The sequence below is a fragment of the Rhipicephalus microplus genome, chromosome 9 (genome assembly GCF_043290135.1).
Source record: "Rhipicephalus microplus isolate Deutch F79 chromosome 9, USDA_Rmic, whole genome shotgun sequence".
Lineage (NCBI taxonomy): Eukaryota > Metazoa > Arthropoda > Arachnida > Ixodida > Ixodidae > Rhipicephalus > Rhipicephalus microplus.
In genome coordinates this window covers 94,978,509-95,050,597 of record NC_134708.1, presented here as the reverse complement: position 1 = coordinate 95,050,597, position 72,089 = coordinate 94,978,509, and the positions used below count along the sequence as shown (strand labels likewise).

The following is a 72,089-nucleotide window of genomic DNA, read 5'->3' as shown; positions in this document are numbered from 1 at the left end:
ACGCGCTCAACTGGTTTGCGCAGACGTCTATGAAAATTGTCCTGTTGCCAAAACGAGCAGATAAAAACTGATTCCACAACTTCAGTGCTTCAAGTAACTACTCAAGGTGTTAAGCGCGTGGGAAAAGACTTAACTTGCATAACTTGGTAAATAAAGGCATCGATCACCAGTGATCTATTTAATATAAGCAGGTAACGAAAGAGTTAAACAATCGGACAGTACCTGCTTCAAGCGCCACTGCGGTTTCTGATTGGTATTGCTGGTAAAATAAGTATCAGTGACAAAACGAGCAGTAGAGACATAAGCCCGTCTGAAATATGCTTTTAATGCTACAAATCGCTACGTTGCCAAGTGAATTGACTTTAAATGCGATATAACGATGTTGTAGAACTTAATTAAAACAGCACAACATGTGCCCCGGTGGCACAGTACACGTAAAAGCACTTGACCGTAAATATGCAGTGAGAGAAAAAAAACGTTTTTAGCCATCAGGCACACATCACAAAAGCGGTTGTCACCAGTACATAATAGAGCAACGTCTCAAAATTCTTGTGAATCCTAGCTTTCTTTGTAAACAATATTATGTAAGGCAATAGGCAAGACAATTGCCATGGCATATTACTTTGGCAAGCGCTAGCTAGAATCAGTTGACTATACTTATCTAATAAATAATCAGCGCATTACGCAGCATTATGTACTCTTGGCGGCTACTGAGTGACGGATGACATGCAGTTGTGCACAGCCTATCATAAGTAGCCTGCAGGAGCTGGCTTTCCACTTACCATACTCTTTGAGTCTTAATAGTAAGCGAACACTATATAGGTGTCGCTAGATCACGCTGGCCAGCAGTTCAACAATACGTCCTAATAGTGTAAGGGTATCTATAGCCCATAGTATTGAATTTTCGACATGTTGTTTTATTTCTGTTCTTCACAAGCATGCCAAAGCCATCATACACAACCTTACTTCCTGCTATGAGATCTCACTTTTGATGCCCTTTTCGCCATGCCACGAACTATACTCAAGTTATTTGATTCATGACATCTGTTGCCATCTATTTTCTAATGAACGATGCAGCACTGCATGTTTAGCGTGCGCTTATACACATTTGTGGTTCCTTATTAAATATACTTTATATACTTGACATTTGGCCAACTAACCCCAGTTGTTAGCCAGAATAGGATGTACCGTTACATCTCTTTTTAGGGTGATCACGGTTTGGCGTTTTAGCAATCCGGCAGCGCTAGTAGGCCAGGCGTGGCCTCGCATCGAAGCGTATAGCGTTGCATGTGAAGGACCTAGCGAAAGATAATCGCCATCCCCTGCTACGGCGCTGGAGCTCGTTACTCTCTTAAAGCCACAACCACCATGAAAACTCTTCAGTTTGATGCGTGGAGGCCCCGGATGCAATGGTCTTCTTCAGAGTCGTCAAGTTAAGACGTTTTACCCTTAGGGTAGACCAAACTGTACATTTCATGACATAAACTTTATGCTAGGTACATCATAAGGTATATGCTACGATATATACACCACCACGCCTACCGTTTGTACAGGTAGGAACCGACCCTTTGGACCCCTTTCTACAAACATCTAATGATAATCGAAGGGTGGTAACCTGTGTCTTCAGCTTGACGCGCTGCGCTCAAATGGCAGTCATGCCATCTTCATGTACTGCGTGTGCTGCAAGGTTTTTGCATTGATTTATTGTTCTTGTGCATGGTTATCTGCAGGTTGTCGCTAGTGACCGCGGTTGTTTGTTTGATTTGGACGATCTAGAAGAACAGGTTGGTCTATTCAATTCCCCTTCTATCATTCCAAGGCCTTAACACCGTGAGACAAATGGGTTCTTAAAACGCACGAACTGAACTCTAATATGGTGGTAACAATTGCATCTTCCGACCACAAAGACTGGTATAGTTCTCAACTCAGCACTTGTGCTCACAATACTGGAAGGCAGGAGACGACGTGTGCGCATGCCTACCGCTAAGCTAAATCGACACGACACTACTGTTCAACTTTCATAGTGAGCATTTTGTCGCGAAGATGCACTGTATTGCCGAAGAACCCCGGTGGATGGATCATTGCACTGTGGCGTCCCAGCATCGATCAAAAGAACGTTGACGACCGGCATCAGTATGTCTCGTACAGAAAATGAGCCGTTGTGTGACTTCAGACCCCACAACGCTTGCGTAACTTATTCAAAACTTTGTTACACCAGTACACGGGCCCATCCGTCATTTTTGATTACTTGAGCGATTTGGCGTACGTAGTCGCAGCTTGAAGTCAGCTGGTGGTCGTGCATGCTGGAACGACTTGGTAAACGTTGCCTGTGTCAAGCGTTTTCACCTGACGGATTCGCACTGATTCGGGCTGGCCCAGCGGGCTCCGTCTGGGAACCAGGGAACGCAATCGGTAAGAGCAGACCAAGGAGAAGAAGTTGATTCGGGATGGCATAGTCTACCGACATCAACATTACCCAACAAAACACACTCGCACTGGTAATAAACATCCGACAGCCGTTGCCGTAGCATTATGTCTGTTCGAACAACATTTTTACGTACTTGGCCGCATTTCGTAACGTTTGGCTATATAAATATTGACCACAGTCCCTCTGAATTCTTACTATACCATAAGTTCTAATGAAATCTGCCGAATTTGTTTCATGTGCGAAGCATCTTATGGTCGAACCAAGGAAGTTAGATTTATTATAACCTCCTTCAGTCTGACTCACTCCGGTGTGCATCATCACCACCTTTCCTGAACATGCGTTTCCCCTTCCCATCTTTCCCCTCTTCTACTTTAACACTCTCTCTCTTCTCAACGCAGACGCAGGCTGTGCCTGCTAGAGAGTTTTCTATATAAACAAAACCGGCTGCTGGCACTGCACTATCGTTCGCTGGCCACTTCATATATAAAGGCGCCGTGTCTTGGTCTCCGAAGCAGGGCCGGTGGGAGATTTTTCGCGTGCTTTGTTTAACAATAAAAAAAATTTACTGGTGGCGTTAAGTAAAAAAAAAGAACGGCGGGTTTCAAGTGTTCAGTAGGAGTGTTCTGAATCTCATGGCTCATCAGCAGCGTTTGGCTTGTTCCACTAGAAAACACCGCTTAATAGCTGCATACTTTTCGCCTCTCCAGGTATCTGTCCTGCGGAAACCATGATGAGCGGCATTGTCAACGCCACTGCCAGTGTAAGCTTTGGCGCCCGCTGCTTCGCATCTACACATGGTTTTTTTAGCAGGATATATTGCCATTTTTTTGGCATTCATGCCATGACATATAAGATTTTCACGTCATGAACATTACTAAAACACGTCAGTTACGTTAGCTATGCGCGTGCGTTACATCATAGGAACGATTGTGTGTAGCAAGGTAAAGGAACATTCGCAATGATGACACTACATTTTTGTTATGATAACATTATAAAGTATTCTTTGTGCAATGTCAAAACCAACATGAAATAAATGATGATATTACCTTAACGCCATGGTGGAGTGAGCAAATAATATATATATATATATATATATATATATATATATATATATATATATATATATATATATATATATATATATATATATATATATAGACGTTGCGAGGAAGGAAGCGCACTGGCTCCGTAGTATAAACGGAAGCGAAAAAGCACGACTAACAAGGAAACACTTTTATTAATCACATAGGTTTCGGCTGGTGGGCCAGCCTTCGTCAGTGTGACATGTACAGCAGCTTTCGTAGCCATTATATACATTTCTAAAAATGTTTTGGGACATGCGCAATAGCAATCGGAAGTGATTCGACATGATTATACAAAAAGGCAAAATGCATTTAGTGTGAAGATGCAATGCGTAAAGTAACATGGACACAGTGGTCACCCCTTATCGTTATAGCGATATCAGTACGAGTGAAAGAGATTTTAATTATAAATATGGCGCATGGTGTGGAAAGCATTATGATAACCATGCGTGCAGATTGAAGCACATGAACGAGCGGTATACATACTAAAGATAAACAGGTAAACTGAGTTTGTTAAGCTGGGAATAACAGAAAATGAACTAGAAATTTCGGAAGGGTATGAGACACCTTAAGTGGTGCAAGGTAGATTAGCGAGTGGGCCTGCGTGTTCGTTTATTCCAGAGTTTAGTGTACCGAACTTGTAGATTAGAAACGACTCGTGCATTTCCCGCTCATGATGTGAGCGGAAACCGGATTCCAGTACCGTTGCTTTAATATTGTCGAAAGAATGACCAGGCATTGCTAGATGTTTCGATAGAGGCAGATTTGAAAGGGTTTTGACATGCGACTTATGATTATTAAACCGAGTTCTAAACGGTGTTTCTGTATGGCCAATATATTGTAGATTACAGATATCGCATTCGAGCATGTATACTACGTTAGAACTGTCACAATTTAGATTGCCCCTGATTGTTGACTGAAATCCAGTGGACGAACTGATGACAGTTTGCGTAGTTACCATGTGCGCACACACCTTGCACCGCGACTTCCCACAAGGAGCGCAGCCATTTTGTTTACGGGCAGCGAGCTTAGACGATGAAAGAATATCACGGAGGTTACGTGCACGTCTGTACACCACTCTCGGTGGCTCTGCGAATACATTTTTAAGGCGCTTGCTTTGAGTTAATATGTTATGGTGTCGCTTCAAGATCGCGGTGACGTTTGGAGCTGATGTTGAATGGGTGAGCACAAGGTTAACCTGGTATGTACACAACGCCTTGGGGTCAGCGTTGAGCAGGTCAGTTCGGTTTAGTTTGTCAGCGCGTTTTATGGCGTCATCAATTATTCCCCGTGGATATTTACGTTGAATGAGCGAACGTTTCAGATCCTGGCAATTCGAAAGGAAATCTTCGTAGCTGGAACATATTCTTTTAAACCTATGAGCTTGGCTGTACGGTATCCCTGTTTTGCAATGTCGGACGTGACTGCTATGAAAATGGAGGAGTTGATGCCTATCAGTCGGTTTGCAAAAGAGATTTGTGGAGAGCCGTCCTTCGCTAGCTGTGATGGTAAGGTCAAGAAAATTTATTGTTGTTGATGAGTAATTATGGGTGAAAGTAATGGCGGGGTGGGCATTGTTAAAATTCTTAATGAAGCCTAAGAGACTTGCTTCACCATGTGGCCAAATCATGAAGATGTCATCGATGAAGCGTTTGTAGAAGCATGGCTTCAAAGGTGAATTCTCCATGAAGTTAGCTTCCAACAGGCCCATAAAGATATTTGCGTAGTTAGGACCTACTCAAGTGCCCATAGATGTCCCGTTTGTTTGAACGTAGTGCAAGTTATTGAATTCGAAGTTGTTTAGTTCTAAGATGAGCTTCATGAGAGTACCAATGGTTTCACCATCAACTGGCTTGTCAAAGCAACAATCATCGTAAGCCTTGATGAAAGCGCAAATGCCATCGTTGTGTGGAATGTTTGTCTACAAGAACGAGACGTCAAGTGTTACCAGAAAGCTATCGCCGGGAACACCTATGTCTAAAATGTCTTTCAAGAAGTGATTTGTGTCCTTTATAAACGACGAGAAAGTAGGTGGGATCCTGTTTATGAGGCTATCGACAAACCTGGATAAGTATTCAGTTACTGTTCCTATGCCAGAGATGATAGGGCGTCCGGGGTTATTTACTTTATGTATCTTGGGCAGAAGATAAAATCTACCTGCAACGGGGCTGAGTGGGACGAGTGACTGGGCTATCGTTTTATCGATATTTTCATTTTTTACAAGTTGTGCGAGTGCGTCCAGCAATTCGACCTTGTAGTCGTTTGTAGGATCGGTAGGGAGTGGTCCGTAGAAGTTTCGATCTGAGAGCTGCCTCTCAGCTTCACTTATATAGTCACATTGATTAAGAATTACAATAGCGCCACCTTTGTCTGCCAGCTTGATTATGATGTCGGGGTTATTTGCTAGCTCTTCGAGTGCCCTTTTTTCTTTTGTTGATAGGTTATGTCAATGGGGAGCACGAGTTTTGTAAGAATCTATGATATCTTGTTGTACAGCCTTAATATATAGGTCTAAGCACCTATCACGTTGCAGTGGTGGGGTCCAGTGTCTCTGCTGAGGCAGTAGCAGCCCGCTTCTGTGGTCACTAGAGTGATCGTAAAAATATTCTTTAAGGCGCATATTTCGCGTGAAGTTGTGAAGGTCCTTAATGAGCTGAAACTCATTGAACCCACCGTTTGCTGGACAAAAACTAAGGCCCTTCGATAAACAACCTACCTGCGCGACTGAAAGCTTTGCTGAAGAAAGATTGATTACATTGTCTGGCAATGCTCTTTTATCGGCTGGATTTGCTCGAATATCATGGCTTGAGGAGGGGAGCATGTTGTCACGCATGTACTTCTTTTGTTTCATTGCACTTAGTTTCGCAACCTTATTTTGCTAGTAAGCTACTAATTGATCAGACTACGGTGCAGATATCTACGAAAGCAGAATTCTTTTTTTCTGAAACAGTTGTTTAGCGCGTGATCTGTTATGGTCTATAACAATACGCGTCAAATTTAGCGATGCACTTTGTAAAACTTCTTGCCATCTCGCCTTGTGGTGAGAAGACAGCTCGGAAGTAGCTGCGTTTAGTCGCAGTTGTAACCAGTTGGGCACTTTGGACGATGTTAGGTATGTTGATAACGTTGACGCATGGAGCTCAGCGCAAATCTTTTTGTCTACTAGTTTTCTAGCTTGCAAAAATGTCTCAGAATGTGTACAAAAGGTAGCTTTACCAGTCAAAGGTGCAGGAAGTCACTTGGACACTGTGTCCCGGTGAGCATTTCTCCTCGATGGGTAGCGACGGCCAAAGTTCGGAGAAGTCTGCGTCGCACATTCGTTGACGACATAAGAAGTGTTCCGAGGGGAGCACATCGCGTCGGCATCACGTGAAGCGTTTATCAGTGGGGACTGGCTTGTAGAAATGTCCAATGTCCGTGTCGGGTACTGCGAAGTCTCACTGGACGTGAAGTCGCGCCATGGTGAGGATGCGATTCTGGTGTGCTTGAAGCAAAGTTGGCGAAGATGGGCGGCAATAAGGGCCACGCCTTCAAAACTGGGATGCAATCCATCAGCTGCCAACACACGAAAAGGAGGCAGCCATTCAAAGCCGTGGTCGACGTAGAAGACTTTTCACGACCGATATATATATATATATATAGAAGTCTTCGCTTCGCCAACAAATGTTACGTAACAAAAAATTTGGCAGATCCTACATACCTTGTGAATCGATGTTTTGCCAAGCATGTGGGTGCAAGGGGAACGTACCTAATTTTTTTATTGAGTTAGACGTAATGAAGTGGCGCTCAATATATGCACAAACCCATGCACAAACAAGCGTTAAACAGGGGCATATGTTTTATATTAGCAGTTGTTTTTAGTTCCGTAACAATGCCAACAGCAAGATTGGTATTACGAACACCAGAAATGGTAAGCTGGTATGAAGCGCTTGTGTTTACGATGGAGCTCAGGAGAATGGTTGCCCTCAATACTGCTATACGAATCAACCTCCGCTGATGGCGCCTATCCGCAATGAACGTGAACCCGAAATGAAGGCTGTAACATAGGAGTATATTGTGAAATGTTGATAAAATTTGATAGCCGAAAATGAAACAATAATTGACTATCACAAACATTAGGGTCTATTTGCAAAGTATTTCCGAAACTTCACGTGGATTTGTGGTTGACAACTCGATTATCACGCTAAATGCAACAGCTAGATTCCTGCTAGAACACTGACATTTATTCATTGCGTTCGTACGGCCAACGCGACCGAAACCAGCTTTTTCTTATCACTGAAGCGCTGAAATTACCCGTGTCTGTTCTCGCCGTTCCTGGGCAGATGATGATGATGATGAGCAAACATTATTTAATTAGCAGAAAGGTCCTCCTTCCCTTTAAGATGAGAGAGGAGAAGGGAGGACCAAACCTAGACGACGGCCACAATCCCGTGGGCCCTGGCGGCGTCTTCGGCCTGCCGTACTAAGCGGGCTTGTAATTGAGAGTCAGATGTAAAATATTTTTCGCGTGTGGCATATATCCGCACACCAGTGGCCCATACCCGCCCTCTGGCATTTTCCGCTGTTTTTCGGAAAGTGTTTCATGATATACGCGACGATACTGTGACGTTATTGATGTTATCACCAGCGTGTCGTATTCGTGAAACCAACTTACCCTCTTGCACTAATTCTGATGTAATCCAAGTTAAGTGGGTGATCATGGGAGCACCGAGACGTAGGGGGCTAGACAGATAGAGAAATATAAATATACGCAGAAAGATGCCAAAAGTGCTTCCAGTACGTGAAGCAATGCTTGTCAGTTAAAAACTAGTATCGACCACGATGGTCTTTATTCCAGTTGTGGAAGCCTCCTTAGCAATACGTATTGCGGCTATACATAACCTGCGGAGGTTGATAAATTTTAGACACTTCACTCACTACCTTGCGGCAATGTTAGGGTCCGTAAAACACACTAAGGTTATTAAAACTTGCAGCTGATCACTCAAGATTCTACCTAAAAGCGTCCAAAGAGGCTCAATGTGAACGTTTTTAGTGGTTGCCGGTAAACTAACAAGTTTTCTCGCAACGCTGTGCTGCTAACGGAGGCTGTATAGGGCAGCTTTCATAGCAGGTTGGGTCTTAAACTAGAAATCCTGATCTTAGCACGCTACGCTCACCCAGGTTTTCATTTACAGCGAAAGCTGTAGATGACTACGAGAACCCAAAACCCAAAAAGCGTTTCCCATCGGTTTCACGAGCTGCCTTCAATGGCTGTGCAATCAGTTACGTCATTCTCAGCGTATCAGATATAACATTTTTAGCACGTGCGCATAAGTCTCTCCTGAAACCCTGTACATGGGTAGGCCGCGGGCAACTATAGAAGAACGCTGACAGTAGAAAAGTTAAATAGCTCGAATTCATAGGGCCGACGATGTAGTCAGGGTGCACAAATCGGCCCGGGAGACCGAGAGCCAGCAGCAACTCCGTACTGATGTTCACTGAGCCTTCCAAACCGTGCTAAATCTCGAACGGGAATGTAAGCCCCGGTGGCAAGCAGATCCTGCAAACCACTCTGCCGGGTTAGCTCACGATGTCAAATGATTGCAATGGCAACACTTGACAAGGCGCCTTGTGGCGTCAACGTGGTTAATTCCAGGAGTGCGTTCGCTGGGTTGAACGCCCGCTTTCCGCAAGAGTTTCTCCAGTGGCGCATTAACTTCTGCTAGGACACTTGTGAACACCCGTTGATCGAGAACAACAACTGAGATTAACGCACTGCGAAACACATTTAGCTGCTCATTCCACTCCTACATGACCAAGATAATGCAAAGCACAATGTGCGGTAGGTGAAATAAACACTGTGGTGAACCGAAGCTAAATGTGTGTTGAAGCACACTAAGAAGCACGAACATGTAGCCAATAATTGTGCAAGGCCTCAGTGCCACGTGAGGTCCTCTACTAAACACCCGTGCCGCACGTTTCAGCTTGCACTGGTTAACCATTTGTATTCATCATCATCATCGGCCTGACTACGTCCGCTGCAGGACAAAGGTCTTTCCCACGTATCGCCAGTTAAACTTGTTCTGTGCTTGCTGCTGCCAATTTATACCCGCAAACTACCACGTCCTTTCGCAGTGATGTTCTGTATGTTTCGTCTAGGTACAAATGAAAAGCCAAGAAAAGTTCAAAAGGTTTCGTAAGACAGCAACGAAGTACCTTAAGATGAAGAGAATCCTGTTCCTACAGTGAAGCCCAACGCCACACCGTACCAGCGTCCAGTGCCATGTCTGGTTATGGGCCCAGTGCAGCGCTCGGTATGGGACGCTGGAGCAGCATGTTTTGGGTGGCGCTTGGTACACAGCACTAAACTACTTTACCTACAACTAAAAAACCACCCAAAAATACTAATGCAATTCGCTGACAGTATGCTCCTGTGTTCATTCGCGAAGGCGTACCAAATTACTGAACGAAAGTTGCGTGTTCTTACATACGAGTCAGAGAAGCACCGGCTACTGCACCCGGCAGCTTTCCGTGAGAGCCTGCACTGCTGCAAGCATGACTCATCGATCATCGTTGCTCCTTGTGCGGGCACTGCAAACAATGCAAAATGGTTGACGTAGGTTTGTAGATGTTGAAAATACATGTTACACTCGTTTTTATAGTTTATCATTGTCTGTACTCGAAGCAAGAAGCGCCGGTAACATGTAAACCGATGCAGCCAGCACGACAGGCCTAAGGCTCACTGACGGGATACTGGGCAAGGCTACTCTTGAAGCAGCTGACTGAGTTGAGGTGCTTGAAATTTCAACATTTCAGCTCCGAAATATTTCTAACTGTCACCTAAAGTAAGCAGACGGGCAAGCATTACCAGTCATGTATTAATAATGTGGTGATATCTAACGACAGCTGTTTTTCTCGTTTCATCTAGGGAAAGCGTGGGAACAGTCGAGAGAGCTTCTTTACGTCTCATCATTTTCGCGGTGTGAACGAATTGCTATTTCTGGTAGGAGTGGAAAGTATCTCTTGGTTTATAAATACTGCAAAACGGAATTGTTAAAAGAATACATCACTGATGTGAAATAGGTATATGCAAAACGTGGGATCATGCAAAAAACATGTAATAATTGCTGCAACGAACGTCCACCACAAGAATTAACGCTCGTATTGACACTGCGTGAATTGTAAAAAGAAAGCTGGCTAATAAACAAAATTCTTAGCGCTAGCTGCTTTAACTTATTAACGCATTTTTGTCTAAATGCAAAGGAAAACACTAAAATGACAGTAATTTCGCATATCACAGGTCACGACCCTGGCATGTGATACGCAAAACAGCAAGGCGAGCTCGGGATCTATTAGGGTAGCATCTGTCCGTGCCGTCGAATCAAGCATTTTATATTCAACAACACCAGGACATACCATTTCACACGCTACATAAACGCGAAGGCGGCGCTGGTAGAAACAGTGCGTGCTCCAGTACGCACCAGCACACTCAGGTGAAAGTTGCAGCACTTCCAGCAATTGCCAGTGTGCGCCAGCGTCACAGCAGTCAAGTCAATGCCTCTACCAGTGTGACCGAGCTTCTCCCCAGTACGCCCAGCGAAGTACCAGTAAATGCCAGCGTGTGCCATTGTTTCCAACGTGTACCAGTTCAAAAAAAACGTACTGGCTTCGTGTTGAGGACGCCGGTTTTTGCAATAGGGGTGGCAACACCACCGAGGCATTCCTTCTGTGTTGTTAAGGTGACAAAGTGGTCCTGCCACGTGCATCTAGTGGCTAAGGTACTCGGCTACTGACCCGAAGGTTACGGTATCAAATTTAGGCTGCGGCGGCTGCGTTTTCTATGGAGGCGAAAATGCTGTTGGTCGGTATGCTCAAATTTGGCTGCGCGTTAAAGAACCCCAAGTGGTCAAAATTTTCGGAGCCCTCCACTACAGCGTCTCTCATAATCATATGGTTGTTATAAGACGTTAAACCCCACAAATCAATGATCGAGGTGATAAAGTGCGAAGGTAGACAAGAAAACTGAGACGAAAATTACAATATCTCACTGGAATACTGTGCACACAATTTTATTCTTTTTTGTGCTTTAGAGGCATTATGTAAGAAAGGCTCAAGAGGGAACACAGAGTAAAGCAATGGTGCTGTACAAAAGACCGGTATCGCCCACCAATTAGGTGATGTTCTGTGGCATTCTTTTAATATATGCAGCGTTTTGCAACAGGTATACCACTTTTTTGCTTGTGGCGTATATGCCTAATAATAACGCTTTAAGCGAGACCCACACACACGCTGACAGTGGTGAGACCTAGTGATACACAGTGAGAGCTAAGCGATTTTTCACGTGATGTAATGAATGACGTTATCGAACAAGATGACTTCTTCTATGTCATCCTGTTCTGCCGCCAAGTATTTACCAATGTGTGAAATAATTTTGAAGTCATGCCACAAAGGCAATGTGGCTATTACGTTATTACGTTGAAGAATCCATTCATCAAATATGGGTTCATCCCAACACTTGGATGCGGCTTCATGACGCGTGCACTGACACTCCATGGAGTGCAGCGACGCTGCGCCATGTTCAGCCTAAGAGCAGACGGCACTGAACCTTGACTTACGGCGCCACTTCGTATGGTATCAAGCCGTATATGCCAGCATGTTTCAAGATATTGTAAAAGATTAAGTGAAAATTCAGGAAGCACACTCTTGAAGAACAAAACGTAAGACGTTTTTGCAACTGAGCCTGAACGAAAAGCAGTCTTACGTAATGTCTTGAATGCAAGCTAATACGATAGAACGCTTTCATTGATTCTGTTTAAAGACTGACGTTGTGGTCCTTTCAGTTCGTCAACACGTCTGATCGAATATGGACGTACAAAACAACTAACAGAGGATTTGTCCTATGTGAAGTCACTGAGCTTAAGCAAATATATGAACTGTCAATTACTTTCGAAAAATCGTTGTACATCAGCAGAAGAAGGTAAGGCTGTTTTTCGAAACCAGCGCCGTCTAACCTAACGGACTTGTCTTTTGTTTTCGTTCACAGGCGTGATGTTCAATTGCGCGGAATATTTGATAAACGTTACAAGCGACGTATGACTGTAATGGAAAAAGGTATGATTAAGTATGCACTAATTGATAGCGAACGTATTTCTGTCACATTAAGTTCACTAACTCTGCGACGTTATTCGCTAACAAGACCATCTGCTCATCACCCAACGGACCTATGTCACCCTGGCGGGCGCATAATACGAGCGATCCCTAACAATGAGGCTCCACTCTAGCCTTTGCTAGACACGCCTGTGGGGCATGGCATTTCGCAAATGAACCTTGCCGAACTATTTGCCTCCAGCTTCATGCTTGCTGCTCTCGCTGATTCAGGTGCAAGTATTACACGTGCCACGAGCTACACTGCACCCTCCTCTCTTCTTACGATCGAATTTCGCTTGCCGTGCTACATTCGCTTGCTCTGCGAGAAGATTTTGACTCTCTCCGAGCTCGAGCATGTGCTCCTGCGAAAGTAAAAAAGCCGCTCACTTGGACTGCACGAAATAACCCATCAGCTCTTGCGGAATATCAACATATCTAAGAGCCCCATCGGCCTAGAGGCTTATAACTAAATGTTCGTAAGTGGATCCTTTCCTAACTACTGGCACAAGAACTGCCATCCCCGTCCTCAAGCGAAGCAAGTCACCACGAGTGATCAAATCATATCGGCTTATTTCCCTCACCTCAGTTGTGGGGAAACCAATGAAGCAGATGCTTCTTAATCAATTGCACTGAGTCGCGAGTGTGCGCAATGTCTTTTTCTCTGAACAGTGTGGTTTCCGACCGTGTGGTGCGAAGGCCGATCACCTAACAGCTGTCTTCCGCACAATTAAACAGGCTCTTCGTGACAACTACATGGTAATATTCTCGCTGTGCAGCCTGCTTTTGACTCACTTCCGACGCCTCCATCTCCAGTGCAGTGCGCCGCGGGCATACTTCTCGACTATACTCGAGACGTACTTGCCAACCCGACGTTCGCCGTGATCGCTGGAAGCGCAACCAGTTCACCACGTCCCGTACACACTGGCGTGCCACAGGGCATTGGTCTAAGCCTACTTATTTTCACATTGATGCTTGAACCACTTGCAAAGTACTTCCCTGAAACAAAACTTGCCCCAATGCGTGTGTTCAACTCGGACTAATAGCCCTTCACGTAGCCGGCCTTTCGAGGAGGTGCTTTGACGTTCGCGGGCACATGCACAAGGCTTCGCAATGCGTGGGGAACCTAATTATTGATATCTGCCTCACAGTTTCTATATAACTAAATCTCAGGCCCTTGTAGTTCACCCTCATGCTGCCACTCGCAGCCGACCCCGGGGCCTTCAGCTTGACGGTACGGACGTCTCTTGGCAATTGAGTGCGTGGCACCTTAAGCTAACCATCAATAATCGTCTTAAATTATTTGCTGTGACACGATGCATTAGACAGGATGCTTGCCGTGTTAAGTCTTGTATCCATGGACTCTTCGCTGGTGGCAATCGAGGCCCTTTCGCCTTCTCGTGTACCACATAAAGACAATGGCACCTTCAGTGGTGTACTACGCACTATCTCTCTGCCCCCTTCAGGCCCCACAGAGGCCATGGCGATTGACCGGGAATATTGGCGAGTGATCTTGATAGGTCAAGGCATACATCGTCATACTCGTGTGGTCAAAACTTTAGAAAAAACTAGCGCACAGCCTGCGTTGCTCAAACTGATTTGCGCGCACTGCGTCTTATGTCATCGTGGCCCCAGCTCCCATCCTCAACTCGCTTGACATCGTGTTGTCGCGAACACACAAGGTGGTCGAATTGTCCATATTTATGTCTGCCTTGTCGGCGAACGTTCCCTGTGAGCGTACTGTATTTTTCAACACCGGCCGGCGCCCCTACGCCCGCAATTGAAGGCATGCGGATTAGAGAAGCACTGAAATTTGTGGATTTTTAAAAATAGTTATACCAAGCACTATATAATCACAAAAAAGACATTGCATTTAATCGCAGATCCAGAGGCTTATGTCAGACACGCTTTTGAACTTGGTATTCATATATAGTTTCCTTTCACACAGCAGTTGTCCAGCAGGGTAAGGCAAGAACGCGTCCTAGAGCGATGTTGATTATGAATGAATGGGATAAAGGAGGCCAAAGGAGGCCAACCTGCCCAAATTACTACCATATGGTGTGTCAAGGCGTTGACATAACTGCATTTCGCCTATGGGAGATGTACAAAATGGGACAGGAGGTTAGCAACGACACGTTCCGAAAGCTAGTCACGGAGAATAAAGTATGATTGCATTACTTGACTTTACCGCTTACAGACGCCGACATTGCGCTGTCGACTGATACCACCAAGAGAGAAAAGCGTAAGACGTAAAATAAGCGTTCGTAAAACGTCTGTGGTGGGAGCTACGTTTTTGCGCGTTGGAAACATGCCTGTGCGTCCGCAGGTAAAAACATTCTTTTTTAAGCTACATGCTGTTGTCTTGCTAGTTAGACACGATTACCTCACATTGCATAACTCGTCCCATACGGTGATCGCTACGTTTTATGCCGGAGAATATAAAACAATATGGCAGGAGTTTCTTGATTGCTAGGACGAGGTGTTTCGGGTTTTCTTGCAAAAGACATAAAAAAGTTCCTGCAGAACGCACAGGCCATAATGTATCTGGTAATTGAAAATGACGATGTATTTCCGTATGACATTACCAATATATTTGTTCTTCATAGGGTTTAGAAGTAGTGCATCACTGTACGGCATGCTGACGTCTATGGCCGACGAGCTGTATAGCACTTTTAAGAGTGCCTTTTTTGGTTATAAAAATGAGAAAATGCAAAAGAATATGTCGGTTAGCTACCTCACATAGAATTTTTCTCGTGCATGCGATTTCTGTAGAAAGTAATACCCGCTCAACACGGTACGAAGAACTTTACTAAAGAAGCCGGAGAACCGTCACGTCCTGGGGGCAACAGCGCAGGCCACTATCGCGTGGGGACAGTTAGGTCTAGTTTAATCACCTCAACTCACGCTCTCTACGCAGCCGAAACTTGATGCTCATATTTGGAGCCCTTGCGCGCCGAGCTCCATTTCCGCTCTGTCGGCTCCTTATCTCCACGTAACGAGGAGCATCGCCAAAGCATGCGCTCTAAATCCCACGTTACCACGCAGCCAGGGCACTTCAAGCTGAAGTCACCTGGGAATAGACAGTGCATCAAAACCGAGATTCGTGTAAAAATTAGTTTGTATCATCCTAAGAGTCATCGCCTGTGGTTTTTTGAGCTCTTTGTGCGGTGATGAAAGTAGCCTTCTTTCCAGATACAAGTGCTCTGTGAATTCGGTAGATACTCGCCGAATACTGTTGAAGAACAGAACAGCTATAAAAGTAAAAAAAAGATTGTGGTGCCGTGAATAGGGGGCGGGGAAAATGTTGTCGGAGACTGAGTGGTCTTGGGTTCGGCTCCCATGGACGCAACTGATTTTCTTTTTTTGAAAACTTGAATTGATTCAACATCAGTTCGCTGACCAAAATACGTCACTGACGTCTTGGTGGTCCCCAGTATGAAGGATTTCCTACATAATATTGAACCGACAGGGAACGTACACGTCCTAAGCCGAAGTTCACCATTTCTGAAGAAAGACTCGTTCGTCACAACTGTGCATTGGTGTATTACAACGAATATAGTTGGCGCGAATTTCACGGTGCTGCATCTGCTTTTCTCGGATACGTTCTTAGTAGAATGATCAAAAATAGGAATTGGTTATGCGCTATATCATTCTTTGTTATGGAAGCATTGTGGAAAATAAGGTGCACGTGCCACATTATTTCTTCTGAGCCTAGCCCTGCGAAGCTCAGATACGTGGTTCAGTAAAATGTCTATTTGGCGCACGGCGCACACTTCCAGCGCACGTGGAACACTGAAATTCATAGAGTCTGTAGAACGGCGAAATGTCGGCATTCACGTTTGAATGGTGGAACCTGTGTTACTCAAATTTCCGGCCACTCTGTTCCGTCGTCAGGGCATTTGCGAAGTTCATCGGTGCGCTTTCCGATGTAGCCTACAAAAGCTAAGGAACACAATTGGCGGAGTCATATCCGAGAATTTCAATGTTTGGAACAAATAAATAAATTAGCTTAATGAAGAGCAATGAAGAGTTTGGTTCCTTGAAATTCTGAAATCAGTCTCGCAGTCTCTGCTCTAGTTGTGAGTGGAAAATGAGTGTTTTCCGAGAGCAAAAATAGTAGATAGGTGAATATAACTAACACGAAAAACTTCAGTCCGAGGGACAACCAAGCAACCCACTGAAACGTTCCGTACAAAATTTTACAGCAAAAATGTGGACTCCGTACGGTTTCTTTATGAAATATACGGAATAGGTATGCAGTTATATGGAAGCATACGGAAGTTGTATGGCATATACCGAAAACTTTTAAGGAAATTATGGAAACATACCGAAATCATGTTGCACATACGGAAAAACCCTTATGAAAGATATATAAGGATACGGAAGTCATGCTGTATGTACGGAAAACTACTTACGGAAAATATGAAAAGATGAGGAAATATGAAAAGCTTCACGGAGTATGAGGAAACTTCCTTCAGCTAGGACGTTAAACGCACCAAACGGGAACTTTCTTATGAAGATATGGCTGAATAGGAGTGCAAGCAGACTAATAAGAGTGCAGATGTTATTGTCACTAGATTCATATGGCAGTCTGAGCTACGAATACTATTCGATTTGTGGTGGTACTACACCACGGCCGAAAAAAGTAATGTCATTGTGATTGTACATGGCATCAATGTCGACAATTCAGAAAGAAATGGCTGCAAAAATTGAATAAGGAAAGTGTAGAGTGATAAAGTGAAGATATTTGGAAATAGTTAGTCCTGCGCCAAAATGACGACCACACAAATGAAAAAAAAATGCGTCGACAGAAGAGGTGCTCACTTGCAACTGCTCATTCCTTCAGCTATTCCTTTTGAAAACATGCGAAAATAGTTTTCTATATGAATACGCATAAAAATTTTATATCGCAGAATAAAGGGCCACCATGAGCCAAGAAGACCCACCTAACCAGTATACACACAGCCGATAAAATAACCACAAGGAGCATGGCGTGCGCGGGGTGACAAAAAAAAGGCAAAATTACGTCTCAAGTCTATTCAGGTTTTCTAGAACGCGAAGTAACAATTGCACACCTGGTATCTTGTGGTGCAACCGCAAACATAAACCCAGAGCGTATCACAATTTTTCGCTTTAAAATACGGTCTCGCACGTGCCCATGTGGGCGAACAGCTCGCAACGAAACGGCAGTAGTTTTGCAAGCGTCTCTGCGTAGGTTCATTGCGCTCGTGCAGCTGATGCCATCACTGCAGACACACGCATACGCGTGTCCAGAGGTGTCTCCTTGTTTATGTCATGGCCGACAGCACCGGCAGCCAAGCGCCACTGAGGTAGAGAGTGAAGACATTCGTGACAGCATTCTTGTTAAAATGATAGATTGCTGCATTATTAGCGTGTTTGCATGCATGCAGGTCGAATCAATAATATTAAATGCAACCTTTTAAGTCTCTGCAGTAGAAGGTATACATTTGGTTTAACTGCGTTAGCGAATATGTTTCTCGAACTCATTCGATTGCCCAATTCTTTCGATTCTAATGCGATTGTATATCTCTGTGTAGCATTCGCATAATCTCATTATATGCAAATGTCATTTCATTCGAATGACATTGAAAGGTCCAGTGTTACAGTGGTATTACATAAACTCTCTGAAATTGAATGGATTTCGTAAGGCGCACAAAACAAAAAAGTGCACGCAAAGTGCATGAGCATACAGTCACATATTTCACCTAAGAGGTGAAACAAGTTTCAGCTTTTACCTAAAACACAATATTCATCTAAGAGGAGAGTGTGCAATATCTGCCTTATATTTTCACTTTGAAGGGGAGAGGGAGTTGCGAGGAGCCTTAATATTCACTCCTCTGGTGGAAGACTGTGGGTCGAGAATAGTAATTTAATTATTTTGAATACTGCAGTCTAATAGGATTATGGGAGTTAGGGTGATGTTTGTAGATTGCTAGAAATACAGGCTTGACTAACCGAACAGCTTATGGTATCGCAGGAATAACGGTACTGCATAAGCAAAAATATAAAAACACATAGAAAATGTTTAGCCCGAAGTGTACCTTACAAGCGTGAGTACCAACTCCGATTCATAGTTGCCTGTACAATATAATTGTCATATTACAGCTCTTCGCACCCCTTGACATTCAACTATACTCAGACTCGCACCTACCGCAAAAGGCCAAGCAAGCACCCCCATCTAAGCTAAAGCCCCCTCCCATTTTTGCTGTAGGTGTTAAATAAGCCACAGTGACTAGTCGGGGACCGAGCAAGATCCCCTTTTCCAAATCGGATAAGATTATCATTCCCTGTAGGGGGGGAGGGTGCTCGGTCGAAATTTTAGAGTACTTGAACTGATAAGTATTCATGTGACTCACACTCACACTTTATTCACATCAACGCATACACTGAACATTATTCCCTATACTGCCCCCTTCAATACTCACCCGTTCACCCCCTCATGCCTACTCAAATCAATGAGTGTTCACTCATGTTAATGCTCGAGTCTACTCACATCGCTTGTCACTAACTCATACTCACATTCTCCCACTCAATGTCATGAGTAGTCACCCACATTGGAACTCACATTGACTCACACTCACTGAGACTCACTACCATTTGTGCTACATGTGAACTCACACTCATGTAAGTAAATACTCGTGTTTCTACACAGGTTTACTCATGCCATTTGTCACTCACTCATATTCACGCTTACGCCTTTCAATTAATAGAGTTGCCTATGCATTGTAAGTGAGTATGCCAGGCTAGCTTCCACATTTTCTGCAGGTACATCTTAATGGCTGCAAATGATTCAATTGAAGATAGGTTAGTTTTGTAAAGAAATATTTGCCTATGTACATAATAGATTCGTTACCCTCAAGCCTACAATGTTGTCTGTGGGGAGCATGTCAGGAATTGAATTATGTTTCTAAGCTCTGGTTGAGGACGACCATAAAATTACTAGTTTAGCTCTTGTACAGCACATTAACACAGTTAACAAAGTGTCTTAGCCATAAAATGACTTCTTAAAAGGTTTTTTCTATCTCTGTAGTTGTGTTATTGAACTTCTAGTATTCTCAGTAATAAATGTGAACATTATGATGAATCGAAGCAGACCCAGTAGCCTGTAGGCTTTGATAACTGCGAAAAATCGCATTCAACTAGCATTTTTCCTTCTTTAGTATTAGGCAGTATTTTTTCTGTTAGTATATGTATGTTATGAGACTATACTTAGTCGCCCTAATATATCACTTGGACACACGAATCTTCTGCCTAAAGGACCTCATGAAGTATAGCTCGATCAGAGATAATTTGAGTGAAACAAGCGTGAGTGTTGATAATATAGTGGCACAGTACCTGCATCGCCTGCATATAATGCATTTTTATTTTTTCTTCGACACTAGACTTGCTAACATACGTTCTTTGCAAAGGTATGTGCCTATGCACCATGCCGTACCTATGAAAACTACAAGAAACAAATACATGAAAAATGAATTGTTCTTGGGCTAGTTGGCGCTTGCTAATAACCATAATATAGTTTGAAAAAACACACTGGACACACAGAACCACACACCACAAATGTTCGTGGCGTGTGGTTCTGTGTCCGTTGTGCCTTATCACACTACATTTTGATTATTAGCGAACACAAGCAGTTTTTGTTAGAGGCATTCACTTTCTCCATTTAGTTGAACAAAAAGGGTTTAAGAGCACACGTACATGTGTTTACACAATTCAGCCACAAAGGAAGTGCTAATTTACTCAAATCTGTACAAGAGAAAGGTTCGTGCTCTAAGTAGGAGCGACATATCATTAGAATAAACAGCTGAATAAGTGCCTTATTCTTTCACACTTTGTGGCATGAGTCTGTGGTGATCAATATTAAATACATGCTGTCACACAGAAGTTCACTGTTAAAGATCACAGTTCACTTGTTTTGCTGCTTTGTCATCTGTGTTCATGCAAATTATCAAGTAGCCATGCAGTTTTAAAATATATACATATGAAGCAATTTTGCCCCTCAGTCTTTACTTTCCTATAGACGAAGAAGCTTGATGCACATAATTATTACCAATAATTAAGCTTCAATGGTAGATAATAAAAACAAAAATGAGGTAAAAGTAACACTGGCAAGTTAACCACATTCAGATGATTAGTGGAGGTGGTCAGAAAAGGAATTACACATCAATGCAACCTGATGTTTACGCACATAAAACAGTGGTGTTAACCATTTATGACACTACTAAATACTCCTAACTTCTCCGACTTATCAATACACTCACATTCATACTCATACCGACTGACTTATATTTATACTCGCTCACTTTCATATATGAATTTACTCATGTCCCTCATTACACTTGCACCTTTCAAATGAGTGTGCTTACTCCTGACTTATGAGTGAGTGTACGCCAAGCTGTAACTGTCGCATCTTCTGTAAGTAAGAGACCAAACAAAACAAGGATGGTTGCAAAAGTTCCAGTTAAATCAAATGAGTTTTCTTTTGAAAAAGGATATTTGTTTGTGTTCACCGACATACCCTACAGAAACTAAATTATTCACCTATGGTAAGCACAGTGCAAGTTACTGGTGTAACCCTTTTAGCAGCCTGTTGGCACTGGAAACAAACACACATTCTGTTTGCCATAAAACGAACATTGTCAAAACTGTTTTCCTTTTGTCATACGTGTGTGTTATTAAACTTCTGTTAATCTCTGTACTATCAAAACAACAAAGTTTTCGACGAAAAAAGCCCCGTGGCCACTGGGCTCTGCAAATTGGATAGATTCGCATTGGAGGCACACTTTTCCTCAAGTAGTATTAGGCAGTACTTCTTCCATTATATATGCATCATAGGAGCTTACTCAGTCACCTCAGTAGTTCACTGGCATGCACTACACTTCTGCCTGAAGAACCAGATGAAATCCTCACATATGAAAATTTGAAGTAGAAAGTGCACATGCATTATAAAGTAGTAGCAGTACTTGTGTGTTTTGTATATGATGCCATGCTAACTTTTCTGAGACTAGTTTTGGTGGAAAACGTTTTCTCCTATGATGTGCAATGCATGTGCACATTACCATGCATATCAAAACTTGGAGACAAATATATTCACTTTCGGGTAAAGAGCTTCATTCAATCTTAATTAATTGCACAAAAATTGTCTAAATGCACACATATGTTTACACAATTAAGTTGTAGAGGTAATCATTGTGTTTTTACATCTGTTGATGAGAAAGCTATCGCCAAAGATGACCATGCTGAACTTCTGATCCTACTGCTATTATACCTCTACCACCACAATATATGGTTCAATGTGCGCCTCACTTATTTACGTGTACTTGCATGTGCTGGACTTTGCTCAAATCACAGGTGAGCAATAACACATGGGCATCACCAACAGAAGCTCCTCATTGAATATCCCAAATCGCATGCCGAGCTGCTTGGTTATTATTACTTTCGTGCAAGTTAATAAGTAAGCAAATTCAAAATACTCATGCATGAAGAAAAGTTGCCTGTCTGCTCTGCTTTACGGTAGGACGTGAGTCTTCATGCAGGTGAATAGTGCCTCTGTGAAGTACACAGGAAAATAAAATGACACAAAAAAGATAGAAAAAAGACAAAAGAAAGGCAGCTATGTCAACCAGGTTGATGATTCCCTGCCCTACAGCATAAAGGCAGGAGGTTGTGGTCAGAAAAAGAATTAAGCATGAGAGCACAACTGATATGTTCGTACACGCACTGGTGCTTATCATTTATGCAAGGATGGTCATGTATAGAGCTGTGTTGTTTTGAGATTTTTGAAAGCATTGTTCATCCCACCATGCGGATTACGCTTCCATTGTAGTGCTATATAAGACACAACTTATGGGCCTGTTTTAATAATTGAGAAAATTATAGGTAAAAAAATGCTTTAAAACATATCATGGCGACATAGACACACACAAGCAATGTAATGTGCAATATAGTGAGAACGCATGAGCTTCTTTTGACTCATGAGTTCTCAGTGAATGTGTCAACTGTGCTGCAAAGAAAATTAACCAATGCGTGTGCCTGTAACATTGACCATTTTAAGCTATCTATATGTATACCTAGAATGCCTACTGCGAGTGAAGTTACTTAGTGCGCCTTAACTCTTCCTTTCATTAAGGGTAATTTTTCAAACAATGAACATTGTACACTTTCTGTCTCTTGACTTCGTGACCACACTTCTTGGTTTGACTTGATCACATTTGTGCCGCCTTTATTTTGAAGAAATAAAAAACTTCAACCAAAAAATTTATTTTAGAACCGCTTCACGGGGATATTGCCTTCCCTCAACAGCCACAGCTTGTGATGAGTCATGGCAAGTTTCGCGCAGGCCTCGGGCCTACCCTTAAAGAGTAAGCTGGTCTGGCCGCGAAATGCTGTGTTTCTTTTTTTTCAAATATATTTTTGTTAGGAGTTTTCTCACTTCTCCATTCCCGCCCTGATCAAGAAGACCCAATGTTCACCTTAGTCCTTATTTTTGTTATATTATCAAATGAATAAAAATGTAAATATTAAAACTAAATCTAATATCTGGTAGCCAGAAGCATAGTCCCACATACGTACTCCAACATGATACTGCTTTTTTTGTTTTGTTTTAGCACCTAATATATTAAAAGAAACAGCAATACATAAAAAAGCTGAAAAAAAACAAAATTTTGACCCAGCGGGTTTTGAACCTGTGCCACGGAGCCGTTCTCGCGTACGTAAACTTGTTGCGTTAACTTGCAAAACCAAACGCACTCAGGCAACGCAGGAGGTTTATTCAACATATATATATATATATATATATATATATATATATATATATATATATATATATATATATATATATATATATATATATATATATATATATATACGACATCAGCTGATTGTGCCGGCTGGCTTGCTTCGATTTGTTTCACAGAAAAGAAATATGCCTTGAAAGATCACGCACTGCACTAAGTCGAAAGATTAGTTCTTTGTAGTCATCTTCAGATCCATTAAGAACTCTGATACAACTACTGCAGAACTTTGCGTCCGCAACACGCACCGAACGTAAAACTTCACTACGTTTGTCGTAGAAGCAATAGATGGCTGTCGTCTGCTAGAACAAAAAACAAAATAGAAAATCTGCAAAAAAATTTATACTTTGTATAATCATTCTATGCATAACCAGTTACTATATTTTAAATTATTTTGCCACATAACATGAACTTTTTTTAGTTTATTGTAGGAACACATTTTTTTCTCCTGCAAACAGATATTCAAGTCAAATCCATCTACAGCTAGAGCCACTTGTTGCTTGCCTTCTTTGTTTGCGTGAACATGCAGTTTTCGTGCGTCTCTCGTGTGTTCGAGCTGCTACGTTCATAAGAACATTGAAGGTAAAAGCCTAAAATTTACGCAAGGAAGCACCGTTCCTCGTTTGTGCAATGTGCAAAGATTGCGCGCTATTCACGCGGTTTTTCGAGTGCGGATTAAGTGCGAGTCGTCCAATGAATTGGCGGATTGTGAGGGCACTCGAAGGACTACAAGGTGACGGCGGACGCCTGTGGTGGGTTTCCTCAGGACAGTGTGAAAGAAACTAAAAGTAAGTGGGGACACGTTATGATGTAGAATAAGTAATATGCATGGGTGTCTGTAAACGGAGAACTTTGGGTAGAACTATATTTGTCTTACAAATGGTTGCAGGACTGTGAAGGCTGTAGGACTGCTTTGCCAATAGAAATGGTGGAATCCCTGGACATGTGTTCAACCATGCTGCATCAGCCGCTTGGTGTTTTCACGGCATCTTTACAGATGCGTTGGGTGAGCAAAGCAAGCAGGTTTCAACACAGGGAAAAATATAATACGACAGCACCTCTTGTGCGTGCCTTACATCTCAAGTATATCAAATATTTATATTGCACCTTGTGGCCTGTAATTTTTAGACACTTCTTTTTGCTTTGTATTTGAGTCTTGATGCTTCAACAGCAATGTATTTGTGTTTGGTAGCAAGTGTTCTTGAACAATTAACTGATCTTAATAATGTCAAAACACCCTTCATACTTGGTTCTTAGCATAAGCTTGAACATATCTATAGCAGATTGAATTGTTCATTTTTTGCTGTGATGATAATGGGCAAGTAGCAAAGGCAAGTTCAGATTGGAGTGATCGGTGAGGTCTGTTTAGGCTGTGCCATATTGCTTTGCAACCAGAGTTACTTGTGACCACATATACAATAAAGCCATATGATGTGCATTCTAAAGGAGATTACCATATCACATTTCACAGTATCTTAATATGTGTCGAACAAAAGGAGACATCTTTAGCTTGCCACTATAAAAGGATCCTAAACCAGCACAAGGTTGAAATTTAGTCATGGTGTTGCAGCTGTGTATGACTCTACAATGGATGAATAGCAGTGATATATTCTCTATATAGTGTCGCTTGTCACAATAGGAAAGTTACACAAAAGAGGTCGTCGCTTATTTCGCTTTTTTTCGCTATGGTTCTTTCTTGTCTCTTCTTGTCATGTGGTTCTCCTCACTGTGCAAGGAGCAAGAGCAGTGGCACACAGACACGTATTTAAAAAAATGTTGTTTTAAGGTGAGCACTGAGGGGCTGAACACTTCCAAAAGGCTCAAAGAGGAAAAGGTATTGTTTCTAGCTACTTTTTGGGCGCCCATAGCTAGTTGTGCTGCTGCAGTTGTCATTCATTGTTGATCAGGACACTATTCTGAAGTCGTTGCACACATTTGTTTGAAATGTTAAAAAATAATTGGAGGTGGTTTGGCACAGTTTATTGCAGTTACATACAGAACTAGGTTTCAATGTGTAAGCAAAATCTTTTCACTATAAGTCAACCCTAATGATATCTGAAATTCAGGAAATATTCACCGAAAAGCTCAGGAAAACGTTAAGTGGTTGCCCTTTGAACGTGAAGGAGATACCCTTCTTCTAAAAGGTCAATAGACAGTCTAGTAGTCTTCATATTACATGCACTATAAATTATTCTGGTGTGGTGCTTTTTAAGCATGTTATAATGAGAGGGGTTTTTATTAGAACTGTTGTCACTTTGCCCTGTGTTGCTGAAATTGTTCACATAGATATAATACATAAGTCACTTTGCGCCTTTTGATTTTATGCAAATGGTTTGCTTACCCAGACGGTATAACTTGATTTAAATAAAATCATAAATTCTCTAATTTTTTTTACTATGCAGTAGGTTTATTTTTTATATACGTGACCATAGATGTGAACGCAGTTGGTGGCATGCTTGATTAATGCTTCACTATCACCACTCTAACTACGCCTGCTACAGTGCACAGTGTGACAAAAATAATGGTACCTAACATTACTGGCAGCATACACATTTATGTCTCAAAATGTGTTAGAAAGCCTGGTAAAAATGTGTGTACTTTTTTCGTTCCAACTAAATATTCTGGTCTTCTCAAAGCAGCTTCCGCTCTTTTAGAGTCCTCAAACTATTTGGTGTTCAAAAGAAGTATCAATGCCATATCCTTTCTTTGTCGGCCTACTCACCACTCTAATAATGAGAATTACCCGACAATATTACCCAAGAAAATATAGGGATGTTATAAAAAGTAATGTCAATTCAATTGTCAAAAAACGTGAACCCATTAGTAACTTATCGCCAAGTTACGTTTTCGTTCACTTTTATTTTTACAATTTTGTTAAAGTTAGTTTTGATAAAATCTTCTATAGTTTGTTTGGCGTCATTGTCTGTTAGTTCTCATTATGTGTTCAGCAAAGACAACGAACTCTCAAATTTATTGTTCTTTCCTTTACTCATGAATCTGAAACAGTGAATCTTGGTAATCTTAGCGGTGTGTGACGTGCTTTCTTCGATCAGTTGTGCGTGTGTTCGTGTACGTGCATTTAGGTGGGAGGGCGAAATATTGCTACCTTCTGTGACTAGCAGATTTTCTGAGAACAGATGCATAATGCTGCCAAAGAAGTATAGGGTTATTGGAAGTAATCGTAATGCATTTGTAAAGAAAGTAAAGTGGAAGAAAAGATAACTTGCCATGGCGAGGGACTGAACCTGCGACCTACGAATAAAGCGTGCGGTGCTCTACCAACTGTGCTACGTACCACAGCAGCTATTGCCCCTACTGCTTGGCAAGGTATATATGTGTACCTAATCGTCGGAGAGACAGTCAGCACCGCTTGTTGCCATCATGGCTAGTTTGGGACACTTTTTTCTTTTCTATTGGCATCACGTAGCATGTGATGTCATTACAAGCTGGCAGCCTGACTAACGCTCCTGTGCTTAATGCACATATATACACCATAAGTGGATGGGTAGATAACTGCCTTAGTAGCGCAGTTTGTAGGGCATCAGACGCATTATTCAAAGGTTTTCAGATTCGGATATTGCGCACGACAAGTTATCTTTTCTTCCACGTTTCTTTCTTCTCAATTACATTAAAAATACTTCCATCAATATCCCTAGTACTTTTTCTGGCAGCATCGTCAGTTCTCAATAATATCGTTTGTAACAAAGAAATACAAGCACTTCTTTCCTTCATTTGTAATGAGGAACTTGTTATGGCAGGTTTGGTGCCATGAAGTTGTATATGAATAATTGGTCAGCTGTTAAGTCGTGTAATAACAGCGCGTGCTGCGTGCCGCCAGTAGGAAAAAAAAGGTGTCCCACCCTCGCCATAATGGTAACAGGCAGCGCTGAGTGACTCTTCTATGATTAAATGCACACATATACCGTACAAAGTGGAAGGGGGATAGCCGCCATGGTAGCTCCGTTGATAGAGCATCGGACACGTTATTCGAAGGTCGCAGGCTCGGTCCCTGTGCAGGGCAGGTTATCTTTTTTCCTTCTACTTCGATTTCTTCACAGTTACAACACTTCTATTTTTTTGCAGATTTTCTGGTGTTTGCTAAAAAAGGTACCTTATAATCTGAAGAGGCAAACAGAATGTGCCAGTGTACGAGTTAGCTCTTGTAGTGACTACAAGTAAGATATGTTTTGGCAAATAAATCATTCTGCCACTTGTCTAAAGAATTGCTACAACCATTCGCTTTTCCTTTCTTGGAAGCGCTTGTCTTCTTTTCCTTTCTGTTTATTCGTTCTGTTGAACTGACAGTTATACCATGCATATCCAAATAGTCCAGTTTTCGATTCTGTTGCAATGGCTACAGGACATGGTGCTGGATGCACTTTGTTATTTTTGAATCGAGCTATCTTGAAGTCTATTTTTATAAATTACATGAGCTACAGATGACGGTATCACAGACTGTCATGCCGCAAAGAATATGCAGCGAGCAATGTTTTAAATGCGAAATTGCATGCGAATAAGGTGAAAACTGCACCCTGAACGAGAATGTACAGGGAGCACAGGGTGCAGGCGTCCTTCCTTCAGCCCGTCATTTTCAAGTGCGAACTGTTTTCACCTCGGTCTGATCGACTAACTAGAATGAGACGTGTTGTTATAGTGCATAAGGATGCTCCACGGGAAACTAGGTTTGTCTCAAACTCTGTGTGTGTCTTTCAACCCATATGGTGCCTGGTTAGAGAGTTCATGCAGACCAGATCGTATAAAACAGGACACCCGTTTAACATTATAACATGGCTTAAAGCATAAAGCAGTTATTGGGACTGAATATTAATTTTTAGTGTAGCTGTTTTTTTCTGCAATAGAAAGCTTACTGGTCTGAGCGTAAAATCATGCATTGAAAGAAGAGAATTTCCGGGGCTTGTTTCTTTTCGTTTGACATGGCTTTCATGAGTACATTTAATGGTAACACAGAAAGTGATGGAAACATATCAAGAACTTTCAGGTCTCTGACTGCTATGAAGTGTCACACAACACAGGATGCAAACAGTGGGAGGTCAGCATAACAGCTTTATATATTTGTGCACTGCAGTTTTCCGCGAAAGCATGCATTTCACGGGCGTGTGAAATACACATATTTCGCACTGTTTGCCACGATGGCAGTGCTGCTTTTTGAGGGTTGACTCGTCTGCGTAGGCAGCACAGAATAATGTTGGCACAGGTAACATGAATATATGCTGTAACTTTGCCCACTAATCTTCTTGCATGTTAAAGCATCAAACTATTTGTAGTAATCATACAAGCTGCATGATATGCTGAGTTTTAGGCTTTTTAAGTGCAATTTTAAAAGGTATTGCCACTCAAGTTGCAGAAAGAATGCAGTTCGATACATGGATTTTGATTTCCACCTCCAATCGCACATTCTGGCGACTTGTCAGTCTCTTTAATGAAGAAATCTTAATCAAAACTTTTAGTTCAATGGGTTGGTACAGATGTTGAATTTTGTGCATTGCTCATAAGTAGAACGATAGATTCGTGCCCTAACGTTCAGTACTGCCTGAAATCGATCAGGCAATCTTTGCATATTTTTAGTATCGTTGCACGATCAATGTCAGCTTAAGCTATGCCATGAAAGCGGCCCACAGCGTCCAGCTAATGTTGTTTCCCTGTGCAACTGTAGTTGTGGTTGTGCTGAATGGCCTTTCTTTCTACACACTACATAACAAACTTGCTCCTTTAGAGTCCATTGCATCTTCAGATCGATTGTAAATGTTTGCATATGCGAGGTCTTAAGTTTTATAAGAAATTCCTCAGTTTGCCACGAGGAAATGTGTGTTCTGCAAAAATTTGTAAATCCTTATATACCTCGTCTACAACTTTGTGCAGGTTTACCTTGAGCAGAAAACGAGGAGCGTCAGCAGCCCCCAGAAAGGCGCAAGCACCCTCCAAGCTCGCCAAGCTCTTTTCGACAGGAACAGGAAATCACTGTGTGGCATTGAAAACCATTGCAAGGAGTGCCTTATCAGTACACTGTGCTGCTCTTTCATCGCGGAAGACGAAGTTGACCACTCCAGGGGAACTTCACGCTGTGTATTGTGAGTGTTTCAGTGGTTTTGATTTTGTTCAGCCAGCAGTCAAGAAGTAATGTGTCAGATTCAGCCGGTATGGCTAGGGGGAGTCGGGCAGGCATGTTAGGACATTAGTCTAGCCAAGTAGTGCCAATTTTCACACTGCATGGTCCTGTTGAAGTTACTGCCACAAATGACAGAAGCTTCGTCACCTCTGTAAATGTGCAGATGTGTCGGGAAGATTAGCTGCATTAGAATTTTCTATAACGGATAGGTTCCAACATTCTTCATTGTGCAGGAGTTTTGTTTCTCACTTATGGGTGTAAAGCCTTCCACAGAAGACTTGCTTGCTTGTTCAAACTTGCTTGTTCTTTCGAAGATTTTTTCTTGCATAATGATATTTCAGAGTCTTAGTAAATTTTGATATAAGAAAACGTGATGTCATAATAAAGTCACTTTTCATAGAATCGCACCCAACTGTTCTGATGGCAGTTTATTTCTGTTATTCTTTATTGAAATGAGGGGTTTCACATCCCAAAACCAATATATGATTATGAGAGACGCTGTAGTGAAGGGCTCTGGAAATTTCGACCACTTGGGGTTCTTTAACGTGCACCCAAATCTGAGCACACGTGCCTACAGCATTTCAGCCTCCATCGGAAATGCAGCCGCTGCAGCCGGAATTGAATACCACGACCTGCGGGTCAGCAGCCGAATTTCCGTTACTTTTGCTCCCCTATTTCTGTGCAGTTCGGTTAGAGTAGTCTGGCTTGCACAGATTTTTAATGGCACCTGCCTTATCCTGCTTGCATTCATGGTGATTTAAACCTTCATAGGTGACATAGTTTACGTCTCAAAATTGTTCAAGGTGTCAATTTCGTGCACAAACTGTATAGTTTAAAGCCAGCAATTGTACAAGTACGCACTAATAAATGTATATTGAGAGCTTTCACAGGCAGTACCTAAAGGCTTAGTGTGCAGGAAGCATTTAAACCGTAGCTTTATAAGGAAATATCGATACATTATTTCTTCGACTGAAAACCGTGACAACAACCTAGTTATTTTCACTGTGATAAGCTTGCTGTTTTCTTTCATGTGGAAGAACTAATTTATACACTTCTTTCTTCTAATATTCACATATGCATAACATGAAGGATTGTGTGTTTTACATTTTCAGTTTCATTCGGTGTGTTATATTTCTTGTGCATGTTAACTAAGGCGCTAACATGTGTCTCTGACAATATTTATGCCAATTGTTTACAATTTCAGGTGCCTGTGAAGGACATATAAGTTCTATGGCAGTGACCTCCCAAATCTACAGTGGTTCCGAAGCCTCAAGCAGAATTTCGCCGATCTCCACAAGGCGTTCATGATATAAACATAGTGCCACACTTTCACAGTGCTATGATTATTATTTATGTTTAAAGATTTCGTTCCGAAATTGCTGCTACGTTGTGTTTCGTTTTACCATCCTGTGGCTTAGGTGGAGCTCGTTAAATGACGGTGCAGTCACCTCATTTGCATACCATCAACACTGCAGTGTCGCTATTCACAGCTGGAGCATACGCATACAGACAAATAAAAAATATCATGATTGTAGCAGGGCTGATGTGTATAATAATCCTTCTCTATTGCAAATAATAACTGTATAAGTCTTTTAGGTCTTGCATAAAACACTGCAATAATATGTTGCAATGTAACTACCATTTATGATCGCTAGCATGTTAAGTTAGTAGATTTGAAACGTATTTTATTAAAAACCTAGTTTTGATTCCGCATCACAACAATTGGAAAGATGCCGATGATTCAATCCCTCATCATTCATCTTTAAGAATTGTTGTGATTTGTACACAGTATTTCATACACCCAAGATGTGGACGCCTATTCATTTCACACATTATATTGCTTTGCACTAGATTCGGACGGTCATTTCATTTCCGCCTAATTATTACGGCTTTCCTTATCTGCGGAGCTTTCCGCATCATGCGGCTTTGCTTATCTGCGGACCTTTCCGCATCATGCGGCATTCCTTATGTGCGGAACTTTCCGCATCCTGGCCTTTCCTTATCTGCGGAACTTTCGTATCATACGGCTTTCTGTAGACAAATAATGATGTATGTGCGGAGCCGCAAATACGGAACGTTTCAGTAGGAATGTGTCTATCACTTTACCACTGCTACATGAAACTTCATTGTAAAAATTCGCTGCAACATTTTTATGCGTTCGGAATGTGTCCTCAACGCATGTACTACTACGTGGCAAAATTATAGATTCAAACCACATGTAAACACGTGTGAAATGCCTAAGGAGTACTTTGAAGTTTCCAACCCAAGAAGAAGTGCGCAGTTGTGCAGGTGTACGTGGGTCTTTGCGGATATGTATTGCACAGTTCCCTATTTATTGAACCGACACATTATAGCTAGGCGAACACCTCGCAACTGCACAACTGCAAGTGATGTAGGTACCTGAAGATACTATCAAACAAGCAACGTCAAAGAAACAAACGATTATTTTCTTGTGGCGTGGTTGATGCATGCAACGAAAACCGTTGTGAGGCTCACACTTGAAAAGGCGATCCACACAGGGCCCTGTTGCGATGTCTATACTTGTGGACATGAATCTCAGAAGTCCTCAAAGTATTTGAGGGACTTTCGGTGTCACCATATTTGGTTGTGCACTTTACTGTGTTGAATCTTTGAATATTCAACAAACAGCGCTAGAGTGAAAGTATACACAAAAATTGGCAAATCCCACGTACAGTGGGAAGCGCGAATGAAGAAGGTTGATATTGTCACAATGCAGAAACAGCAGCAGTTGAATACAGGACAACTCACTTTCATTGGACCACAACACTGGCAAAGTGATCCATGAGAACCTCATCTTTTTCTCTCGCTGCACGTGCTCTTAGTTGTTCTCTTGGTGCTGCATATTCAATGCGGCATTTGCCCCCCTTCAGAGAGCAGCGTCCCGATGCTCTTCGTTAAAAGCAGTTGATCAGTCCGAACAATAGGGCTTCATTCGCACAACGTGCACGATTTCTGGTTTTTGCTGGTGAGTTGTCGAGGGGCTGTCAGTAACGAACACGTAATTAACGTCAGTCAGGCGTTGTAAAACTGTGTAGGGGCTAAAATACCTCTTTATTATTTTTCAGACAGTCCCGGGTGGCGAATGGGACTCCATACCGAAACTTCCTCGCCAGGCCGAGAGACGACATGTCGGTGTCGCAGATCGTAACGTCATGCGCCGTAATTTTGCTGCTGGGCGATTCGGACGCATGCAAGTTGCCTTGATTCTACTGCTCGTTGGGTAAATGATACAGCGTCCAAATCGAAGTCATTGCAGTAGAGCAATAAGATGACATCAAGCATCGTGGTCACACTTCACGGCCATGAAGGAGACTGAACGGCATTTTTCGTGTAGTTTCTTGCTGCGCTGTATTATATGTGAACGTGATGTAAGGTAGAATGTCGTCCCAGTTCTTGGGTTCCACGTCATTGTACATACTCAACATGTCGGCAATAGTCTTGCTGAGGCGTTCTGTTAAGCCATTCGTTGGTGGATGATAGGGTTTTCCGATGGGCTGTTTCACTGAGCTCAAGCACTGTCTTCAGGAGCATGGCCGTGAAAGTGATATCTTTATCCGTTATTATGATTGTCGGAGCACCGTGCCTCGGGACGATATCTTCTACAAAGAGTCATGCGGTTTGATCAGCGGTGACACTTGACAAAGCATTTGTTTCCACGTAGCGCGTAAGATAATCAGTGGTGACTATTTTCCACTTGTTGCCAGCATGGGAAGTCAGATATGGTCCGAGGAGATCTATTCCAATTTGGGAAAAAGATACCATGGGCATTTGAATTGGTTGTAATAATACAGCTGGTTTTAGTGCAGCTGGTTGAATTATTGAAAATTTGTGTCTCTTCGCTCAACAGTATTGGGGGATTTTCAGCACTTCGACGATTCGCAACCTTCCCCCCTGAGGTCACTGCTTTTAGTTTCCCCGGCATGGACTGGGATAACTCCCTCTTGGCATGTCACTGGTGCTCCGTCTATAGGATGAAGAATAACGCCCAGGAGAGGGTGAGCGCGACCGAAACCCAGGAGGAACATCCTGCAGGGTCATGACACTCGTGTCGACGTCAGGTGTTTCGTTGAAATGGCGCCGAGGAATAGTGAAAGGAAACCCTTGGGACCCTGCGGCGCGATACGGGCAATACCGAACGTTGTGGCCTGTTTCCCCACAGTGAAAGCACAGGGGCCTATGATCAGGGGTACACCAGATGTCAGTTTTGCGAAGTGGTGGCCGCCTCGGCGTCGAAGTTTCTCTGTAGTACCAAGGCGCTGTCGGCGGATGTTGCTGGTGGTACTGATGTGGTGTCGGAACGTTCGCTGGCTGTCGGCGGACTACGTCTGCATAGCTTGCCGTGGGAGTGCTCGTGTTCGGCTCAGGAAGCGAGAGCACTTGCCTGATCTCCTTCTTCTGTCACTGGGGAACTTCTGTCACTGGGGAAATCGCGCAGTCATTCGGTTCAGCGACGAGCTTCTTGACCTTTTCTTGTACGACTTCTCATATGAGTTAGCGCTGAGAACCTTCGTCGGGTGTCGTTGCTGTGGTCATGGCTGCCGCGCTGATTGGCGCACTCTGCGTTGGACGGTCATATTGCCGGTAGCGTAGATGCAGGGTGCGTTCGATGGATGCTGCTTCTTTGGAGAATTCATCAACACTTGTAGCCGAAGTTTTTAAGAGACCACCGAACAGCTGCTCCTTAAGGCCCCGCATGAGGTGGCTAACCTTTTTGGCTTCGGGCATATTGGGATCTGCTTGACGAAACAGCCACGTCATGTCCTCAACAAACATCGTAAGGGATTTATTTGGTTACTGAACCCGTGACTCGAGGAGACACTGTGCGATTTCTCGCCTTTTGGTGCTTGTTAACGTATCGAAAAACTTCTGCTGGAACTCGTCCCAAGACGACCAAACGCAATTTGTAAACCATGTTCATCTCCGTCTTGAAGCGGAAAATACACGTAGCCCAATTTCTGTGTGGTCTTCCACCCGTTAACATTCGCTGTGTGCTCGAATTTCTTGATCCAGTCATGTGCGTCCTCATAAGTGTTTCCGTGGATGTCAACCGGAAGTCGAGAATTTAAAACAGTCACCCGGGTCGTGCTTGGGTTGGACATGTTGGCCAGTGCTTCCAGGCGCCATCATGCTTTCTGGCATGGTCCCGCTTTCCGGCAATGAACTGAACTTCGGGATGAGGCCTAACAGGCGGTGGCTGCTGCGGTGAACGGGGGTGTCAATGTGCGGAAGTCTTTCGTGGCTAGATGGGGGGCTGTTGTCAGCCATCTCGAACATGTACCCAGCGCCTCCACCAGTGTGACAATACAGAAACAGCAGCAGTTGAATGCAGGAAAACTCACTTTAATTGTACCAGAACACTGGCAGACTGATCGGATGAGAACCTTGTTTTTCTGTCTCGCTGCGCATGCTCTTCGTTGTTCTCTTGGTGCTGCATTTTTAATGCGGCAATATGTCACATTAAATTTGGCGCAACATTAGGAGGTAGACGTGAATTATGCCGTACATGTCTTCCATGTCATGGTTATTAAGTTTGTGCCTGGCATTTTGTTCGTCATCCTATCACGTCACGTCATACCAAGTTTAGTATATGTAAAGCTAGCAAATGACCACTAGCGAGGTAAGAGTGTAGCATGTAGTTATCTTTTACATGACCCGCATGTCATAATTGTCATGTTTGGACTTGTCATTTCCGTCGTCCGTATGAGTCCTGTAATACCAAATTTGGTATATTGCAAGCTAGCGAAACAGCCGCGAGTGCATCATGAGCGTGTTACCTAGTCACGTTCTTATATGTCATGCATGTCATGGTTATCATGTTTGCACCAGTCAAATACCATCATCATTCGTTCACGGCACGTTATGCGGAAATCGATGTACGTGAAGCCAGCGAAATTACAGCGAGCGCATCATGAGGATGGCATGTAGTCATGTTCTTACATGAAAGGTTATGTTTGCACCAGTCGAATACCTTTGTCATCCATTCACGCCACGTTATACAGAAATTGGTGTATATGAAGCCAGTGAAATGACCGCGAGTGCATCATGAGCGTGCTTTGTAATCATGTTCCTACATGACCCGTATGTCAGAATTAATATGTTGTCAGCAGTCATATACCTTCATCATGCGCTCACATCACGTAATACCACGTTTGGTGTATTTGAAGCTAGCAAAACGACCGCGAGCGCATCATTAGCGTGACATGTCGTCATGTTCTTACATCACATTGACATGTATCTCACAATTTTCCCGTGAGGGCCTGATTGATTGATTGATATGTGGGGTTTAACGTCCCAAAACCACCATTTGATTATGAGAGACGCCGTAGTAGAGAGTTCCGGAAATTTTGACCACCTGGACTTCCTTAACGTGCACCCAAATCTGAGCAGACGGGCCTACAGCATTTTCGCTCCGAAAATGCAGCCACCACAGACGGGATTTGATACTGCTACCTGAGGATCAGCAGCCGAGTACATTATCCACTAGATCACTGCGGTGGGGTGAGGGCCTGTCACTTTTGCGCGCCATGCAGTCATGTCATACTATGCCAGTTTTGCGAAGCCGTATGAACGAAACTACAGCTAGAGCAGCAAGACCTTGGCATGTCAATTGTGGCATTTATGAGATACGTCTCATGAATTTCATGTCAGGACTAGTCAGTTATGCTCGTCATATAGTCATGTTGTGCTACACCAAATTTGATATGACACAACTAAAAACACGCTTTAAACGTTCGCGCCTACCCTAGGTAATGCGTAAGTGGTTTGGTTGGTAACAACTTTATTGTAAGTAAGGCAGAGCTTTCGCCGACAAGGCCTTAGGTCTCTCACGTGGGCACGTCAAGAACTTGCCTGACCCCCGCCTCACGGGCCTGCTGGACGACCCATAGTCGGTCACCGAGGCTGGTACTGCACAGGGCAGAGGCAAACCGCTGTGGAAGGGTTCCGGGTTTAGAACCTTGCAGATCTCTGGTGCAGTTTCAGAGCATACGAATAAATGTGGCAACCTTAATGTGGAATATGTTGCATGTACTCGTCATATATAAATTCGGGTATAGCCTGTTAAACAGCGATGGATTGGGATACGTGCGCGTCTGCAGCTGTCGTAGAGCCACCGCCTCATCCTGTTCAACTTCTCTCTGGGTGGAGGAAAGGTTCGGAGGGCCAGGTGGAAAGCCTTGGTAATTTCGTTCATCATCATCATCATCATCATCAGCCTGACTATGTCCACTGCAGGACAAAAGCCTCTCCCATGTTCCGCCAGTTAACCCGGTCCTGTGCTTTCTGCTGCCAATTTATACCCGCAAACTTCTTAATCTCATCTGCCCACCTAACTTTCTGTCTACCCCTAACCCGCTTTCCTTCTCTGGGAATCCAGTTAGTTACCCTTAACAACCAGCGGTTATCCTGTCTACGCGCTACATGCCCGCCCAATGTCCATTTCTTCTTCTTGATTTCAGCTATGATATCCTTAACCCCCGTTTGTTCCCTAATCCACTCTGCTCTCTTCTTGTTTCTTAAAGTTACACCTACCAATTTTCTTTCCATTGCTCGCTGCATCGTCGTCAATTTAGGCTGAACCCTCTTAGTAAGTCTCCAGGTTTCTGCTCCGTAGCTAAGTACCGGTAAGATACAGCTGTTATATACCTTCCTCTTGAGGGATAGTGACAATCTACCTGTCATAATCTGAGAGTGCTTGCCAAATGTGCTCCACCCTATTCTTATTTTTTTAGATACTTCAATCTCGTGGTTCGGCTCCGCAGTTATTACCTGCCCTAAGTAGACATAGTCTTTTGCAACTAGAAGTGCACTATTACCTATCTCGAAGCGCTGCTCTTTTCCGAGGTTGTTGTACATTACTTTCGTTTTCTGCAGATTCATTTAAGGCCTACCTCTGCTCTCCTTGTCTAACTCCGTGATCATGAGTTGCAATTCGTCCCCTAAGTTACTGAGCAATGCAATGTCATCGGCGAAGCGCAGGTTACTAAGGTACTCTCCATTAACTCTTATCCTTAACTGTTCCCATTCTAGGCTTCTGAAAACCTCCTGTAAGCACGCGGTAAAAAGCATTGGGGAAATTGTGTCCCCCTGCCTTACACCCTTCTTGATTGGTATTCTGTTGCTTTCTTTATGAAGCACTATGGTAGCAGTTGTTCCCCTGTAGATTTCTTCCAGGATGTTTATATATACTTCATTGACGCCCTGATTACGCAGTGTCTGCATGACGCAGTGTCTGCATGACAATTTCGTTATAGGTCGTCAAACTGTTTTGGTGTTTTCCCATAGAGGACGGTCGCCGGCGTGGTTCACGAGCTCACGCGCCTTGGCGTGTGCCGTCTCGTTTATGTTGCGTTGTGTCTTAGATAGCTCTCCCATGTGAGCCGGGAACCAGAGGAGTCTGGTTTGAAGCTCTGCCTCTTGATAAAATTTTCTATTGCGCAGGACTTTGGCCACTAGTTCCAAGGTCCATCCTTTGGCGAAGATTCCTACTGCTTGTCTCGAGTACCAGAGAACAGTAGTGCATGACAGATCCATGAGCGCGAGCGCCACCACTACTTCCTCCGCTTCTTGTGCGTGGTCACATCAAATACTTGCCGACATTCTCACTTCGCCTTTCTAATTGACCATCATGACTGCGAATTCCGAGCGGTCTACTTATTGAGCGGCGTCAACGAATCACGTTCTCATTTCGTCGGCGTAAATGCGAAGAAGACCTCTTGTCCTGGCCACTCTTCTGCCTGGGATGTGTTCCGGCTGAACGTTGCATGGAATTGGCTCAACCCTTATCGTTTGTCGGATCGCAGCTGGCACAGCAATTTTCTGGCTTTGTTCGGTGTAGTAACGGATGCCGAGACTTTCCATGATTTGGCGACCCGCTGTTTTGCCCGATAGTCGTTCCAGTTGTGAAGTGTGCTGCACCTCGGATATTTTGCTTAACATGTTGTGAAGTCCAAGTTGAAGCAGCAGGTGGGTGCTGGTAGACTCGGGTAGAAGAAGTGCCACCTTGTACACTCTGTGGATAAGGACATTGATCTTGGCTTCTTCTGCTCTGTACCAGTTGTGAAATGCCACAACGTACGCATTATGACACATGACGAAAGAGTCTATCAGTAATATGAGACTATCCTCTCTCATTCGGTTTCTTCTGCTAGTGACCCTCTTGAGAACTCTCATGACGTTAGTAGACTTGTGCTATAGTTTAGTGATCATTTCACCGTTAGCTCCATTTGCCTCGTTTATCATGCCGAGGACCCTTATTCTTTTCACTATCGTGATCTTTGCTCCGTTACTTGTGCGTAGACTGATCCCTATGTATTCTCGTCTGGTCCTCACCGCCAATCCACTAGGCCCGAATGGCCTACCCCTAAGCGTGGGGCGGTGAAGCAGTAGTTCAGACTTTTTCGGCGAGTATCGTAGTCCTGTTCCCGCGAGATATTCTTCTACTGTGTCGATTGCTAGTCGTAACTCCACTTCGATGTGGCGATCGCTGCCTCGGTGCACCCAGATAGTAATGTCGTCAGTGTATATTGAGTGCCGGACGTCTTCAATTGCTTCCAGTTTTTCAGCGAGCCCAATAATGGCTAGGTTGAAGAGTATGGGCGAGATTACCGATTCTCGTGATGTGCCAGTGCTTCCCAACATTTGCTCTTCTAGTTGGAGGTCTCCTGCCGCCAGAACGGCTCACCTGTTCGTCAAGAAATTTTTTATGTAGTTGTACGCACGTACATCGAGGTTTTGTCGAGATACTTGGTGCAGCATCGCCAAGTGGTCAATTTTATCAAACGCGCTCTCGAGGTCGAGGCCAAGAATTGCTCGGGTTCTTTTCTAGTTGCCATCAAGTACGTGGTGTTTCAACTGTAGCATGGCACTTGTGTGGATAACTGTAGGCGTAATCCGATGATCGATGGTAGATATGCCCCTTTTTGCTTTAAATAGCTTTGCGAGCGGTTAATTAGAGCGTTCTCTATAGCCTTGCCTACACATGACGTCAGCGATATAGGGCGACGGTTGTCGGGCTTGGTGCTTCAGCGGGTTTTGTGATAAGAATTCTCGCAGTTTTACACTTTGCCGCCAGCAAACACGCTGCCAGCAGTCGTTCATGTATTCCATCAACCACTGCACGGATCGGTCGTCGACATTTTTCAGAGCACGATTTGACACTCTATCTCGACCCGGCGCCGATCTGCTGTTGAGACTGTGCAGCGCTGTCCTGATCTCTTCTACGCTGAGTCCTTATCCAGTTCTTCGTTCGCGTCCTCCTCGTACGGGCGGTGCTGCACAGATGAAGTGTGTGGTAGGTACTTCGCCCGTAATATGGCAGCCATTGAATTTTTATAACGTTTTTTGATCTCCTTGTGTAACAGACGGGCAAGGCAGTTTCTCTGGTGTGACTTGGTCTTCGTTTTGTCCAGGAGGTACTTGAGCAGGTGCCATGCTTTGCCATTGTGTAGTTGCCCGTTCACTGACTTACACAACTCATGCTATTGCTGGTGGTTCAGAATGCGGCAGTGTTCCTCGATGTTGTAGTTGATCTCAATCAAGTTTTCGATTGAGCCTCTGTACCTTCCATCTTGCTAAGATAAAGTTCTGCGCCTAAAAGAAATGCACCAGGCGGCTGTCCATCTTGGCCACTGCGATCCCGTTTCAATAGTCTTGGTTGAAGCTTTGGTGTCCGCTACCAGTGAGTGGGTCCACACTTCAATGTCTGTGATTTTATGCTCTGTAGATTCTTGTTGTCCTCGTTTCTTTATGAAATAGTCCAAATCGGTCTCTTCAAATCTGCGTTTACTGTCATGCGCTTTGTCCGACGTCAGTAGGTGAATTTCGATAACCGTGTGGTCACTACCTAAGTCGGCAGATGTGTTTTTCCACGTGGTGGCTGCCACCCCGGCATTTCTTACGAAGGTCAAGTCCAGAGTCGAGTCCTTGGTGGTGGAGTCGCCTATTCTCGTCGGGTGCGCCGGATCCGTTATTAGAGTGAGGTCGAACTTGCGCGTCTTGGCCTAGTTGTCTTCCCTTGACCGTGCTGTATCCGTAACCCCACGCCGTGTCTGCCACATTGCAATCAGCCCCTACAATAGGCGTCTGATTTCCAGCAATCTTGAGCGTCTTCTGAAGCAACGTCATAAATCGTTGACGCTGCTTCGACGAGCTACTATAAACATTCAATAGAAAAATGCTTTCTTTCCTTTGTTTAGAGGAGACTAGTTCGATGAGAGCGTGTTTCATCTGGACGCCACACCACGTTTGTGGTGAACGAACGTGAGACGCTTCCCTATGAGCGTGAATAAAACCCTTCCCTCAATTTCGCTGCTATGCGCTTCGTAGCCTGTTAAGGTAGCCGCGTTTTTAAGCGTTTCTTGAAGTAATAATACATCTGCTTTTCGTGTTGAGTGCCTGATGTGTTGCAGTAGAACTGCCTTTTTTTCCGGCGAAGCCACGGCAATCCCACTGCCATATATCTATCGCTTGATTAGCGTTAGGCATCTATAAAATAGTGTACAAGCACTATGCAGTTGTCTACTAAAATGGACCTCATAAGCCGTCCGTCAAATGATATTAGCAAGTACTTCACGGCACTAAAATTTCCCCGCCAATATTGGAGAAAGCACGAGCTGCCATGCCTATGGCAATGCCCACCTATTAGCCGCGTTTTTAAGCGTTTCTTGAAGTAATATTACATCTGGTTTTCCTGTTGAGTACCTTATGTGTTGCAGTAGAACTGCCTTTTTTTTTGCGGCGAAGCCACGGCAATCACACTGCCATATACCTATCCCTTGATTAGCATTAGCCTTCTACAAAATATTGTACAAACACTATGCAGTTGTCTACTAAAATGGACTTCATTAGCAGTCAGTCAAATGATATTAGCAAGTACTTTACGACACTAAAATTTGACCGACAATATTGGAGAAAGGACGAACTGCCGTGCCTATGGCAAAGCCCACCTATCCACCTCATCTTTATTTAGAACACTTCTCTCATCGTAATGATGATAGTGGCACTCTTTGTCGTTAAAACAATATTTAGCATCCTCCATGCCCCCACATTGGCGCCTCAAGACAAAGAAAACTCAACGCTCACATGAGTTTCGAGTACTAATTGTACGTCAGTATTAGCAAGAGTTCCGCGTCAGTCCTAGTAGATTGTAATCCGAGTCACCATCTGCGCTTAATCTTCCAGTGGTGTTTCCGGCGCTTGTGCCACATACGTGCTATTGAGTGCGTTGACATCAATATTCCTGTGCTCTCGCTGAGCAGGTTTTCTTGACATGAAAGCTCGCAGATAAGAATTTACCAGCAGGATCTTGTGAAACTATCTTTCAGGAATTTTTTTCTTGGCTTTATCTTGCTTGCGGCATTTGCCTTGTAAGCCTTCGGTGGGTTCGTCTCATTCACCACTGTGACACTGTGTGAGCATTTCACAAATTCACTGAAATAATATGTGCCATGCACATTCTTTTGAACATTTTCTTATGCAGCTTTCTCGAAGAGCCAAAGCCTTCAGCAATGCAAGAGGCTTGTTTTTGTGTCGTCATGTCATTTTCTTTCTTTCTTCTGTTTCATGTCGCCTTTTGAGCTGGCCTTCCTTTTTCTCCGTCGAAATGTGAAAGCAGGCTGATAAGGGCTTTGTAACGTCTGAGTCTACCAGCTTTGGCTTAGATGCATTATCAATATCTCGTGAATGACCTTTTAGATCTGCAAAGCCTTCTTTGTTCTAAATTTTGGAAATGTTTTCCACCTCGAACATCGAAGTTGTAGATGTCTTGACAACAGGTTCATGGATATTGAAGGCTAACGACAGTTCTGCAGGCGTGGGCCAGGTCCTTGTAAGTAGTGGTTGTTCTTCGCTGGCTCCTTCGATGGTCGTTACTTCAGTCAAGGTCCTGATCTATTCGCAATCGCCACGCTCAAGAATATGTCCTGAGGCTGACTTGACTGGCATCTGGGCTACGAGATTTCTGTCCAAAAGACCTTTGCTGGATGGTGGTGACGCAGACTCAGAGAGTGCCTTTTTTGTGCTTCCATTGTAATATGTAGTTTTCTTGTTTTCAAACGAGCCTGCCGTGACTTTTATGCGTGGGCGATTTTATATTCGGTTCTGACTTTCGCTAGAATTATCTTGCGCTCACAATTTTCCGCCTCCTCCATCTCAGCTTCCAAATTATTGATGTCGACTGCATCTTCTATTTCCTGGTCGATTCTTCTGACTTCTTCATACTGCTCAATCAAAACTTGGTAATACGTAGTCATTCATGAATTGGTGGTAAATCTGATTGCCAAAGTCGTTCGACGTCTGCGATGACCTGCGTGACGGCCTTGCGAGTTTGACTACGCCTTTCATAGAGAAGTCACTAGCCGGCCGTGTCGCCAGGCGAAGTCGAAGTCAACATGGCGTCCATCGCTGAAGGTTCACACAACGAATATCCGTCACTTGTCGGGCTGTCATTCTTCATGATCTTGTGCATATCGAGCCATCGTCGTGAAGGGCGAGTCAGCACTGAGCCGGAAAAGATGTGAGCCTCCCGACGGTGCCTGCACTCATGGGGCTGCACTGCCAAGATGTACTTCGTTGACCTATGGGATTTCTTGTCTTGTGAATATCGGGCTATCGTCGTGAAGGGTGAGTTAGGTCGGAGCCGAAGTAGACGTGAGGGCTCCCGTCTTGCAAACCTCCAGACGATGCCTGTACTCACGTCAGTCCATGGGTGCTCCTAGTGATCTCAGTGGCAACCGGAGTCGCGCTCCCAGGTCTCAGCGGTGGTTAGACCTCACACAACAGCTTTACCCACGGCTGCTCCACAAAAGTCATCGAGGCTACGACGGCGGTCGAAATTCGTGAAGTTCGCTCCGTCTTACTTTCGAAGGTCCTTCCTCCCGGGTTTCACGGCACCAAAATGTAGAGGAAAGATCGAGGCGCCGTGCCCATGGCAAGGCCTGCCTATTCACCTCTTATTTGGAAGGAAGGTAGGAAGGAAGGAAGTGCCTGGAAACTGTAGCACACACCGACAAAGGGGGATTAGTCAAGAACCAGGTGGTTCTGACTAAATACTGTAAATTTTCTAGCTCACGGATTTTAAACTATGGAAAAAGGCAAATTTTAAATGATGCCGAACATTTCTCTGATCATAATGATGACAGTGGTGTCCTATGTCGTTCACATAATATTAACAACCACAAGCTTATAGTATGAGAATGCGTGTAAGTTCACCTGTAGTAGGTAACAGAAGGCGATGCTTCAGGAAGTATCAGGCACTGCCGAGGAGTCTGCCTACGTTAGCCATGATTTATCATCCAGAAGTTCATGATTAGCAAATACCATTATTCTCCCAACCAATGCCCGGCGGGACTTATTTATTAGAAGCTAATGTAAATTAGAGCTAGTCAAAAGAGGCTGAGAGTTAGATAAAGTTGCTCAGTGCAAGCCATCGTCTTCGCATTCAAGCGTGCACATCCTGGTATGCTAAAAAAAGGACTTCAATAACTTGGCGTTGTGTTCTTGTTACTTTTTGTTTTATTTAGAGCCGTTATACTGGTGATGTCACTGCTTAGAATATAATTTGTGTGCGTGTCCTTGCTTCTGAGCACATGCGCACTTTTTTCTCTCAAAGGTCAGGGACACATGAGCGAATGCCTATACGGTGCACTGAAATCATTTAAAAATTTAAGGCGTACCCAAAGCACTAACTTTGCAGCCGGTCGAATTATTTACTCTTGAAAGCGCTAACAGCTAAAATTGTATGCTCAGCCTTCCTACTCTTCACTGTAGCCTCGCAGTTCATAGGAGCTGAATATAGTAGTTGCGATTTTGTACTAGCGTAGTTTATGCTTGCTCTCGAAATAATCTGAAACCTACCCGTGTTTGCTTTATTCATAGCTGGAAATCAATGTAAGCAATGTGCGCAGTATTATCTCACTCCTGCACTATATGGATATGTACCCCACTTCTGCTACAAATGTTAATTATTGGCTCTGTATGTTTACTTCTTTTTCAGGCAAGTTCATAAACGTTGAAAATATGCTTTACATGGATCCGGACCAATCATGTGCGGTGTTTAGAATCGAGTCACTAATACATTGTACGTACTTGCATTTGGTTCATACGGTAAAAAATAGGCCTAATAAAAATACAAGCAGTTCTTCGCCCACACGCGACATTTCAAGCGTAGTAACACGAGAAATGGGGTTGTCATGGAAGAGGTAGTAATTTGAAGCTGAAGAAAAGAGAAAAGGGAGCCTCCAAACTGTCTGCAGCTAAATGTGACACTTTACAAGTAGATCACATGCGAATGTGATAAGCAGGGATTTAAAGGGTTAGAGTATGTGTATTATTAGGATTACTTCACTCTTACCTTCTCTGCTGCCAGCAAAAAGGGATAGTAAACAACCATTCTTCTGACTTAAGCCTCTAAACTTAAAAATGCCAAAAAGAAGCATCCTGGGATCACTATTGTTTTGCTTATAAATAATGACCCTGCTAAAATTTTAGATTTCGTTGACTTTGTCGTTTACGCTGATTGTCGTATCATACTATTTACACCAAAAACCAAACTAATATACTTCTGAATTATCAGCCTGGTCTGCTGCTAACTCTCTTGTAAATAAATGCTACTGAAACAAAAGCTATTCTCTTTAGATATAAGAATTCCAAAATTGATACAGAAGTTGTGCTGAAGTTTAAGGACTCGCATTTTTGCGTATTACCTTATGTCAAATGCCGAGGTGATCTTCTTGAAGAGCGCATTTCATGGGATACTCACATATAAGGTACGGCAACGCACTTAGCTCGAGTCACTTGTATATGGCCTATGGCTCGTTATTCGCTTCCGAGAACTTTGAACATTCTCATTTATAACTCCTTATTTCTCTCAGTTTGAGTTACTATTACCTAATATGAGGTACTAAAACTACCTATAACATCAGGAAATGCATGATATACAAAAAAACCATTCAAGCCATTGCGAATGCTTCACACAAAAGTCATTCAGAACCACTTTTGCGCAATTTGCATGTGGTCTCACTTCCAAACCTGTATGAGCGTATCCTCAAATAATAAACGCCGTGCCAGAATTCAGACAAAAAGTACAGGTCTCCTAAAACCATCGGCTAGTTGTCACTTTACATACATTGCCGTGACACCGAATTTCGGAAAACGTGGGAGGTTCCACGCTGCAGAACTACTCATGGTGAACAAAGTTTGTGCATACAGTTACCACATCTCCTAAATAAATAAGTTTTGAAGTGTGTGGATCTTATGGACTTTCAATTTTGCGCTTCAAAACATTCCTTTCACTAGTCTATTTCTTTTTTTTTCAGAGATTGTTTTTAGGGCAGAATTTTTCTTGTGAAGCTTAGCTCGTATTATACATTTAGGTTGTGGACTTCATTCAGCACTTCCTTAATGATGAATACATTTTCACTGTTGCAAAAATACTGTGTTATGTAAATATGAAATATTGAATTTATTTCTGTACGAAGTACTGCTGTTTGTCAAATGTCAGTCGACGCTTTCAAACCCATTTTAGAGGCTTTTTTTTCCACTGCCAACATTACTGCACTCTGTGCCTTGACGTTGAAAATAAACTCAGACTGAAACTCAAAGTAAAATTATAAAGCAAATAATTGCAACACCGTGGAAGGAGTCCGACTACGAGGAAGTAATTGACGAGAGCTTTATGGCGACAGGAGGTCGTCGGCGGCGGGCCGATTAGCTAGAGCCACGCTGACGTCGGTATTCGCGGAGACACAACCGTTCGGCACTGATTCCAGGAAGCGAGTCTGTCATGCACAACCTGCTTTAGTATGCCGTGCACAACCTATATACTGCTGTAGGTCTGTCACGCCTACTTCAATGTGTGCCTAAATTTGACACTATAGATTGTAGGCGCAGCCAGTGATTTCGCATTTTTGAAATGAAACCAAGCAATTATCATAGCACAGGCTGAGTATCTATAAGGAATTGAAATAAAGCTAAAAACCTTGACCTATTGTTCTCATCGCGCTGCTAGCATCGAAGCTATAGAAAGCCTGAAGGACGCTTAGATATGCAGTGGTGAACTTCCGCTAGCTTTTTTTGTTTCTACGCTCTGTCTCTCATGCCAAACACGTGAGATGCCGGCTTTAATCTGAAAACATTTTATTAAGTGGCTATCGCAATACATGCATTGGTTTTCAGCGAAAGCGATTTTTCAGTTGTTGCAGCTTGTGGACTCTGTAATTTATTTATTTCTTTACTCATTTATTTATAGTTCATCAAAATCATAATGATTTGAGAAGGCTACTGTGTACTAAGAATAAGAATGATGACTATATATTTCGCTTCGAAAATACATGTAATATTGTTGCATGAATAATTTATGAATGAATTGAATAGAGGAACTAAGAATTGGTAAGTTAGTCTTCATATAGTAAATTATAGGAGTATTTTTGTTGCAGAACACAGTAATGAAAAATTCAAGACATTTCAATACTTTGTGGTTGAATATATCGTATCATGCAAAGAAATGTTTTCATAACTTTAGTTAGAAATGGTTGTAGTGACAAACCTCAGCACAGGCCCTATGGCAGTAAATAAATAGGAGTATGAGCGTTTTTTTTTAACGATTTCTTACGACTGCGGGGTGTCACTGTCCCGGTCTCTTCGTTAAGTTTGTCAGCGGTGACAGGGTTTATGCGCCTTTGGAAGATGAGTTAAGGTGTAGGGAAGGGTCTAAATTTTAAGCAATTTTTCGGTTCGCATCATATATTTATGCACAGCTGTGAACACAGTAACGTAGATATATACAATGTAATTGAACACCCCCCCCCCAAGAAAAAAGAAAAAAAATCACAACATATCCACGAAGCGACTGATGTTGAGTGGGTCGAAGCATCCATCCATTTGCCCGTACTTCCGTACCTCCATGCGTCTAGTAGTCCGTCCGTCCATCTGTCTTTCCATGTGTCCACGCCTCTGTCCGCCTGTCCATTGGTCTGTGCGTCCAGATGGACGGACGGACAGAGTCTTCAACGCGCGGACGGACGGACAAACAGAAGCATGGACGGTCAGACGGACAGATGAATAGACTCATGGGTGGAAGTACGCCAGGACGGACGTATGGATGAACGGAAGCACGGACACAGATGGAATAGAACAGATGGAATAACGCACGGATGGATGGACACAACCACAGACCGACAAAAGAATGGACTTATGTATGGACGGTCGGAAGCAATGCCACACGCACAGATGGACGGGTGGACGGAAGCACGGACGGATGAACGCCCGGACAGACGTATGAGCGAACGGAAGCATCCACGGACAGACAAAAGGACAGACGCGTGAACAGACTTGTTGACAAAAGCATGGAGAATGGGTGAGCGGACAGACGCACGGACAGCTGGACACACAGGAATGGACAGGTGGACGCTTCACCCAACTCATCATTCACTCCGTTGACATGCTGTGAAAAGCACTAACGCCATCTCGTTTTAATATTCTCGAGGGCATATATACACAAGATAATCTATTGAGCAACCTATAAACTAGAGGTCGCTGCATACTACTTACGGAGGAGGGAACGACCCATGATCTAAGGAACTTCGCCCTAAAATTAAAAAGATCTGGTTACGCCATTGATGCAACTACAAGGCAAGACCACCACAGTTGAAGCAATAACTATCACAGCTATGTTTGAATAGTTAGGTCCTTGTGTGTCGAAAGAAATGTGCCAGAACATGCTGTTTTAGCTTGTGGGAGAGCTCCCATAGTGCACTTCCGGTTAAAAAACACATTTCTATAGAAATGCCACGATCGGATATCTCTGAAGTGACACTCAATTTTTAGAGCTTTGAAATCAACATTTATTAGGTTTACTGTTTTCTATTTCTCTGCATTTGCAAACTATATATATAACTAATCCGTACCCTACTCGTCACCAACAACATTGGAACCTTCCATTCTGTAGAACCAATTCTGGGCGACAAATGTTATGTTTTAGTGTTCCTTTGTTATTAAATAAATTACTGGAGGCAAAAATAATTCTTGTGAAATGCAGTGCACGTGACATTAGGGAAGTGCTTTTATCGTGAAAATCGAGAAAATGGTGGTCCAGGCATTCATGGAACTGTATATATATATATATATATATATATATATATATATATATATGTATGTATGTATGTGTGTGTGTATGTGTGTGTGTGTAAGTGCGTGCGTTTATGTGTCTGTGTATGCATCTGCATATATGTGTGTATATTTATGTGTATGTGTGTACACGCAATTTCTATGCCTAGCATTGTTGTCATATATATAGTATTTTGTATTTTGTCATATTTTGCATTATACTTCGGAATTTGTGCCGAAAGAAACTACTTACGCATATTAGTCTCTGTACATAGCATTACTGTACGTGCATCTTCCGACTTGTACTGCGCCAAACATCTCATGGCCTATGTTCATTGCCTATATGTTCATGGCCTATGTTTATTTACCCATGTCCACGTTGCTTGCCATGTATTAGGGAGGCTCGGGTTCTCCTCAAGTGACAAAACGTCACTTTTCTCCCGAACTTGCCCTGATCCTTGGGATGAAATAAAATTGAATTGAAATTGAAATATTCTCCAATGATAACAGCAAGTGCGTCTGGCTCTATGTTAACTGTTTTATTTATTTATTTATTTTATTTATTTAGGAATACTGCAGGCCTTAATAGGCCCAGGCAGGAGGGGAAAAGTACGAACAAAAGTACAAAGTCTGCAAATATCAAGAATATATACAAGTAGGATCTATACAAAGCAACAACAAAGTGAATCTACTAACAAGTAAATGAGCACTAAAAGAAATGTGATACAAAGAAAAATAATATACAATATGAGAAGATAAACAATACAGAACTATCTAATCAATGTACAAAGGAGTTAGTAAAATACTGGATCACTGTATTGAAAGAGGAAGGGCTAGATCTAAGATGAAATGGATGCGATAGAGTCGGTGTTGCTGAGTGTACTAAGAGGTAGGCTGTTCCAGTCGGCTACTGTTCGAGGAAAAAAGGAATACTTAAAGATGTTGGTTCTGGTATTGTAAGGCGTTAATGTGGCAGAGTGGCGATGTCTTCTTCGGCGAGCAGTGAGAGGCTTTATGTAAGGTTCAGGAGAAAGAGACAATTTATTTTTATACAGTAAGAATAGAAATTTAAGCCTGTGAATTTTTCTTCTTAGTTGCAAGGACTGAATGTTGTGTTGGGCCATTAGGTCACTTGGAGAGTCACTGGTGCGATATTTGGAGAAGATGAATCTTACTGCTTTACGTTGGATCCTTTCTAGCGCATCGATGTTAGTTTTAGTGTAAGGATCCCATGCGATAGCTGCATATTCAAGCTTAGGACGGACAAGAGAGGTATAAGCGGTTAGACGGGTCTCGGGAGGAGCATGTTTTAATTTGTGTCTGAGGTAGCAGAGTTTTTTGAAGGCTGAGTCGCAAAGGTGAGAGATGTGGGAGTTCCAACTGAGATTATTAGTTATGATGACACCCAGGTACTTATATTCATCAACCTCTGTAAGAGGCATGGATGCAAGATTATACGTAAACGAAAGTTTATTAATTTTTTTGGTGATTTTCATAAATACTGTTTTATCAATATTAAGCTGCATGTCCCAGCGTTCGCACCATGTTAAAACTTTTTGAAGGTTAGAGTTTAGGGTGATTTGGTCTTGCAGGCAGGTAATTTCATTAAAGAGTAAGCAGTCATCAGCGAATAATTTTATCTGTACAGGTTCAGTAATAGAGTCAACTATGTCATTAATGTATATATTAAACAATAAAGGTCCAAGAACACTTCCTTGGGGAACTCCAGAAGTAACAGCAAGGTCACTCGAACAGCAATTATCAATTGCAACAAATTGCCTACGGTTAGTGAGGTAAGCAGAAATCCAATTTACTAGGTATGAGGGAACGTCCAGATGAACAAGTTTTTCGATTAGTTTCGCGTGTGACACGAGATCAAACGCCTTCCTAAAATCCAGAAATATGATGTCAGTTTGTCCTGACTTGTCGACAACGCTAGCGAGACTGTGAATTACAGTAGTTAATTGGGTTACAGTGGAGAGGCCCTTCCTAAATCCATGCTGCATAGGAGTTAAAATAGCTCGATCATCAAGAAACCTAGTGATTTCGTTAGCAATAATGTGCTCTAAAAGTTTACAACAAGAGGAGGTTAGTGATATGGGGCGGTAGTTTTGAACTAATGATGGATCGCCTTTCTTTAGGATAGGAATGACACGAGCAGATAGCCAGTCGTTCGGAAGCACTGCTGAAGATAGTGATGCACGAAAGATGATAACAAGAAAACGCGATAGCATTTCGGCGTATCTGTGAAGAAACACGTTTGGTAAGTTGTCAGGCCCGGGTGATGATTTTGTTTTTATATTCAACAGCATAGAAAAGACGCCAGGCAAAGAAACAAAACTAAAGTCATCCTTCAACAATGTGTGATTCAGGCAACGGGGAACAGGCGAGTTTGAAAATATACTATTAAAATAAGCATTGAAGTGAACAGCGATCTCTTGTTTAGCGACGACAGGATTGCCCTCGTGCATAATATGGTCAACTGGTTTACTTTTTTTGCTGAGAAAGCTCCAAAACTTGCTGGGAGCAGTTCGGATGAAGTTAGGCAGGGTAAATTGAAAGTAATGAAGTTTAGCTGCCCTAACAGCCTCGTTTAATTTAGCTTGGCATGGTACGATTTTGTCACGAGAAATCGTAGTTTTAATTAATCCGCTCGGTTTGCGAAGGTAATAATTCTCAACTGCAAAACAGCAACAGTTAATGACACAACGAAAGCGCGATTTCCCAATGCCGCTCCTATACACTTCATGTAGGCTGATTCAGAAAGCGGAATATTTTCCATCATATGAGGCTCACCACCACGAACGCTGTTTCAGCACCGTACAGCGTTTTCCAACATTTGAAGAGCATTTGATAGTGAAAAAGGCATCGGTAAAATCCAGCTTACAACTCCACCACTTTTGTCTATGTAAAGTGCACTTGACGACTTGCTGCTACCAAGCGGTACTTGTGTTATCAGCCCAAAGCTGTAGACGCCCTATTGAACTTTCAGGTCATCTAATCGTATTCCCTCGACCTGAGTATAACCAATTTATGCTCCAATTAGGCCGGAAAGTGCATGATGTTTGTGGAAACAGTGCAATACGTGACTTTCCACTCATGTCACTGTTTTGCTTAAGTGCAGGGGAGTTGCCAAAGTGTTCCAGATAAAGAAACAGAAACAAAGTACGTGCATAAAGAATCTGTCTGTTGCCCTCCTAATAGCCAACAGTTCTGGATTTCTGTACGTCGGCGAAACGAATTGCCTTAAACTTAACCTTGCGGCGAGACTGGACACAAAATAGAATTGACAAAGACATGTGCAGACTAACAGCTGAGTATAATTAACAATGAAATGAAATATTTCTACTTCACAAGCCACACAAGGAGGTGACATGCACGGTTTTATAGCGTGCGTACAGTGTTCATCCAGTCCTTCTTGATTTTTGTTTAGCACTGAAGCAGTTCATGTTCACTTTGATTGGTAGCTCAGAAAATGAAGTAATCATCAGTGTAACGTAGTGCATGCCCCTTTGATCTCGAGTTTTCTAGTCATCGTACACTTGATCGTCTGCTCTTCTCCCAGATGTTGTGCAGTAATGTTTTCGGAAGGAAACACAAGTTGATGAGCAATGTAACGAATGCAGAATAGGAGAAAAAAAACGAGATAAAAGTCGGAAGAGAGAAAAATCAAAAATATTCCTGGTGAGACATCTTTTGCCGTGATAGTTTCAAACTTCTGTTCCCAGGATTTGTGGGCAAGCACTTTAACCGTCCAGGTATCTAGACAGTTTTTTTCTTTCTTACATCTGCAGGAATAATTTCTCACATCTTGTCATCAATTCCACACAAATAATCTCTTTCGGATTAGACACACACGCACACATGCACAATAGACACAGAAATATAAATGATCCAATGCATCTTCTAAAGCGCAGATAGAATGTCAACAAAAACATGTAACTCATTGGATAGGTATGTAACGGTCGAATGGAGAGAAATGAGTAAGAGAGGAAAATACAGTGCAGAAAGAATAAAAAAGATGAGTATAGAAAGAAATATAATAAGTCAGAAAAGCTACAGAGGAAATAAGTGAAAAACTAAAACTAAAGAGGAAGCGAGCGAGAAAGCGAGATAATGAAATAAAGGAAAGACCGAGAAAGAAGAAAAGAAAGAACTAGAAAGCCAGAGAGAACGTTGTAGTGGCAAACGAAGAAGAGGTTCAGAAAAATAAATGAGGTTGAGAAACAGAAAATACGAGATATAAAGTGTAAAACGCCGGAAAACGTTGCGTAAACAGGAGTAAAACAGAAGTACAGACAAACAAATGAAAAAAGAAATAGCAAGCGAGATATAAAAATGAGAGCAGGAGCAGGATCACGAAGAATAAAGAAAGAGCGAAATAGGGAAAAGAATAAATATACAGGGAGAAAGACACTAATACATATGAAGTGCGAAAAAAAGTGAAGTAAGAAACTGGCTAGAATTGGGAAAGAGCAAACTCAGTAGTAAAGAAGAGAACTGCCCCATTACGGCTTTTGGGCATGACAAAAGTATTGTGAAGCTGCCTTAATTTGTTGCTGGCCTGTTGCTTGTTTTTTTTTCATGGCTTTCAAGTGTTATGTATCAACCCCATTGGGGGACACTGTATTTATAGTAAGACAGTTCAGAAGGCCGCTTTCATGTTCCGTAAGTATCGTTGATACTTTGTACTTTTTTGTGTCACTTCCTGCCTTGTGTACCAGTACACCGTGCAGTATGACCAAAATTAAGTGTCTCGAACGTGCCGAACCATTTCCGCCACTTCCAGGATTCCCTGATTGTGCAGACGGCGTTCTGTGAGTCATGGCAGTCACCTGTGGTATTTTACAATCATCGCCGCGCCGAAAGGTTGTTCGCTGATTGGCAGCGATGACGAGGTAAACATCAGCAAGAAATGGTATCTAAAGGCTGGGCTCAGTAAGGCTGAAAGTTGAAAACGTGAGCTCAGAACAGTGGGAAATGAATATGACCGTTTTTCCTGTCCCGGTGTGTTTTGATTCGACACCTTGTGACAACTTAGAATCGTAACACATCAAACGAATAGCGTGCCCTAATATAAAACTTAGCCTAACATCAATGCATCAGGAAAAGACTGTAACATGGCTGACTCTGTATATTTCATGTACACAAGGGTTTCGTAAATGTTATTCCAGGTACAGTTTACTGCAATCACATCTACGTTTTTTCCTTGTAGGGGACGTCATCCGCCACGATCTGCGAGTAAAGAATTCTTCCATACATCATGGGCCTCACAAAAGCTGTAGTAGGTATTTTTATAGCGTCATAAAACTTGAGCCATCCTACACAATTTACGTTCCTGGATGTCAGAAGGCACTTAAACAAGGCAGATAGGTACACATCCCGGTTATCCCACTTGGACAAGTTTTTTCTAGTTTTAGACGCAACTGTCACAGTAACGTTCCTGATTTCTCGAGTAAATACTATTAAAGCAGTACTTAGCTCAATGGCATTCTTCCTTTTCAAGAAAGTGCGATACTCACCCTTATACTGTTGTCCTACAGAGCACCGCAAATGCAAAAGATGTTTATTGGTGCGTGCCGTGCTTTGCACCATGCAGGTTGTTTCACATCCAGTGATATTCAGGTGATCTTAAAAGAGTGACACAGGATTTGTTTCGCCTTGGGCTCTATTTACCTGTATCAACAATGACCCTGCTGAATGTTCGTCTGTCGCTGTGAACTAAAAGAGATTAAAGGGGCCCTCTAACGCTTGAAAACTTCGATGCCGACTGCATAAGCCCTAGTGGCCCTCGCCAGAACTACTGCGATCGGAAATTGCACCGTAAGGTTGCCGCCACATGATTCGATAAATGTACCGTTGAAAGTGATCCAACATTGCATAAAAATAACAATTACCATTGGATTTAATTCTCCATTAGCATATATTTTCACTCTAAGTGACAGAGAATAAAGCTCTTGAACCTTTCTAGCTTGAAAACTGAAAAGCTGTTCAAAGAATGTGCCAAACGCCATGTACTGGAGAAAACGTATCGGCGGTGCTCCGGTGCCGTTATTTGAAGAAAATAAAAGAAAAAACGTACAAGCGTTGACATATATACGTCATTGCAAAAATATAGATCAGTAAAGCTAGAAAACTTTGCAGAAGCGTTTGCAAGCAGTCTCGTTTCGCAGGTGTCGTCCCCTCTTCAAGTACCGCATTGTTTGTTACCATCGCAAGAACGTCCTTAGTACGCTCGACGTAACAGGCAATATGTCATGCGAACTTCCTTTACGGTAGGGCTTTCAGTTAATTTTGTCGGGCAGCCTTTCGACTTCAGAGGGCGATTGAAACGCGGTAAGGAGAGCCCGAAAAAATTGAGTTGAGGGTAAACACCCATTTTATTGTATTTTGATATCTCTACTATGAATAGTTTCGCACTGCGTGGCTCTATCGCTGCTGTTCTTGCGGCACTTATCTCTTAAGCCGTCAATCTACACAACCAGCTAGAAAAAACATGTAAAACTATGAAGTCATGAAAAGTGTTGGAGGGCCCCTTTAATGAAGAAACTTTGTTATCCTTTTAGTGGCGAAGCACCTCGAGACTGCACAACGTCCCTCCGTAGTAAAAAAACCACCATGCGTATAAATCAGATGTTGAAACTGAAACAATTGTGAACCGCAAAAAGTTCTCAGAACAAAGAAAATAAAAGGCCCCAACGCCAGAAAAGCACTGACGTTTAACCACCCATCAATCATCACATATCAGAAAACAAAATGTTTAGATAAAAAGGCTGTTAACCACAACAAAATAGATGGCCACGATTCGTAATCCGATGTACACAGCTTCACTCCTAATCATCTTCATTCATTTCGTAGATGTGCATAGAGTTTTAAATATTTAACCCCTGCTAATACTATTATTCATTATGTATCTCATAGCCCTTCATGTTCATATTTGCCAACCGATTTTCTCATCACCGTTCAAACCCAATGTGCCACCTGAGTGCTGCCCTGTCTTAAGAAGACGTACTACAAACACTATTTGCGTTATTTAGAGACTGAGGAGCAAGATATACGCGTGAGCGACAACAGTTAGAACACATCAGTTGGATTTTGCAGAGCGTAGCAGCAGCAAGGACGGAGTTGGCGAGCTCTAAATTGGGATGCCACTAAAGGCTCGCAAAAAAAAATGTACGCCAGGCAGTTCAATACATACATTCACGTAAGTAGCTTACGAGTGATCTACGAGAAAATCTGCCTGTGGCATTGCACTTCATAATGCTTGTGGTATCGTATTTCATACTGGAGATATGTTTCTAGAAGCCTGGCTGCATCACTATGTGGATCTTGTCCCACCGCCATATAATAGGAAATGCAGTACTCCTATCAAATTATTACTTTGAAGAGGGCTGAATCAGTCTGATTCGGAAGATCGATATTGGCCACGTCCAGATTAGGTTTTCTGCTGGCACCAACTGGTGCGGACAGTGATGCTCTGATGAACGTTCTACCCAGTCAATGTGCATAGCTTTATTCTTACATACGAAGCATAATATTGGGATTGCGCATTTAAAAATCGACGTGAAAAGCACACCGTGCGTTGCGCTTGTTTTATTTTTATTCATAATACCCCTAAAGGCCCTCGTGAGAGGGTATTACATGGGGGGGTTACATGAGCAAAATTACAAACAATAAACGTCAAAAACAAAAAAAGGTCAAAAAATTCAAATTAAATACAGACTAAGGTTGAGATATATGTTATAACAAGTAATTGGTAAACACAGCAAAAATAGAGAAAAGAATAGGCAACAAATCATTGCAATACAGATAAGTACACAGTGAACAACCTATGAAAATGCAAGAAAAAATAATCAATACACTTGATAAAAAAAAGAAAACAAAGCGTACACTCAAAAACGAATAAAAAATATACACTCACTCATCACACCTCAAATAAGCTGAATCAAGGTAAAAATACTACACGTGTGCTCTGCACGTTATAGAAAAGAGGGAAAAACAAGTAAAAGAGCAAAAGTTAGATGATGTCAGTATTTTGAATTAGTTCTTGAAATTTCGTGGCGTTTTTTTCTAAGGCAATGTGTGATGGTAGATTATTCCAATCGATTGTGGTACGCGGAATGAATGATTTAGAAAAAGCAGATGACTTACAGTTTAAGCGTTTAACTTTGTAGGGGTGGTCGCGGCGAGGAAAAATAACGGCAGGTGGCTCGAAGAAATCGCTGTGAAGTGACACGTGGTGATAAAGTTTATGGAAAGGCTCGCAAAAAAAATGTACGTGATTGGTGAGCAGCAAAGAATAAGACATATCTTTATTATAACAAACTCTGCGAGAATGATGTTGAGGTGTGTTATTTTGTAATTATTTTTTTCCATACCACTTGGGGCCACCGATATTCACGTTACTGTAAATACTGCAACACCTGGTGTCAATACCTAGTTTTCTGTGGCTCAAGTGCTTTCCAAATTTCTTACCATATTACCCCTCAAGATAATCCAACATAGCAGGCGCGTAGCCAGGAATGTTTTTCAGAGGGGGCACCGTCTTGATTTCGGGAGGGCCACCCCCTTAAAATGGCCATTTTTCGCTCTCTATGCCATGGCGAACACATTATTTTTGGGGGGAGGGGCACGTGCCATGTGTGGCACCCCCTGGCTACGCCCTTGCAACATATCGTTTAAAAGTGAGAAAAAGCACATGCATGGTTGAAACACGAAACATTTCAAGTCTTACCTTTAATAGAAACCCGGTTCTTTCAAATTAGGCGGACATGTATTGGAATCTTTCTTTTAATTTCAGTAGTATTGAGAAAACCACATTTCCTTCCTGTTTTAGAGTAAATTGTACAACACAGCTTTTGAGCTGTCACCGATCAAACGTGCCCAATTTAGGGGCCCTTCCGTTGATGGCAGTCGCTGCTACATATTTACCAGTATTGCGCGTGTTACACTCTGTTATCTGAATGCATTTCTATGTTCGTCTTTTCCTGAATGTCTTGATCAGTAGGCATTTGCCCTGCGGACACGTAGAAGTAAGCAGCATTGAAACAGTTCTGCGTTTTCGAATAGCGGTATGTCCAGTGAAAGTCCTTAAAAGGCGCAAGTTGTTCATCGCAAAACTGTGCCAATCACTGATGTACCATTGAGTGACTATTACACCCAAGTTCTAAGAGACGACCAGTGGGATTCGTGCAACATTTATAAATATTTAAATCCTGGGAATAAATGCACAGTCTCATAAAATTGCCTTGTGCGTCCACACGAACGCATGCTATGAGCGTATTGTTCCATGCATGTGTCATTGACTGCCATAATTACGTATTTTAGCCCCGAAAAAAAATTGCGTGCAATGATTTTACTCCTGGAACGGTCACCATTCTGCATTTTCTGAGGCATATAACTGCGCTGTATTTCTCGCAAATGAACTTTAACGAGTTCTGTAAGATCGAGGGAAGGACAACTACAAATAATAGCAGTGAAATGTACTATTTATATGCACAAAAAAGATGTAATTAGTGATTTTCAGAGCACACTTCCGAGTAGCGTGATGTGTATTTATGAAAAAAGTTGTATTTCTCAATATATCCTCCTCAGTAGCAAATACTTTGTACGAGAAAGGACAGCTAAAGAATCAGAAAATTCAATTTGCTGGTAAAAGGAACTTAGTATATTTAAGAAATAGCGCACATTTTTTTTATTTCTCTACTGCCTTATTTCGTAAAATAATAGAACAGACAAAACAACATACAAAGCCGAAATACTGAACTTGAAACTACTCAGTGTTAGAGTAGACACAGTGATCCAAGAGAGGGCGGGACAAGTATGGACTTCCGAGACTGATTTTCTGCAGCACAAAATACACCGCCTATACAAGACGAAAACTGTGCGTTTAAGCTAGGCAGCGGAAAAGCAAGTAACAATCAAGCCGGAAAAAAGAACGACTAACAACTGCGGGACGCCATGCGCTAGTGAATACCAATAAAACAGTTTTTTAAGAAGACTAATACTAAAAGTTTACTGACACAAATTTCTTCAGCTTCTGTTCAAGGCTCGCTAATTGTCCTGGTGCCTTCACGACGTTGAGCCACAAGAACTCGAAATAGTGTTGAGTCTCTCTTCTCTTGCTGTATCTACCTTCGCACTTGGTATTCCTAAGCATAGAATACGAACTGTCGTGATTCTCCTTGTTCCCTAAAGTACATCTGGTTTCATCAGTGGGAAAATCAATGATCTCACAAAGCTAAACTTAAAAGTGGCGCTCCACTGTTTCAGCCATTAAAGATGCCAGGACTGATTCAACGATTCGACATAGTCCTGATTATGCTCTATATTGTGATTTCTGTTAATTATTTCCTTGAGTATCATTTTGAAATATAAAAACGTCTACATGCAGTGTTATCTTTAACAATGTTAGCGAAAGATAGAGAGAGAAAGAGAGATGTAGACTAATAATTTTCGGCAGATTGCTGGGATTGGCTCCTACCTAGGGGCTACGAAGAGACCGTGTCTCTCGGCAGCTTCGTTGGCCTTCTGAACCGCCGAAAGTTGCTTGTCCAGGTCCGAACTGAGACGCTCAGTCCACCAACGCACCCGAAGATCTTCATTGGAGGCCGCGACCCCAGAATTTTTGACTAAGGCTGGACATTCCCATAGGATATGGCCAAGAGTCGCTCTGGTGGTACAGCACTGGCATAGATTAGAACAATAGACGTCGGGATATATGTGGTGCATGATGATGGGGTTCGTGTATGTGCGCGTTTGTACCTGCCGCCACTGAATGGACAGAACCCGATTTAACTTGGGGTGAGGCGGAGAGTACTCCCGCCTTTGCATTCGTAGCGTTCAGTTATGCCATCACATTTAGTGAGCCGATCGTCCCATTCCCACACCGGCGCAGAGAAGTCAATTTGGGAGGCCGCTTCGTCTGACGTGACTCGGAACGTAAGATCTTGAGCCACGTTGTGTGCCAGTTCATTGGGACTGTCCTCCGCGTTACCTAGTGGTGTGTGGGCAGGGCACCACAAGATGTGCACGTATTTGTCCGCCTCGTGAATTTTGCCTGTACTAAGAATCCGCAATGCTTTGGGGGAGACTCTGCCGTTGGTGTAGTTTCGAACGGCTGTCTGTGAGCCGCTGACTACACATGGGGCGTTAATGTGGGCTGTGGCTATCGCGATAGCCATTTCTTCTGCCGTTTCTACATTCCGTGTGATGATTGACGCGCTGCTTTTGCATTGTTATGTGTGGTCTACGACAGCAGCCACGTAGCAGTGACGTTCCTGGTAGCCTGTTATGTCAACAAAGAGTGCCTCATGGTAACGCCCATGCATCTTTGACATAGGTTTGGCTCTACCGACCCGTCTGCCCTTGTTCAGGGTACATGTTTTTTGGTATGGGTGGTACTATGAGCTTAACATGGATAGTGCTTGGTATGTCGTGTTTGTCTCCGTGTTGAATGTGGCAAGAAATACAGAGATTACGTAGAATCTGGCGGCCTGGCTTAGTCTTGGCTAATCGCTCAAATTGGGAGAATTGTGGCGCCACAATAAGCTTCTCAAGGGTATTGTGTAAACCAAGTTGAAGGAAGAGTTCGGTGCTGGTGTTTTGAGGCAAACCTAGCGCTTGTTTGTAAATTTTTCTAATCAGGCTGTGCAGTTTTGACTTTTCTGCAGTGAACAATCAATGGTACGCCGCCGTATTGCTGATGCAACTCAGAACGAATGATTGGATCAAACGGATGATGCTAGCCTCTTTCATGCTTTTGTGTTTATTGGTAATGCGCCTAACGAGGCACATCGTGTTAGACACTCTGGCTCAATGTTGCGAACTGTCTCGTTGTTGGTACCCTTACTTTCTATGATCAGACCTAGCACTCGGATTTTATCCACGGTGGGTATGGTGTGACCAAAGCTTGTAGTGAGTTTCATATCAGCGTGTGCCTGCGCTTAGCAATGTTGTTAGGGTGGCTGACCTCTAAGTGTAGGGCAATATACCAGTAGCTCAGCATTCTCTGCCGAGGAGGATAGTGTAGTTTTCTGTAAATACCGTTCAATTGTGTCAGTCCCCTCCTCTAATTTCTGTTCAATGAAACCGTCACTGTGGTCCACTGTGAAAAATGAGGAGCCTCCTTCACAAAGAATGCCGAAGGTATAGCGGTGACGAGCGATTCCGTGAGTTAGAATACAACTATCTCCTTAAGACGTAGCTTCTTCACGGAAGCCATACTTCAGCACAGTTACCACAGAACTCGTCACTCTATTAAGAGGACAGATATCATTCCGTGATGAAAATACGACAATTTCCTTCCAACGAGGCGTTCTTACGAATTGTATACTTTATGGCAACTAAAAATGTTTGCATTGTACCACAACAGTCTGCTGTATTGTTCTGCACAACAGTCTGCTGTATTGTTCCGCACAACAGTATGCCGCACCACAGCTGTGCCATGCAGCCTGCTTACAAAATATAACAATGGAGGATTTCATTTATGTTCTGCGTGCCTGTGAATGTGAGTTATTTGTGTTGTTTGACTGAGAATTTTATTGGCTTAACACATTAATTATTTATTTTCTGGGCACACCTTCATCTGCAAGTGAACACAGGGTTCATGGAATGATTACAACATACTATATGTTTTGCACAGGCAGCATGACTTTGTGGAGTGAATGCAGTCGTTCATGGCTAGCTACCTAAAGTACCTGTTTGTTAGTTACACAACACGAAACTGAACAGGAGTCCAGTTGAACTGAACTCTACACAAACAACTCAAGAATGGAGTGTGCAGCAAACAAAGGCACCAAGAGCACATCACATGATTGTAGAGCTAATCGCGGCATTGAAATGACGAAGGTGGGACAGGCCGAACATACACAAGCCTGTCCCATTCTTGTGATTTGAAGTGCTACGCTCAATTTTATGAAAATATTGCACCAACAAGGCCAAAAATTTACCCGTGCCAAGTTCACATTAAATCCTCCCTTTCCCCATTTTGCAGATTTCTTTTTGTTGAGCCAATTTGTACATGCAAAGATGTTCCAAACTATTTGTGAATTAATGAGTGTAAAAAGCTTACTTGGGCTTGCAAGTAATAAAGTTGCATAGAAGTGTTCCCACCTAAGCATATGGAAGTTGCAGCATATGTTGGCAACAAGTCAGTTAAGGTTGACCAGTTCTTTAGTAATATATATCTTCGGGAACACGTTGTTTTTGGAAGTTAATGGTTGACAACAAAAAAATAATATTCCAAGCCCCCCCCCCCCTAAAGCTGTCTCCAAGCTACTTTCAAGCACTGCTTATATAGAAGCTACGCCTTGTTGTCCAGCAGTTAAGCTCAGTCTTGAAGCAAGCTGCACTGGTGGCAATAGCAGCATCCCCCCTTTGCTGTCTTTAAACCTCTGAACTCTTTCTGCACATTTTGACAATAGGAGTGGCGTTGCAATACCCCTGTGTACTTTGTAGAAGTCCTTCCTACTACACAAGTGTGTGGTCCGTGAACGTATATCCCAAGGAATACCGAAAAGCACTGAAGGTTATAGTGAGGTCATCGGTAAAGTATAAAGCGGAACTTGCGATGCAACTTTCATGGGAAATACAAATGAAAAATGGTCGCCGAAGAAACCTAAAGAACGTTAAGAGGATGTTGCTTAAGTTTTCTATGCAACATGTTCTGACATAGAGCTTGTTAAACGCTTCTGAGTGACAAGACATAGCTGCAGCCTGAAGAATTTGACTATGCGACCTTGTGTGCAAAGATGAGAAAACAGAAAACTTCTGGAGTCGCGGTCCATTCGTTACCACGTGTCAGCTTCCAACAACCCCGGCCTTCTATCTATAAATGTTTAAAACAAAATATGTGACCAGTGGACTGGTTGAAATTTGCCCACTTATTGCCAGCATATGCTGAGGATGCTACCTACATAGATGGCAAAGCTTTCATGTCACTTTGTTATTAATTGTTGTGCAAGGTCAGAGTAAACAATTTACAGTCAAGCAACAAATCCAGAACGTATGTGGGGGTAGTTTGTGTGTATGCACTGTGCTGCGTTATCTTGCAGATGTGCGAGTCATACCTGCTGCAGCATGCCAAATGAACAATGAAATGTTCTACTACATGCTTCTTTGAACACAACTTTGGCAGATATATTGAGAAACATAATTGTCAAAAGTTCTCAAAGCCCGCTTATGAAACTGTGTGCAAGGCCCATGAACAGCTCGGCTTGGCTCATTTCTGTATGTCTGAAAGGAAGTACAAATAAACTATTGTAACAACAGCAATGTTCAGAGTTTAAACCACTATGGTGTCTACTACATACTACACCTCTGTTCACACCACTATTTCATAAATCACAAAAGCAGACGGTATTTCTGCACAAGAACAGACCACATGCAGAACAAGTAGCAGGATGCTACGAAGACCTATTGCCATAATAGAATATATTCTAATTGCAAGAGAATTCATAAACTAGCATAACGAATTCCATTTATTTAGTGCCATGGTGTAGCACTTGCAATTTCTATAATTACTAACACCATGGAGACATATGGAGATGAAGAAAAGAATTTTGCTTTATAATATGAAATCTTACACAAGCCAAAGCATACTGTAGACCACTGCAAAGGGCTACATACCGCGGGCAACATATTGTAATGGCACCTTTGGAGCGAGAAACAGGAGCTGTGAGATAAGAGGATCAGGACTTCATTGTCGTTTCTGTAGCCTCAACCCATCCAACACTCTGTCGCTGCACGTGACAGAGTGCTGGATGGGTACACGTCGCCTTATTCATAACATCAAGGTGGAGGTATTAGCCTGATGAAGACAATGAATAATGCATCAACACAAATGGTGAGCATTAAATTAGGAATCAAGGCCTGCATATATAGTTTTTTTTAAATCTAATAAACACTACATGGCAGTTGTAGATCTCAGTACGGCAGGCGCTAACATGAAGATGGGGGCTTGAATGAGTGTCATAGCGCTAAAAATAATTGTGTTGCTCGAGCCAATGTTTAAATAGGACAATTTGTCTAAGTTGTGGCAGCAAACTTGAGGTTCTTTGCTGCCTAGGTAAAGAAAAGTTCTGTTGTCGAATAACAAGCTCTAACATTCATTCAATGATATTTTGTTTCATCAGGTATACATGTCAACACATTCATTACAAATCCTGAACTTCAACAAATGCTTTTATTGTAATGATACTAGGTGCGAAACTTAAGCAGCAGAGGACAAGGGATTTAGCGGGGGTCTGGCTGCTCAACAGTTTTATAACACTATGTCCATGATGCTAAAATTGAGCGATTCGACAAGAGGACTTCCATTTACCAGAGCAGCAAACCGTATCAAGGTTACTGCTACAACTTAGACAAACGATTTTTTTTCAAACATTCCAAACAATCTAATCTTGAAAAATCTTCATTGGCTCCAAAAACAAACTTTAATGATTTGACCCTCATTCAAGCCCCCCAACCCCCACTCTCCGCCTATCATCACCTTAACCTTTGCCATAATAAGACAACGGTCATGTAGTGTTTGATAGAATTTTAAGATATCGACAGTAAGCCTTTCTTCTCAATTTAATGCTCAGCCTTTACGTTTATGCTTTAATGACTGTCTTATCAGCCAAAGAACCCAGGGTAAAAATGTTTTTCCCCAAAAAATAATGCTGGAACGAGGTCTTCCCACACTGAGGCATCAAAGAACCAGTTTTGGAAAATATTGCGAATGGTCAAAAGACCACTACACAGACTAACATGACAAGACCAAGAACTTGCAAATACTTACAGGTTAATGCTCAGTTACAGTTTATGAGGCAGCCCAACCGCTTCTGCGTGTCCATCTGTGCTGCCTTCTGTCCGTCTTTGGGCCAGTTTTTGTAGAATGTCTGCTGATAAAATAAAAAAAAACATTAGAAACAATACACTTTTTCTAGCATGTCCCATGTAACACAACTTGACTTTCTCGGCCTCATGAGGGAGCAGTCTCGAAAGCATGCTAACAGCTGCTGCTTTAGTATGTATATCTCATACCACATTAGCATCTCCAAAACAATGCCCAGTCATTGTTAAGCAAAAAGTCTAACAGAAGAAAACACAAACAACATTTTACACTGGACATATATTTAGCTTCTTAATACTCACTCAATGACCTATTTTCAATACGCATTATATGCATACATGTTGAAAAGACTGGGCATGAAAACACGGCCGCAGGTGAGTCAGGACACTTCAAATATCAACTAAAAATGAGAAGGCAGACTAACGGAACATATAAGACAGTTAACCAGAGGCCCATCATTAAACCTGTCTTTATAACATGACGTAAATGCATGACAAAATTCGAATAATGCAGTTTCGTACAAGCACAGAAATGAAGAAATGCATCTAATGATTGAGGCTCGGCATAGTGACATGTGGAAGTGCATGTGTGAGCCAAACATTAAATAACTCAACAAAGAAATCAAATGCTGAGCAGTTATCTCTCACATAGACCAACAGGCATGCCATCTTGATCGATATCTCCACTTGCCTTGTTTACTTCCTAGCTTAATGTCAACTTTTCCAGTTGGTGTTTGCGGTGTCTCAACTACTTTCGCGAGTCCATATTTGCATGCCTTGCCTTTTTAACATGAATACCAACCTACTAAGCAGCTCACCTCTCCTATTTCAAATATGTATACAATCTAGAATTACCACTTAGTTCACTTAATGTAGCAATAATAATGGGGTTATGAATGTGAATGTCAATTCAAAAGCACTAAGGCCTCTAGCATTTTTGCCTCCTTCAAAAGTGCAACTGCTGCCCTAGAGATCAAATCCACTCAATTTGGCAGTTTTTCACATGGTAGCATAGCTGTTAGCCCGGTAAGATAAATTTCAGGACTATGAAAAGAGCTCTAAGTAAAAGCAAAACATGCAACTAACAAGGAGCCACATATTATCTGGCCTAGAATCTATTTCTGGTAACCTAGAATGTTGTGGCGCAGGCCATGCACCTCGGCAACTGTTCAGCTTTTCTTTCTCAACCAAAGCTTAGTAGAGTCAATAATAATATTTACAGATTGCTCTGAAAACAGCAGTTATGTTGCCAAAAAATAAAAGCCAAAAAACCGAAAAAAGCTCCACAACTAAGAAAATATTAAAATCTTAATAAAGCAAGTACACCCAAAACACCGTTTATATGTGCTGGTTGAATAGATATTAGGTAAACCAAGCAATGAACTACCAGCTATGTAGCTGCAAAAAAAGAGAAAGGAGGTGGCTCTAGTGCCATGAAAAATTCATGAAAGTACTATCAACGGGAAAAGGTTGGTAGATGTTGAATCCACAACAAGTGCGAATTTGCGCTACGTCGGTACTTAAAGCTTGTAATTAGACTGGTGACTGCATAGATCGGAATGCGAAGTGTAGTATGGAATATTTCTTTCAAAATTACATTCTTGGACAAAGTGAGAGTTCAGCTTCATCAAACATTTCGTGTCCCCCAAAGTTTTGCTGTTGATGATACATCTTGAACATAGGAATGTTTCGTATAATGAACACTCAAATAGTGACAAAAGCTACAGAATACTTCACAGATAAGCATTGCAAAATATAAATCAACAAAGCCACTCAGTGCATACATTGACCATTCATAATTGAAATGTAAAAAGCTACCAAACAACCTCACGTCTGAAATTTCTGATTATCACAAAATTGTAAAATGTTGGCACGCTGCCACAAATTTTGTGTTCACTTGATGAAATGACGAAGTCACAGCCAATAAAACACACATTGTAGCTGTTTTAAGTTGCTCACTCGGCTTCTCCATGGCTCTCATCGTGAAGAGGGGTACACATATGTTACCATCATGACTACAGTTACATGGCAACAAAGCATGACATCAGTGATTGTGCAATCCTAATGCAGTGATCAACTAAGCAAGGCCTCGTTGATGAGGCACTGTGCTAGATCGGCATGGTGAGGAAGTACTGTGCAAGGCATAGGTGAGATAAACAAATATGCAGCCCGCCTCACAACATAATCTATGCGGCATGATTTTAGGGCCAAAACACTATTTCATATTGCAGAGAGAACCAACCGACAGTCAGTGCAAAATCACATCACTTCGCTAGCAAAGAGTATATACTGGTCAGGCAATGAAGGGGTAACCATAATTGTTTTTTGAAATGAAGTTTCTGTGATACTCACACAATGCGATTGCTGCAGCACTCTGTATGAATTAGCAAGATGGTCTGAAAGGTGATAAAAAAAAAGACAGAGGCAAAGCTGCCTAATGGCACTTTGAGATAATGAAAAACACACTGTGCAGGGAATTACTTTTGCAGACATATCTCTATAAGCTATAAAACTGACAATTAACATGCTCACTCTATGCCACATAGGAATGTCTCCCACCTTTGCAAGAACTTTACTGTGGTGGCTGCACTGTCTGTGTAGGCCAGATGCAGCCGCCCGTGGCTCTCAGGCATCTGATCCATTCATTGAAAAGAACTTGTGGCTCACATCCTTGTAGCACTGCTTTTGGGAGGTGCTTCCTGCTATAACAAAAATAGCACAACACAATTATGCTCTCTAAACAGTGACATGAAATCCACATTGGTGCCTTCTTAATAATTTTCAGCTATAGACTGAACCACAGCAATACTCTCTTCTGTTATAATGGAGCACCTTATTGCTTTCCCTGGCCTGGTTTCTTGTTTTCACACATGAAACAATGCAGCAGAAGTTAAGCTTTAGTTGGGGAAAAAGCAGTTGAAAAGCATGAATTTAATATACAATAGAAAAATAATGGAATAATTTTGTATGATATAAGAATCTATAATTCTTGTAAGGTCGAACCACCAAGAAATGAGTGAGCAAGCTTTGACGTTAAGGTGTCACTAAATAATGGAGTTTTTTGAAAATGCAATATACAGGTAATTCTGCTATTGGAATGGGCTGTTAATAATGACTCTGTAGCTGCAAGTGCCTGCTGAATCTACTCGAGTGCACTTAGCAAACCTGCGTAATGATATTGACAGACAGAAAACCCAATTCCAACTTAGCTGCACCCATCACAGCATCATGTTGCTTCATATAAGGGGTACTGGTATGCAGGATGCAGATGGATGAACTTTGTGGCAATGTTGTAGAGCAGTGAACGTGATCGACATCTGCTCGAATTACGTGAGCAGCTGAATAAAGCTTTATTGTGCAAATAGCTGCAACAATGCAGAATTGCTAGCTAAAAGTCGCTCCACCTTACACCCACAACAGAGTTTGGCACCAGCAAGATTTCGCAGAGTATACAAGCTTCTGAACACGGTATTCAATGCTACCAGCTGCATTCTTTATTTTTATATCTAGATGCATAGAACGTGCACACAGTAGCCAATAATTGCGCCAAGTAGAAGAGTTCACTTTAGGTATTCTATGAAATTGATAGACAAGAACCAGGCACATCACTCAAGCCTGTTGTTTAGCATCAGAGGTGTAAGTGTGCTTGCGAACATACACAGAAAAATGAGCAATTTACCTTTAAAAATGGTAAAAACTAGGTTTATGTTTGGCAGAAACCAATCGCATACAATAAAGACAGTCCAAGACACTGCAATGATAAGGTTGTAAATTTCAAAGTGGGTCACTATTCACACTATGCATGCATTTACAAGGAAGATAACAATTGTTGCTGCGAGAAACAACAGAGTTTTACAGTTTTTGCGAAATTCCACTTGCCAGTACCCCATTCTACAAAAAGGCAACACTTTGCGAAACCAAGTCACGTTTCCAGACAAAATGCACTCATCATGGTGACAAATAGGTGGAGTACTTTTACAGCATGATTTATTGGAACTAAAAACTATGATAACGATAATTTCTTATTATAGCTAGCAAGAGCCTTTGTACTGTTGTTTATGTGAAGCAATTTTATCTCAGTGGGAGGTCACAAGAATAAGAGCCACATAATAATGAGCGCAAAAACACAGTGACTGGTTGTACAGCAATTCCTAGCTATGCTAATTCATAGAAACCATTATAATTCTTTCTCAAATAAAGGTTGCACATAATTAACACTTTGGCATGAATTATGTTAAGTTGGTAGGTATCATACATGCTGATGTTACTCGGTATACCCTCACTTATTTTGCAATATTTTCACTTCGACATAACAAGCTCAAAACAACACTTCTTCATTAAATGGAACTTTGTACATGACCTTTGAGTTAGCCACAGATGCTGAGTAAGCACCTCTTATGGAATTCTTGGCTCACCGTGTGGTCAGCACTGCACAGTTCGTCAGGGCACTTCCGTTCGCTATCTGCAGTACGCATCAAAAAAACTTAGACATTCAAACAGAAACAAAGCAAGTACGGCAGCACCATTTCATCCTATGGAGATAGAGAGAAGGGAGGGGCAGTGCAGCATTGTTCTTCATAAGCTACACACACACATGCAATAACTGTTTTAGTTTGGCGCATACACAGTATAAAAGAGTGAAAATGGTTAGAGGAGACAAGCGGCCGCATATTTGAAATCATCCAAAGAAGGCAGAAACACTCACTTGGGGTTTTACAGTATGCTGTGCCAGCTATAAAAAGTATGCAAAGTGCTGAATTTCACTAATACTTGCAAACAATTAAGACAATGTGAAACGACAACGTATTGCACTCGCTTCGCTGTTCAGCTGGTGCTTCCCAAATTTCCTGAAGTTGCAGAGACAGCAAAGTGGTCTGGAAAACTTTAAGTATACCCATTCCAGCAAGCACCGCTGGCTTCAACTCCAAGTGACAGCATTAAATGAGGTCATTAATTAGTGACATGCGACTAATGCTAAGTACCTAAGCGTTTGAATAAAAAATGCAAGTATATTTTCATTTCATGTTCGATTTCTATTGGTAAATCTTCCGCGTGTCATCTTCTCTCTGATACTGGGTAACGAGGTAAATGCAAAATATTTTGAAAATATCGTATTACGATTTGTTTACAAGCAACAGTCATAATGCATTATACTAAGTAGTGCTAGCGATATCACTGCAAAAATTGAGAGCAATGACAACGGCATATCTCAGGGACCTTCACAGTCTTTCATTGAGCTGCAGTTAAAGCCAGCAGCCGCTAAATGAACTTTGAACCCCTTCTTTCAGAAACCGAGTGAGCTGCTTGTCTTCGAAAAACTTGCGGGCGCAAGGTGCAGACATTGACGGAAGTAGATATAGCCCCAGCAACGGCGACTATACCGCTGGGAGTTGATGCGCCGGCAATTTTGCCAAACCGTTACAGCGAAGGCAGCTTCTTTGTCCCTTTTCGCCCTATGAGCTTGGGAAGCGCCCGTGCCAACGCGCTGTGCATGCCTCGGGGTTGCTCATATTAGGCGATCTCTTCCGTATGGTGTTTCCATTTTGTTCTTTTCTTAATACATTTTTTTCTGATAGCCGAATAGCGAAAGCCGAGATGCGCCACAGCATAGGTCACTGGCGCTTAACTGAGACGAGAAAATCGCTAACGGACTCTACGAAAATAGCGAGAGCCAAAAGGACAACAAGGTGGACGTAACTTAAGCAACTACTGCCGGCACAAGACCTGCAAACGGTAAAATATACGCTGCCGGCAGAATATGCCGCACTAATATCCATAGTTGCATTATTGCAATTAGGTACACCCAAGCTGTCACACCCCTGCTAATCAAAGTGGCTTGTTCATCTACACGGAACACGCCAACTGAACTTCAGTCGTGTCGCCTGATAACGCAACAGCAACAAAAAAGATAGGGTGCGCAGTTTTGTCGGTCATTCACCCGGGACGTAGAGGAACTTTCGTCAACTATAACGCAATGCGTACTGTAACACGACACGTAACAGCAACTATCAACCCCACACCACTAAACCCCTGGTAATCAACTTCACGGTCAGAGGCGGAACACGACACCGTTGCACAGAATTCGCAAATACTCCAAAGCCGCGCGCAAAAAACAACAACAAAAAAGCCGCTTTCAAGTAAGCCTCTGTGCGACTTCGAAGCAGCGTAAACATTCAAGGCATGGGCATTTTGTCGGCAGTCGAACAGGCCGAACAGCGGGGAAAATTTACAAAAGCCGTAAGATAGGACTTACCTGACAAAACTTGTTCACTGGTCAGCTTGGCGGGAAAACTCTGACTCAACGATGACTCGAAACCGCAAAGTTAACGACACCTTGCGCAAACTTTTGGTGGCATATTGTCCGACTTGACGCAACCACGGGTTAGGCGATCAGAACAGGACAACGAATACACGTCTCGTGTCGCAAATCGCCGTTGAACGTGGTCGTTTCTAACGACTCCTGCGCCGCGACGTTGCACCGCGACAAGCGTCCATGTTGGCTTGCGAGTGCCGCGAAAGCGCGACCTTGCGTGCGCCGCGCCGCGGAAGCGCTGCCTACACACGTCACGTGACCACGTCGGAGAGATTTTTATTGTGAGCCTGCCCGCCAACGCACGGCCGCCTGGATGGGCGCAGGCTGCGGTGTTCTGGTATCGCGAAGGGGCCCACGCTCTGAGGAGTTTCTTGTTGAAACAATATTGAAACCATGCTGTGCGGTTGCGGTATAAGCTCGCTGTATTTTTTTTTCGCCTGCAATTCCAACCACTCTTTTATTGTGAAGCGAATAAAACAGATAAAAAACATCCTTACCAAGAATAAAAAGAAAGATTGTGTACAAGCTCTGTTAATTTCAACGCACTTGGTTTTTTATTTGTTGTATGCGCAATCTGACGACCCCAAGATGCTTGATCATAGGACATATGAATTTGCACATCAGAGGCATCACAATAATTTCAAAATTCCCGCAAGCTCATAACAAGTAGTGAAACCCACCAATACATCAATACCGGCTTCAACGACATATCAGTGATACTAATAAGATGGAACCACCAATGTTTATGTGCTCTCTTTGGCATAACAACCCGCTTACAACAATGCCGCTGTGCCACATTATCAGTTATATCAAACTAGAGTGGCTGCTGTGTGTTCGTGCCAAAAAAACACGGGGGGTGGGGTAATGCGCCTGGCGTGTAATCCTCGAAAAGAAAAAAAAAAAGAAAACGAGAAATGTTTGTGTCCTGACACCCCTGTTATAATTATGAGGGACTGGTAGTGGTCTCTAGAAACGTGTGGTAGTGGTCTCTAGAAACTTCACTATTTGCCATTTGAAGAGATAATGAATACAAATTATGAAAAATTGACGAAACCACGGAAATTCTGTTAGGAAGCCGCACATGTTCCGCTAAACAAAGTTCACATATGTTTTAGTAATTTGGGCCCCGCCGCGGTGGTCTAGTGGCTAAGGTACTCGGCTGCTGACTCGCAGGTCACGGGATTGAATCCCGGCTGCAGCGGCTGCATTTTCGATGGAGGCGGAAATGTTGTAGGCCCGTGTGCTCAGA

At 42.6% G+C, this 72,089-nt stretch overlaps 1 long non-coding RNA gene across 6 annotated transcripts; it reads right to left on the bottom strand.

Moving 5' to 3' along the window:
* Positions 1–49,324: 49,324 nt before the first annotated feature.
* On the bottom strand, positions 49,325–71,073 carry LOC119163150 (uncharacterized). 6 transcript variants are annotated; one of them, XR_012886245.1, is made up of 6 exons: positions 70,781–71,073; positions 68,888–68,989; positions 67,087–67,229; positions 66,880–66,923; positions 64,475–64,577; positions 49,325–62,928 (listed from the first exon to the last, which is right to left on the bottom strand). It is a non-coding gene; the product is annotated as an uncharacterized LOC119163150 (long non-coding RNA). The 6 variants fall into 6 exon arrangements; XR_005108662.2 differs by having other exon boundaries at positions 67,087–67,226; XR_012886246.1 differs by having other exon boundaries at positions 68,920–68,989.
* Positions 71,074–72,089: the final 1,016 nt, after the last annotated feature.